The following is a 72089-nucleotide window of genomic DNA, read 5'->3' on the forward strand; positions in this document are numbered from 1 at the left end:
AGTTTTATTAAAAAAATAAATATGTCATAAAGCTTTTGTTTCCTTTAGAGAGAGAAAAAAAGAACAAGTTCCATAAAATCAAACAAGCAATGGTAACATGTCTTAACTTGAAAACGATTGGGGATCACTGGTTCACAAGTTATAATCGAATGAATGACTGCCATGGTTGCCCTTTTCTTCCTGCCAATGGCAGCAAACAACAGGATCAACTAGGGCAAAATAAATAGTTGTGTGGAAGCCCTGGCAAGTGCTTAAACAGACTGCTTCACTGAGACATGTACAGCTATATCTCGCTTGAAATAACAGAGAAGCCCCTGTAAAGTTTGGGTAAATGAGACAGCCACAGACATACAAGGAGAGCTTGGTATCTGAAGGAGTTCTGTGGCAAATGATTTCATGAACAAGCACTTTCACTTTAGTCATTCAGGTTTTTGCTTTGCTTACAAGTACTACCTCTGGAAATCGAGGCAGCAGCACATTCACCCAACAATGCTCTTGCTGGGCCAGTGGCACAATTTCCAAGTTTGTGTTTCTATTAAAGTAAGTAGTGTAAGGTACAGAGTCAGCCAAGAAATCCAGTGCATCTGGCAAAGCAGGTACATGGGTGGGCTTGCTGTCTCTAACAATTCAACTCAGCAGATAAGGCTAAGAATCTGCTTTGTGCAAAGTACAGTAAGCAACCTTTTCGCTTTAGATGTAGATGTCTTCTGTCTAATGCCCGCCCAGGGGTAGGCTTGGAATCCAAAAAGAAGTACTTTTAACCCTCAAGACTGGCTTTCACCAACATAGCTGTCCAACTTTGAAACGAAAGTGGGCAACAATGGAAGAGACTGAGTTTTTCATGGCTGAATTTTAACACATGTATCACAACCCACAACTAATAAATGGAAATTTTGCTGGTGACAATTTTTTCAAATGGTGCTTTTATTGTTATTATTTTACTTCCTCTGAACAGACCTTGAATTCTCAGGAAAATTCTGGAGGTCTCTGAGTGGGTGACGTATTTCAGCCCTGGCCACCTAATGAAAAACTGTTCCTGCCTACCAGGAGTATGTGAGTTTATTCTCCCCGAGGTATAACACACGATGCTTTGGGAGGTAATAAGCACGGTAGTGTCAGTTCCCATTGGTTTCATCTGTTAAGGACACAGAATCTTCACTTTGCTCACAGCCTCTACTTGTTTTGACCAAACTTCTGCCAGCCCCAAGCAACATTTCAATAGGCTAGTCAGTTGTCTTTCTTTTGTCTCCGAACACTGCTAACACTGCTACCTACATGTACAAGTGTGAATGCACTCTTTACTCTTCTCCACACCAGTACACTAGCAATTAGTAAATAATTAAATAGTGAGCAGTCATTTAAAAACCCACTGTTTCTTTTAAAAAATTACTTTCTAGCACTTAAAAAATTGGGCCTGAAAAGAATGCTGCTTCTGTTCAATGCTGTTTCCCACCCAGCCCCACCCAAGCCTGCTACAAACGCTGAACTTGAGTTCATATCCAATAACTTAGTAGTACCAAGGCTTTCAGATGGAAACAGTGAGTTCATATCCAATAACTTAGTAGTACCAAGGTCTTCAGATGGAAACAGTGTTACTGACTTCTTCATATTGGATAACAAAATAAGGGTAACTCTGGTCATCATTAAAAATGACAAAAATCTGAGGCTCAAAGAAATTATCCACACAAGAGTCATACAAGTCACTGGTGACAGAGCCAGGATTGACTGGAGGGGGCCTTCTCATGCCATGACTGCCCATTGTATACCTGCCAGTCAACACTTTGGCCAAAAACATGAAGTGGACTCCTTTGGAGGACTTCTTAGAAAAGTTATGAGAGTAGCTTGCCTTCTTTGCAAAATAACTGCCTTGTCCAAACATTGTAGCATGCTTTCCACAGACGCGAGGGTCAAAGTTGTGCTTGCAGATCCCATCCACCACATCTTGGGATGTTCCGTGAAATAAGTGTCTCTCATTTATTATTCGGTCACGGCCAAACATTTTTCTGTTCATATATTCTTTTTTCCTAATGCAAAAAGTAAACAGGCATTTAGAAAAGGGCATGTAGATTATAATAATAAACAATTCAAATTTTGAATAACTTATAGTTTCAAGGATAAGGATACAGTAAACTAGCTATGAAAACAAAATGCCAAAACAATCATACTATAGTTTATTATAGGTGTATTATGAATGTGTGTCTACATGGGAAAATATGATTATTTTATATAAAAAAATTACACTACACAAAGGTTTATTGTGTTCTATACTTAACAATTGTCATATTAAGAAATGCTCTCTTAAATTTTTCCCATCTCTGACTCACCTTTTATATTTCTCCCAAAGAAACTGGTTTTGGACTCTCAATATTTGTAAAATTCTGTATTTAAATTCAGGTACAGTCTTATGAAAAAGGTTGTAAATGATTCGGTAACTTTTATCCTCTGCAGAAACAGGCACCTGGATGAAGTCCTGAGATGGGTGCATATAAACCCACGTTTCAGGGTAAAAGTTTGCTGAAGTTACTCCATCTGGGCAGATGATTTGTGACGAAGTTGCTTCAAGAGGCAGAGAAGCCTGAGTGGGAACCCCACCAAGTGTCCTAAAATGGAGAAGACACTCTAAGTAAAGCAGTCAGGAATCAGTACAGCTATCTCATGGTATACAATGCTTTGCATTAGTGTCCAGTTTTATAACTCAACAGCTTAAGTGCTTATGTATTAATATGTTATTCATTTACTGAAGAAAAAACATAAGCCTGAGTGTGGTGGTGCCTGCTGTGACACCAGCTCTCAGAGGTAAACAGATACAACCTCAGGCCAGCCTGGAAAACTGTCTCAAAACAACTTAAAAACCCAAACAAACTAGAGCTCTAATAAAGAGAGGTAGGCTCACGTAATGAAGTGATTACCTGCAATGCTCTCTTCTTCCTGCCCTCCACCCCTAAACAGAGCTAGCAGACGCCAGAATGTACGCTGTTCCTTCAGTCTCTAAGTTCACCTTTGTCACTTTCAAAGACAAGTTTAAATAAACAGTGGGTTTGCTTTTTCCTGCCTGGTTCATTTATTTAAATCATACTTTTCAGCTATTTCAAAACAAGGAAAAGGGAAGAAGCAAAGAATAGGAACTCCTGACCCTGAGACCTAGTTTCAGCAACAGGGTACTGTAACACTTACTCCTCAATACGTGGTGGTCACAAGGAAGGAGCAAGTTCTGCCAAGTGGGTTAGGAAACTGTCATTTTCCAAAGTTTTGTGACACAGAGGTTATAGTTGTATATGCTGGTACTGATTCTACTACATTGCCATTACACTCTTAAAACATGGCCTATTAAGAAGCTAAAGCTATGGAAACACAATTGCCTTCTCTAATCCTTGTCTACTTCAAGTAAGTAGTAGCTGCGCTTTAATTCAATGTGCCCCGAAGCCCTTTTGTAAGTCACAGTTCTAAGTGAGTAGATTCAGGGTTTAGCAAACCCTCCCACCACTGTCCGCCATCTGAGATTCAGGGGCACATTTCATAGTTCCTCCAACTTTTACAGCAAAAGATACACATTTCTTATCTTTTGGACCATGAGAGCTCTGACAAATTCCTTTGAAGACTTGGTACAGGCATATTTTCCTGTGACAATGGTTGCATTTCTCACTGGTATGTTTTTCAAAAGAGAAGTTCCACTGCTTTAATCAGAGTCTCAAAAAGTCTGGTTCTCCTTAAAATGCCATCACGGTTCTGAACAAATTATAATAAAGTATTTAACTTTTTTAGCCCCTCCTTTTAGCCTGCTTTGAAAGGTAGGTAGTAGCCCATCTGATTTCAATAATGGGTTTGATATTTCCAACAAAGGTAAGATTATTCCCAAACATTCTATTCAAAACAAATTTGCTATTTACACTTGGGATACAAAATAATGGACTTCATTCTAATGTTTCATAGATGCTGTGATGGTTAATCTTACATACTCAGAATAACACAGGAAACAAACCTAATGGCATTCTGAAAGGACATTCCTCACAGTTGGTCTGGGTCTCAGACTAAATAAAAAGACAGCATTCTTTCTTTCTGTTCTGTTAAGAGACACAGCATGGCCAGCCACTCGCACACCTACCTTAACTTCCCTGTCACCACCGACTGTATCCTCAAATTATTGGCCACAACAAACTGTTCCTTCCTTAAATCTTGTTTTTGTCAGGTATTTTGTGAAAGCAATGAGAAAAGTAAATGATACACATGTGTATCTTTACACTCTGTTTACTCCGTTCCTCGTTACTGCCCCATCCTCCTTCCAGACTCCCTGTTCCACTTTCACACCTGCCCTGCACGCATACTGCTAAACCTAGATTCTGAGTAAGCGAAAGCATGTAATGACTGTCAGTGAGTCTGCTTTATTTCCTTTGCTACGAGCTCCAGGACAATCCATTTCTTTTCAAATGACTATTATTTTTCCTTGTGGATGAATAAAACCCAGTAAACATATAACACATTTTCTCTATCTGCTGATGGGCATGGAAAGATGATTCTTTATTTTGACTATTATGACTAGTGCAAATATATAGATATTCTAGATTCTACATATGGGTAACATCTATTCCCACATATACATGCTTTCAAGCTAACATTCTAACCCTACTCAAACATCTAAAGACATGTATGATGGACTTTTATGACTAGCCCCCTGTATATGTGTATCTTTATACGTATATGTATGTTTCAAGCAATGTTTCAAATGTACCACTAAGAATGCTGTTTCTGTTCAGCTTGTATTATACCAATAACATAACGAATTCTTCAAAAACCTCCAAAGAATGGCTTTCTGATTCCAACCTTACTCTTCTTACCTCCCTTTACCATTTTGAAATGTTTCCTAAATCAATTTCAGTACTGAAATAAAAAGGGATTAATTTTTATCCCTCTGAGGGAAGAGTTAAACTAAGTTTAGCATTCTTGTAATCATGAGACGATCACATGCAATAGATGTCCTGTCAACTTTAAGACAGGCTCCTCAAGCCCCTTATCTTGACTTGCTGCTCGTGCTACTTCTGCTCAAGTACTCTAGGAATATTAAAGAACAGGCTCCTTTTCATCAGCATCAGGAAAATTCTTTAAACAATGGAAGGTGCTGGAAATTTATGACCTTTACATCCACTGTTTCCCTGACTCTTTGAAACTAACAGTTAAAAGTAAAACACAAAACATTCTCTCTGGCTAAGACCACGACCTCTGAAATCTGCTTTTTGGAACCAATGCCCCTTCCTCCATCTCCTCATTAGGAGGGAATGTCCTCCAGCTGTATAGCAGAAAGGCAGATAGGATGCTGCATTTAACCCTTAGCCCTGGTCAACCCACTCCATGTTTTCTTCTTGAAACATCTGTCTATTCTCATTGACTTGCTGATCTCTCACTTTAATCCTTTTATTATCACTGTTTCAGACAGGAAGACTAAAACAAAATTTTTAAAAAGAAGAAGCAAGTAATTCTTTTCTTTTTTGGAAGTCTGCATTATATAAAAAGCATATATTTGTGCTTATATGATTTTTATGTTATACTTTTAAAATGAGTATAAAGTTTTTTTTTTAAAGGCATAATCCCTTAAGTACTTCTTTTCACCATTTAAAACTTTCCCAGCACTGTAGCATCTGAATGAGGATTTTTACCCTAAGAGAGGAGCCACATCTAGCTTCTTTTATCTCAGCATGCCAAGCTGCTGGTCTTACTGCTGAGTTGTACTGTCTCACCAGGAGGACAGTATGTTCCTAACTATTGGAGGTAGACACTAGCTCCAGCTGAGCTACTAGTAAAATCCCAGCAATAGCATTTTTTATTACTTCTAATTAAAACAAAACAAAACAAAACAAAACAAAAAAAAACAAGCAAAACTTAGAAGGTAGCAATTTTTATTTTCACATTTGGACTTGGAAGAAAACATATACTTCTAAAATTTACCTTATTACAAGCTGATTTTGAACTCTAATTGTTTGAGGAATTCTTTTTATTCTGGAGTTTTGTGTACTTGTTGTAAGACTGGGTCTCCCTTGGTTGCCCTAGGTTAGTCTGTATTTGGTATGTATCCCAGGCTGGCTTCAAACTCGAGGATCTCCTACCTTTTCCTCCTAAGTGCCAAGATTACAGCTTGAGCCATCATGACCAGCTGACTCCTCCTCCTTCAATTCCAGAATTAAACTCATTAAGTGCTTACCATGAATGACTTGAAATAAAAATAATAGGAATATGAAAACGGTACTTTCACCTTACAGATCAAAATGGACCAAGTGATGTTTCAGTTCATAGAGCCTAAGTACACATAGTATCACCTTCCAAATCAAATTCTAATAATGGTGTCTCTGGATAGAAGGATTATCCTAGACTAACGTTTTCACATCCACATGTGCCATGAAGGACGTGTGGTGTCAGAGGGCAACTTTGGAGAGTCAGTTCTCTTTCCACCTGTGGGTTCCAAGAATCAAACTCAGGTCGTCAATCTTGGCAGCAAGAGCTTTTACCTCCTGAGTAAAACTAGCCTTTCAAGGCTACTGTACTAATGGTGGGATGATCGTCTTTCAGTATCCACAGAGATATACCAGGGGACTATTTGGAGGCAAGGAAAGAGGCAATTGGGAAAATCAGAGCACTCACCTGCAATTCAGAAGGCTCAGGTACACCTAACTCCTTTTATTAAGAACCTATATTTTTAGGAACTAGGACAGATAATTTCTGTCCTATGCTTTACTATGCCTTACTTAAGAAAGAAAGAACATAAATTATTAAAATTTGCTCAAGGAAGAAAGAATGGAGGACACTGCCTTACAGAAGTCCACTCAAGTCCCCTGGCCATTTATCTGGATGGGAAGTAGTCTTGTAGTTTGGATTTCCTGAGAAGAAGCAAACTCTGCTTTACTCCAAACATGTTACTTTAGTTGTAGGAAAATGTTAGCTGCACCCTACTTTTCAGTTCAAAACTCCAATACAAAACTCATGCTTTTAGGGTTGGGTGAACTATAGTTACATGTATAGTTATATATTTGAACTTGGATGTACTGAAGAATTCAATCTAAGGTATGAACAATTTCATGGTAATAGTAACCAAGATAATTCTCTTAAATTTGCAGTCCAGTAGTGCGTTTACACAAACAGAAACTAAAAATGAAGAGTAAAAACAACTGGATACTTACTGTAAATATGGGACCAGTATGAAACAGGAGCGGAAAAGGGGTCTCCGCTTTATTTCTCTCTGGAAGAACGAGTTGTGAAGGATGTAGTGGTTGTTCCACATCATAAATCTAACTTCCTTCAGACCCTGAGAGTTGGCATCTTCAATTAATCGAACAACAGACTATAGAAGAGAAAATAAAAGGTAAATGAAAACCAAGTTTATAATCTCTATAAGAAATGAGAAAAGTAACCGAAAGCAAAGAACAGTTCCCTTCACTGCTAACATCAAAGGAATTTCAATAAATATAATTTCTATATTTAGGACTTCTGTCCCTCAAATATGTAAAGTAGAAAGATGCTTCCTGTTCACGAAGCATGGATATTGGCTTATGGCAGGCACATTGAGGCTCAGGGGTCTGTCCTATTTTCAGTCTTAATGATGTCCTAGAGACTTTCTCGATTGACATTTGTTAAGGAAGTTTTCAGAAAGGGAATTGAAGGAGCGATGCCCAAATTACAAAAAAGAATTACACACACACAAAACCCAAACAAGTGTTAAGCAGCCTTAGAACCCTGAGAGTAAAAGCACAAGGCCAGTCCAGATATTCCACTGAGACAGCCCCGCCTATCTGGAAGGGAGACAACGACAAAATCAAATGTGGTTCGATAGTGTGTTAAATTGGGGCAAAGGTACTTCTCATGTTTTTAAAAAACACACACATACCAGAATCTCTTTTTGCAATTATACAAACGAAATTAACAAACTAACAGATCGCTGGAGTAAGAACTGATCTCTAACATTCAGATTCAGTTACAAGCAAAGCTCTGTGACTGATGAGTTCTACCTCATCCTATGGATGCCTGTGTACATGACACAATTCTAAAGAGATGATTTGTCAAACCATAGCTTAAAAGACATATTCAAGCACATCTTCCATGGACTCAAGAGTGACTCTTGATCCATTTGGCTTCTAACCACAGCTTAATAAACACAGTCAAACAATTCTCCCATGGACTCAGACTGATTTTTGGTCCATTTAGCTTCTAAAAATGTTAAATTTAACACGATTCGATTTCTTTAAGCACAAAAGGCAGCTATCTCCAAAAGTTATACCAGTTCTCCTCTCATTAAAATTACCATGAAAATGGCATCAAGTATTTCATCTCTATACTGAAAGATTCTGGAAAAGTACTTTAGTGGCATTCTATGTGTGGGTTTCAGATTAATGCAAAGAAAAATACTTTTGGAAATATGAAGAGAGAAGTTTTACCTGTACCAGCAAGACTTTTACATTTACATCCTTAAGTGTATGAGAATGAGATATTCAGTTCTACTTAGTCACTGTTGGGAAGGAAAAAGACACAGGAAAAAACGTAAAGTATTTAAAAGGAAAAAAAAAACATGTAAATACCTCAGGATACTCTCTCCATCCAAAGTGGTCTCTACAGAAGAATTTCCAAAATGTGTTGTAAATAGAACTTGTATTCCTACAGGGTGGTGTGCACAGCCTTCGTAGTTGGTCAAATTCAGTTGTTTCAAATACAGTCATAGCATTCAAATCTGCCCAAAAGTCTTGTCCTCTAGAAAGACCCAAGAAAAAAGACCTGCTAAATAAAAGTACCTAATCTTATTGGGTATTAAGAATATCTAATATATATAGCCTGCTGTAGGATTGTCAAAATACGTTTTACTTGGTATAAAAGAACATTATTGGTTGTTTCCCTAACATACATTCTCTACATGCTTGTTCCTAACTAGACCAACATTTCCAGGTCATATCCTATGGTATGATTGAAACAGTTGACAATAGTAATAAGCCATGGTCATCACTGGCTCAAGCTATCAATCAATAAAACCCTTGCTGCTGCTGGGCGGTGGTGGCACATGCCTTTAATTCCAGCACTCGGGAGGTAGAGGCAGGCGGATCTCTGAGTTCGAGGCCAACCTGGTCTACAAGAGCTAGTTCCAGGACAGGAACCAAAAGCTACGGAGAAACCCTGTCTCAAAAAATCCAAAATAATAATAATAATAATAATAATAATAATAATAATAATAATAATAAATAAATAAATAAATAAAAACAACCCTTGCTGCTTCTGCCTGGTTAAGATGAGCCAAAGCCTGCCATCAACCAATCATGAAGTCAGTTGGAACAATGAAACTGACAAAAACTAAACAAACAGGCAGGGAAACAAACAAAAATTTCTCTTGAAACATGACCCCCTTTTTCAGAAGCATCAGGTTATCTGTGCCAATTTAAGTACACATTATTGTCTTAGGAGATACGGGAAAAGATGACAGAAAGCTAAAATGACACCAGATGAAGCCAATTCTGTTGATTCAACAAGGATCAATATTATATTTTATCCTATAAGTGGGAAGACATTAAAAAGTAGGGTTTTTTTTTGGTAATTTTGTTATTTAGCCCGTTACTGCTAATTAAACCTTTACAAACATCTCCATATTTACTTTTCTTTTGAGACAGGGTCCAAGCTGGTCTTGAATTGTTATGTAGCTAAGGGCTAGCCTTGAACTCCTGATTTCCTACCTCTACCCCCAAATGCTGAGTTTATAACTGGTGTGCCACCATACCTGGTTTACATCTTAAACTGTTGGGAGACAAGTCCACTATAAGAATTAAATCCACTTAAGTCATTGACAAAGAATGGCCTAAATAAAACATGTTTCCTTAGTGAATCATTGAAACATCTGAACCATTAACTTTAAGACACTGGTAAAATGTTCACTGTACTGTGCTCTGTATAAATGCACGTTTGCAAATTATCCAAGAAAATATCTTTTAAAATAGAATAACATTACAGATATTTGTTACTAAGTTCCACTCTCAATGCAGACTTCTAAATGTGTATCTATAAAACAGGACACTCCATATCAAGCGGACCATTATATGTGAAATCAAGTACTGGAATAGATTTTCCTGGTTACAAAATGAGATTTTGAGAAGAGTATTCATTATTACCTATTTGTTAGTCAACTCTGCTTTTGGTACAGTTGTCTCAAGGACTGTAAATGAGTACCAAAATAACCTCTGTAGTCAAATGTTTGAAAATCAAACTGGTTACAAGTTAAACCACCTCCTGTGGCCTTGCTCCCTGTGATGTGCTCAGGCTGACACTGGGGCTATGGTGAGGATGACAAAGCACACTCCCACACCAATGAACCCTCTCCCTTTCTCACACGAGTATCTACTAACACTTCTCAGTGCACACACTCCTGGGAACACTCAAGGAAAATCTATTACTCCTTCCTCTGTCCCATCATAAAATATGATCAGGTCCTACTCTTTGGGAAACAAAACAAAGCAAAACTAAACTAAATCCACCTATATAACTGAAGATACCCAAAATAAGCTAACTTGTAAACAGTATTATGTTCCTTTAAAAATTCCTAAAGATTCTCCTGCCCCAAAACAAATTCCTTGCTTAGAAAGAGTACTAACTAGGATTTGATCTTAAAAACAACATTCAACTTAAATTAAGCATAAAATGGAAATAAAATAAAATTAGTTGAAAATAACATTTTGGGGAAAAATAACATGAATATAGAAGAGAGACTGTTAGACAGAAGTAGCAGGGAGGCATAAGGAATAAGGGTAAGGAGACAGATTTCCTCCAAGTTCATTACAAAATAACGAAACACATTTATTCGGTATAATTAGGAATTTTCAAAGAATAAGGGGCAGATCACATTTGGACACTATTTCATTTAAAATTATTTATAACTAGTAATATTTAATTTAAAAGGAACAAGTTCATAGGAAATTCTAGAAAAAGGAAAAATTAACCCTGAAAATAAAAATTCCTATGCTTAAGTCCAACTTCATATTACCCTGCCTGGAGCAATTTTCATGTCACTTTATAAAGGAGAATCTGAAGTTACAACTGAGGAAAGATAGAAATAGAAAGGACATTTCAAGTCTATAAACATATTTCCGGTTAACTTCATTTCCCAGTGACTTCTTCTCAAGAAGTTAACGAACTGTTGTTCCTACTTTCTGTTGTTTAGGTTTTACTGTGGACATCACTTTAGGAGTTTCTGTACAAGCCTTTATCACTTAAACTTCGTAGATAATGATTTGCATGAGAAAACACCTATAAACATGGCTTTTGCTTCATCTTCTATGCATTCTAGTCTTTTGGGCATTATGAAACTTCTATGACAAGCCCTAATTTTCTTTCTTTGAATTGATTTATTAAAATACTGTTATAGCTATATTTCATTTTCAATGTTTTTCCAGACTTGACAGAGATAAAATAACAAAAGTGATAAACCACTGTCTGGTGCGGGAGAATTGTCTGTATTCTGTCAATCATGTTTTAAATAAACGCTGATTGGCCAGGCAGGAAGTATAGGCGGGAAAACCAGACAGGAAGTAGAAATGATGCAAAGAGAACAGGAGAATTCTGGGAAGGAGGAAGTTGATTCCCCCACTCCTGCCCAGACCACTGAAGCAGCAGGATGTGATCTGACCCACTGAAAAAGGTACTGAGCCACACGGCTAATATAGATCAGAAAAATGGGTTAATCAAGATGTGAGAGTTAGCCAGTGAGAGGCTAGAGCTAATGGGCCAATCAGCTTATAATTTATGGAGACCTATGTGTGATTTTCTTTGGGGCTAAACATTTGTGGGGTACTGGGCGGGACAAAACACCAACAACAAGTCACCCCGTTCATGTTACAATTGTCTTTTTATCAGATTAATTTGCTTTCCCTTAAGCAGAGCATGCTTTCAAAATTCAAATCCAAGAGTTTTTTCTCCTATAATTTGTATCACTATACATGTGCATAATATAATTACCAAGTGCTCAACATCTTCTTTATCAAGCCATTATTTCCTAGTACCAGAAATCAGTTATGAGTCATCAATGCATGGTCATAAATGGTGGGCTGAATTAGACAATGTACAAAGAATTAAACAGAAGTGATCTCAGTTTTCCAGAGTTCCAAAGAAATGGTATACATCTGTCCATATAAATTCATTAGTGGTGAATAATATATTCAAACAGTTTGAGTAAATGATAAACATGCAGAATTGCAGGAGAAAAATTGGCTATTGGTATCCAGGAATGGACTAAGGTCAGGAAAAATAAGACCTTATTAACACAAGTACAGAAGAGACAAACTTTTGGGAGTTTAAATATTATGAAATATCAGCTAGCAAAGGGGCTACGTAGGAGAACAAGAAAAACAAGCTCTCTCAAGTGCTTTACTGCTTAGAGCATGAAAGCAATTTAAGTTGTTGGAGAAGACCTTCTAAACAGTGCCTAAGACATGAAGGACGTGCATACCATGTCCAGGTAATGGAAAAGCAGAAGTTAATCCAGGATCTTGGAGTACAGAAGATCAAGAGGGAGAAAGCAGACAGAGATGCAGTAAATACAGGACATGTGATACAGAAGAGAAACAAAGCTATCAAAGAAGGGGGAGGTATTACCACAAAAGCAGAGCGGACTGATCCTACAGATGAGAACCGTACTCTTATAGGAGAGAATTCCTACCAAGAGGTGCCCAGAATGCAAGGGAGACAGGTGCTGTACTGTAGAACTTAGTTATAACCCCATCATCAATCAGAGGGACAAAAACATCCTGTGAACAAGCTTTACTAAAAAATGAAATTAGAAACTATTACATGTTTGCTAACAAACATACACCACACATACTTGTTCAAAACTCCAGAAGAAAAATAACTTGATGCCAGGCGGTGGTGGCACACGCCTTTAATCCCAGCACTCGGGAGGCAGAGGCAGGCGGATCTCTGTGAGTTCGAGGCCAGCGTGGTCTACAAGAGCTAGTTCCAGGACAGTCTCCAAAGCTACAGAGAAACCATGCCTCAAAAAAGAAAGGAAGGAAGGAAGGAAGGAAGGAAGGAAGGAAGGAAGGAAGGAAGGAAAGAAAGAAAGAAAGAAAGAAAGAAAGAAAGAAAGCAAGAAAGCAAGAAAGAAAAGAAAATTAATGTGAAATTCTGGAAAGGACCCCATTCTCATAATTTAGATTCTTTTTTTTTTTTTTTTTCCACCCAAGACAGGGTTTCTCTGTAGCTTTGGTGCCTGCCCTGGAACTAGCTCTTGTAGACCAGGCTGGCCTTGAACTCACAGAGATCTGCCTGCCTCCCGAGTGCTGGGACGTGTGCTAATTTAGATTCTTAACAAAGGTTAGCTTATCTCACAAACACATTCATTCACATACTAATTAAGCTAACATTTCCAGATGTATCTTACAATGTTGTACATTGTATGCACCAGTACCCACCCATACATTGTATGTATACCCCACATACCACTTCTCATTCATAATATGTGTATGTATATGTGTATGTATGTATATATACATATATATACACACACGAATATATACCTATATATGTTTCAGATACTAAGAAAGAAAGAGAAAAGATACCACAATGTGAAAGATAAAATGGAGGTGAAGAACAATCAAAACCAATACAGAAATAGGTGCTGACTGAAACAGAAATTACGACGTTTCTTGCTCAGATAGTTTTCTATTTGTGCATTATGCATTTGGGAACCCAGCACACAATCTAACAGTCTTTAATAATTTTTGCACTTCTAAAGTAATTAAGGGACTGGTGAGTTGGCTCTGGGGTAAATGCATTTGCTGCCAAGCCTGACATCCCCAGGATCCACATGGTGGAAGAACTGACTCCAACAAATGGTCCTCTGACCCTCCATAACTGTGCCATGGTATGTCTTGTCCCCCACTCCCTCCACGCACACACAAGCAAATTTAATGTAATAAAGTATTTGAAACCATGAAAGAAATAATGACAGTTAAATAATTTTAAGAAGATCCACTGACTATGTACTAGATTATGTACAGAAGATTGAAGAAAGTCAAAATGCCACAGAACATTAGCTGAGAGAGAAGAGCAACCTACTACTCGAGTGTGAAATGTGCCATAAAGATGGCCTGAAGATAACTCAGAAGTAAATGGCTTGTGCAAAGTGTGGTGGTGCACACCTTTAGATCCTGCACTCATGAGACACACTACACAGAGAATTCCAGGCCAATCACATAGTGAAATCTTGTTTTTTAAAACAAAAAACTACCAATCAATGGCCTCCCAAAGGTATCAAGAGAGGTAAGAAGGGCTGTCTCAGAATGTGTGACATGTGAACTTGAGTCACCAAACAGACCACAGGTGACTTTACATGTGTAGAAGTTAACTAAGCAGGGCATGAGGGTAGAGTGCACAAAGCACACGCAGTTCATGTGGGAGGTCAGAGTGTCTGTGTGTGGGGGAGGTGATTAGAGATAAGACTGGACTGGAGAGATTGGCTGGAGCCAGATAAGAAACAGCTTTGTGTGCTGGGTTAAGAGGTTAGGGCTTGATCCTATGGGCAGGATGGTTTTCAACAAAGCCCACGGTTCCCTTTTTTAAAGCTTACTCCAGTGAGATGATTTTTTTTTTCAGGAGATGATGGAGAAAGAGGAAGGAAGAGTAGAGACTGACACTCTTCTGCAAGATATTAGCATATAGTGTATTTATTAATACTCATTACTCTAAGTTTAACAGTTATATGAGGCAAATGTTGAGAGACCAAGAGGGCAATAAAAGGGAGCTGTTTAAGGGGTTAGGATTAAACTACATAAAGAACAATTACATGTGGGCAACAAAGTCCAGTCCATGATGGCCTGGTATGGTAGCACACACATGTAGTGTCAGCACTCAGAAGACAGGCAGAACCGTCAAGTTTGAGGCCAGTCTGCGTTACACTGAAGACTTTCTCAGAGTCCAGAATGTGTCCATGTTTCTAATCTGTGTTCTCACATGATGATATCAATAAAAATTGTAGGAGACAGAACACTTGTAAGCGGGAAGATGATGTAAATACAAATTAGAACTCAGACTTCAGCAAAAAAGCAAACTAAGAATAAACTTTTCGGAACATTACTCTGGTCAGTTTTAACCAGATCAACTAGACTTCAGAACCTCGGCTTTCTGCCTGTTAAAGAGTTTACCGATTTCTACAAGGATAAATCTACGACCTCAAACATAGCACTCATCCTAATCAGCTGAGCTAACCAGTCACAATTAGTAAGCCCTCTTATTTTATTGCTACCATGTAAAATGAAAATGTCTCCTTAAGTTGAGGACCGTAACGGTAGAGGAAAAGATCAAATGCTGCCTGGAGAGTATGTAGGCTCTCCTGGCTTAAGACAAGCTTGGCAGATGGGAATGTTTGCTGTTGCTGCTCAAGAAATTTCACAGGGACACAAAATATAGCTGGCTTTTGATACCATGGCTTTGATGTTTCCAGAACTCAATTATGCTGAAGTATCTACCAGCTTACACACACCTTCAAGATGTTCTTACAAGGAGATGAGAAGCAAAGACATGACGTATAACATACCAACATATTTTGTGAAAGTACTGTACTTATTAGACTTAAGAGAACTATGCACTTTATTCCTTACACTATGCAGTTAAACTTTTATAAAAATGAGTAACATCCCCTTTGCTAAAAGTAAGATTTTTTTTCCTTACCTCAAAGTAGACAATAAAAATTCTTATTATCTACATATGCGAAGGCACAAATACTGGTTAATTTTAATTTGAGAGGAAAGGATTGAATCCAGGGCCTTATTATGCTAGGCAAGAACCTACCCACTCAGTTATCTCTGGTCCTTTTTTTTTAAATTCTTTGTGACAGAGACTAAACTGTCTAGGCTGGCCTTGAACTTGCAGTCCCCTTCGAATACAGAGTATTTAAAGAGGGCCCACAGTTTTCTATATTAGAAGCACTATCACTGTCAATTATCAAACCGTTACTGATTATTATTTTTGCTAACATTGCCTTAAACAAATAGTAGAGAGTTCCCAGGGGAGAAAATAAAACATTTATAAATGCCGACAAACCATGCAACATCTTTCACGATTCACTAGAGGCATAAAATTATAAGCAATTTATATACTTGGTTTCCTTTTGTATTTCAAAGTAGCTATAGTCACACACATATTCATACGACAAATTACAGAGTTTACATTATCCATAGGGATCTCAGTAGTTATGGGGAGATTAAAAAGTAGATGTTGGAGCTGGAGATATGGCTCAGCGGTTAACAGCACTTGCTGTTCTTGCAGAAGACCTGGGTTTGATCTGAGTGCCCACATGATGGTTCACAACCATCTGAAATTCCAGTTCCAGGGGATCTCTTCTGATCTCTTTGGCACCAGGCATACACATGGTGCATATACAGACATTCAGGAAAAATAACAAATCTTTCATGTTGATTATGAATTAAATATGTCTACTTTTAAAGAGGCTAATCTAGCAGAGGCAGGATTACCAAGGCTTAGATCACTCAGTAAAACTACTAACATAAAATCAGAATCACAGACTTATCTAATGTTTCGGGTTTGGGGAGGAAGTAAGGGTATCCCCATTTTAAGATATAATGCATTTTTTTAAAGTGATCATTATTCAAAATGATGCCAATGTGCACTGCCCCCATGGACTATCCTGGACATGAGAGACACATCTGAGAATTTCTGAGAAGACAGGCAGTTATAAGCAGGACATCACACTTGTCTGCATGTCAAACCTCATGCCTGGTTTACAAGTTTAGTGTATGGTCCTGAAGTCATTCTAGAAGAGAACATAGTAGAATAAGGGGTGGGGGAGTGGAGATGAAGTGAGGTGAAGAGATAGGACAAAGGGGAGGTTAATTAAGTTTCCTAAGTGAAAGAATACTGAAAAGAATATGGGGAATGGAACAAAATGCAGTTAGTATCTATGGCTTATACTAAAACAAACAAAACAAAAAAAAACCCTATAATTCGAAGACAAAGCCACTTGAATTCATTTACACGTTTGTTAAAATTCTACTGATCCTATATTTGAAGTTCCTGAACTCCACACTAGCACCCATCTCCACCAATGCAAGCACTAAAAGCAAATTATGATATCCATACTCAAAGAACAAAATATGAGAGACTTTTTGTAAATTTAAAACTGCAGATTAAAGCAAAGAACACAGGCAACCAAAATTTCTAATGTGATGTGAATAAGTCTAAAATCTTTTGTAAATAAAAAGTATACTTGTAATATTTTACTGCTATCTATTTAGAGCACTAGGATTAAATTTTGCACTCTGAAGATGCCAGAAATATCATACAGCTTTAGCTTTGATCCAAGTTCAATCACATGTCCTGAGTCTAGAAGAAGGTAACTATAAGTGAAACCTATTTAATTGTGGCCTAATAAGGAAGAAAAATTTAATCTCTATGAGAATAGCTGGGATCGGAAGCACAGATTGGTTTTTAAAAACCATGCGAAAAGTTATATTTATACCTTATGTTGCTTTAAACTATGCAGTTAAAAATTACTGAAATAGGTAAATATCCTCTTTGTTGAATAAAATAGTTTAAAACAGGAGTTTCAAAGTGATCAATCAAAACTGTGTGCCATATATTCAAGGCACGTTAATTCAATTTTTAAAAATTTGAAAATAGAAAAGACTAAAATAAATTTATTTATAAAATGCTTCTACACAAACATTTAATAGTATATACATTTATACATAAACAAGACACTAATTATAAACATTATAGAACATATTCTAATATTATCTAGAAAGATACAATGTAGTAGTCCAATTTATTTCTAGTTTAATATTTCAATTACAAATGATGATTAGTTTAATATTTCAATTACAAATGATGCTTTAAAAGAAAAAAGCGAGCCGAGCGGTGGTGGCGCACGCCTTTAATCCCAGCACTTGGGAGGCAGAGGCAGGAGGATCTCTGTGAGTTCGAGACCAGCCTGGTCTATAAGAGCTAGTTCCAGGATAGGCTCCAAAACCACAGAGAAACCCTGTCTCGAAAAAACCAAAAAAAAAAAAAAAAAAAAAATAAAAAGAAAAGAAAAAAGCAATTCCAAATTTTATTTAGCCTTGTCTTTTTTCCTCAGTTACGATCTGGTAACTGGTAAATAGGAGAAATGGAAAGAGACTCACTGATGGCTGTTTATGTATTTGGTGCTAACAATTTAAAGAGAAGTTAACAAGTTTCTGCAGACTAAAGTTTAGTGACACAAACTAATGCACAGAGAACCCATCACTGACAGCTCCTCAAGCAAAGGCTTGTGGGAGGGATGAGGAAGTTTTTACAGAAAAGGTATTGAGAGACAAAAGAAAGAAAGAAAGAAAGAAAGAAAGAAAGAAAGAAAGAAAGAAAGAAAGAAAGAAAGAGAGAAGACTATGGGTTTTTACAAATAGTGATCAGAAAAATCTTATCCACGATCCTAAATGGTAATTTTTGGGAGGAAAGAAGGTGTCTATAAAGTCAGGTTTTTCTGATGAGTTCAATTTTAGGGAATAGTCTAAAATTTTCTTAATTAACAAATTAATTGTAGAACATTTTATGCAACAATTCTGATATATGATGGTGTTGGGATAATCCAAATATCAGAAAGTAAACAAGAAGAGTTTTTTCTTTATCTTTATCCAGATTCAAGAACACCATTTATTTTTTTAAATGAAGGTGAGTATTAGGAAGAAAAACCCAGTATTTCTTCTATGCTTATTTTTTTTTAATGTCTAGAAAGAAAAAGCTAAACCAGGTGACAGAAACCAAAACCCAACCACAGCAGGAAATTATTTAGGGTATTTTGTACTGTTTGCACTGTCTACGCCCTGATCAGCTGTGGGAGCTGGGACAATCAGAGTAAACAAGAGCCTGAAAGCTCATCCTTGGTTTCCATCCCTGCCACTCTTTGAGGCCTGACCAATCAGTGCTGGTGAAAACTTGGAGCAAAAAAGAAAAGAAACAAAAACTTTGAGATATTTCAAATCAGAAGGAATAGGGTGGAAATCTCTGAAGAGGCAAAGAGGAATCCTCTTTAAACAGCACAGCTAATGTTAGAGTGCTATCTCAACACAGCACAGCCTTTATTTAAAGCATAGAACTTGAATTTGTATAAAGAATATAAATTTACTAAACTCGCAGACAACTTAGTCATTAGAGTTTGCAATCTACTCTGTCCATAACTTCTTGCAGTCAAACACTGGATGGAGCACAAGGAAGGCAGCGGTCACCCCACCGTTCTCACTCTTTTAAAGGTTAGCCTCTGCAGTAACCACAAAAGGGTTCTTTACTGGTCAAGTGGGTGCTCAAGCTAGTCAACAGAACAAAGCAGGGGAAGACTGAAAAGACAGGCATATTTTATCATGCAGAACAGCAAAGAGGAATGCTTAATTACCTTTCTATGCTTGTCTTAAAAACAATAATTGGCTAGGTCAAAAAAAAATAATCGATGTTTTACATTTGATAGCTAGAAGCTTTTCGATAGCATCAACTTTTAAAATTTGCATCTTCTTGACCATAGAATTGGTTCTATTTAGTTAAGTTTGCAATATTTTTTGTACAGACTAATAAATCTACAAAATACAAACTGAGATAAATTCATTTGCTTTTACATAAAAATCTTTACTCTCAAAACCGCACACCACATTTCAAAATCCACTCCTTGAAAATCAAGCTCTTTTATTTACAATTTGAGCTTTCAGTTATTATTTTTGAGGTTGGGCTGGGTGAGGTTTACCAATTGCAGGAAAAAAAATCAGTGTGTGTGGGGGGTCTTTATGCAGTAGAATTCTGATCCCTAGAAAGCCTGCCTTGTCATAAATAAGTACAAAAATAATAATCTCAAACCCAGAATCTAACAGAAAGTGGCTCAAAACCTTTAGCATTCTGCTCTCTCTCAAAGATACAAAACTATTCAATTATAAGAGAAACACTGCTTATTTTAAGAACTTAGTTTCTTTCAAATTCACCAATGTCCACTTTGAGTCTGCTTTTCACAAAGCTGTGCCACAATCAATCACAATGGAATGCAAAGCAAGATTTTTTGCCTTTGTAAAGTGATATACACACTCACTTAGTTTTCCCTCCACAACACAGAGACTGGTAATTACTGAAGGCTGCTGATCTAGGGTAAAAAGGACTTGACAACCTAATCTAAATACATTCCAGAACCAAACCCATCAGACAAAGAATGCACAATCTGGTGGTCTCAAATCGGGGGTGGGGGGTGGGGATAAGAAATTAGGAGACTACAGAGAACAGTTATAATTTACAACGGTTGGATTTTAGTATCATTCCGTCTGTAGTTAAGGTCTATACATAATGTAAACTGCTTCACTCTTTAGAGAAAGCATTCAAATATGGAATAAGGTGACGGTCACTAATCAGAAATAGAATTTACCTTTGCTTTATAATTGAATGTAAGTCTAGAATTCTATCTAGTGCACCAGAAAAAAAAATCAAACAGATTTACAGGGGCACAGAAGAGCTAAAGTATCTTGTATGCCTGAGTTCTTTCTTTATACCTTAGTGTTACTAATATTATTTTTTAAATAATATAATAAAAATTAAAAGCTTTGGATTCAACCAGATAATAAAATATATTATGTATCATGCAATTATATTCAGGAATTGCCAGATCGTCTTATGAGCTTTGATTTTTACTGTCTGAATAATTAGAAATCTTTGCTTTTTCCAAGATTCATTTTCATTACATCAAGAAAAGCCTGACCCCAACCTGAAGCCAGGTGACAGCTGCTTCAAAAAGTAACCTACTTATTGATGAAAAGCCAGAAAAGTAAATGAATGACTGCTATTGATTCTCATGATAGCTCTACACAGACCCACTAACTTCTCTAGATTAGTACAGAGAGATGCCAATTAGCTTTATTTCATATGTAAATAGCAGCATAAAGAGGTAGAAAAAATAAGTCACTGCATGGCTTTATCATAATAGCACAAGGCACCCATTTTGAAAGTCACTTCAAACAAGTTCTTGCTCATGGAGTTCTCTTTCTTACACAGGAATTTTAAAAATAAATTCAAACTCATACAGCTGTGTATATTCAAGAAATACCAAAAAGTCACAAGGCACAGTTAGCTTTCAGCTGTTCTTCTCTGTCCAGTGTGTGCAATAACACATAATGAGTCAGTTCATACATCATCACAGCTGTGGAGACCATAACTAATTTGGCTAATTTAACTATTCCAGTCAAGTTCAGTGAGGAACTTGCTGTAGTTTAGATAATTCACTGTCATATAAACCACAACATAAGCTTACTGTGCACTTCTCTTGGTCTTCTTACAGAGTTGCTCAGATGTCATCTACTGGCATTTCCCTTAGATAGGTTTTTGAAAAGACTCATGAGAACTATTACCAATAAAAATACACAGCAACCAACATTTTAAGCAAGTAAAATTCTATTATCAATAAATACTAAGCAAACACACATACCAAACTCTGAGCTAGTGTGACAACTCAGGCCTATAATCACAGCATTTAAGTTAAGAAATGAGGACTGCCATGAATTCATTGCCAGCCTGGGCTACAGAGCAAGACCATGTCTCAAAATAAACAACAACAAAAAAAAACTTCTCCTTGAGAAAAAACTAACCAGGGGTTCACCCCATTCCTCTTTCAACAAACTGAGAATTAGGAATACTCATTGGTCACAGTTTCATTAGCAAGTCAGTCCCAAACCCAGTTTGTGGTTCCCTTCCTTATTGATGAGTAGCAGTTCCTAAAAGAATGTTCTATGTTCTATCTTACTTGAAAATGAATGTAATGCGAAACTAATGGAGATCTTGGTTGTTAAAGAGATTTGCACTGCCTCCAGTTTCAATTATCAACAACAGGATTCCAATTAGCAAGGATCCTTCAAACTTCTTAGTTCTGCCACTCAAAAAACCACCATCTTCTTACTATGATGAGTATCCATACTGTTAGAGATCACTTTCTTAATAAAAAATATACTTAGTGTTGTTGCTCTCAGATGCATATTTCAAATTTAGAAAATCTTGAAGGCATGACCATGTACAAAAGAAATCTAAAAGTCAAATTTGGAGTTCAGACCCATAACTAATTTTCAGTTGATGTTGGCAATAAACACCTATGATGTCCAAGAGCAGAGAATGCAAACAGGAGCATATCACAACTTTGCTACAATAAATCAAATAGGTATTTATTTCCCAAATCTCATAAATGTGTTTTTAGTATATAAGCATCATCTTAAGAGCTGAAAGGAGCTGTGAACATATCTGGCTCAATTTCCTACCCAATTTCATTCCTGAAAACAAAATAAATATTACACATCCAATTTTGATTAACTTAGGACTTAAATCCTCATAAGTGCAAAGAAAAATAAAGAATTTTATCTGCATAGTTTGAAACTATGACCTGTCTCTGCTAGAGACCCAGAACTATGAAAGTCCCTCAAAGTCTACAAAATGACATATGATATGTGTATAATTATGATTAAGTCATATAAACTACCCCAAACCAGTAGAACAAACAACTGTCATTCATCCATTATTCCAGAATCCCAAAACTGGGTCCAATATGGTCATATACACAGCTGAACACACATTTCCTGGTTATGTGCAATCTGCACAGATAGACCAGCTTTACAGGCCTGACCACAGAGATTAATAGCTTTAGCCAAATAATGTGGTAACCATGTGAACCTGGGCTGCTCCAGCTTGTTTGTGAATCTCTCAGCAAGGCTCAACATGCCGTTATCTGCATCTTGTTGCCAGGAAACACAACATCGCTTTGGAATACAAGGAAAACCAGGTTGCAATGACCACAGGTCAACTCTCCAAAACCCTAATTTTTTTGACAATTATTTATAATCTTATATTTCTTCTTGTAGTACACTGAGAATTTCATTACTAATTAACAGTTCATATTTCCAGTTATGTTATTACTGCAGGACCATTTACAATGTAGTAGCAGCAGTATCAATTATAATACGACTCCCTCATATTACTCCTCTCCTAAGTGTCATATAAGTATTACTTAATATCATTAATACTAATTTGGATATCAAGCTCCTACTATAATTACTTTATAACTGATCCTATAGTGAATGCTAAGGGCTCTAAATCTGTCTACTTTTCAGCAAAATAATCTTACAAAATATAAATGCCCACTATGTTGTTGACCTAAGAATTTTTGGACCTTCTGGGACCAAAATGACTGTCTTGCCTTGCTCATGGTTACAGAATGTAATGTGTTAGATAATGGTCCTGCTGGTTTCTTTCTGACCAAGTCAAACAGAAACTTAATGTACCAAACTGTTCAAGTACTCAGTGAACTGGAAATCTGCTTCGTAAGTGAAGTGAGAGGCCACTGCTCTGAAGTGCCTGCAGTCTGGAGACGGAAGGATTAGTGTGGCTTTGAGAATCCGTAAACTTAATTACTCTTGACAGAAGAATTATAATTACTAGCTCAGGGGCAATATAGTTTTTGGACAATACTTTATTAAAATGATTTTTAAGAAATGGGGGCTGGGGTGATGGCTCAGTTCTCTTGCAGAGGACTAAGGTTCAATTTCTAGCACCCACATGGAGGCTCATAACAGTTTCTAACTACAGTTACAGGGGATCCAACAGTCTCGTCAGGCTTCTGCAGGCACCAGGTGGACATACATTCACGAAGGCAAAACACTCATACACCATCAAAATCATAATAGCATAGATACAAATATATACATATATGTCTTACATATATGTGTATATGGGAAGAACTTCTGAGTTACTCATATAAAAATTGTTTAGTCAATCTAATGAGGGCCACAAAAAGCTCCAAATATTTCCCCTATTTAAAAATACTGCTACCTAACAAAATAAACCAACTATTCACTTGAAGATTCATGTGGATTTTCTTTTAAAGGCAAGGTGATTACTAGATTCACAATGCTCAATGTATATATAACTTTCATTCATGCACACACTCAACAGATACATATAAATTGCTCAATTCATAAAAAGAGACTACACTACATGAAAAAAATCAGAATAGCATAAAAACCATAAAAGAAAAAAATAAAACAAAAAACTTGGTACACTACTGAAAGAAACCACCTTGCCAAACTTCCAGCTTTTTTTTTCCTTCTTTAGAACATTTAACAATTTTTAATTATAATACATACCCATACTTCATTCTCATTCTATCATTTTCTGGGTTACAATAAAATCTTTCCAAGTGCTCCTGAGAATCATTGGAAACACTCTGCCACTTCTGAGTAGTTGTCCTTCTGATCTGCCAATGATAGGGCAATCTGGTGTGATGTTTCAAACAATCCCTGCCATAAATACAAATGCCTTGCAGAAAGTCTGTACAGATTTCAATTCCGTTCTCTTGGTGAGTGTGGTACTGTAGCTGGTTTACTAGCTCAAACACAAGGTCAAGGGAAGCTTCCTCACTTTTGTCTTGGAAGAGCTCAGTACTCAAGTTATCACTGGTATCCAAAATGTACTGGATTGTACAACTATTGTCTTGGAAAGTTCCTGGAACAAAATCCATCACTTTATCTATGCAGTCAGGACTAGTGGGAACATCACCCGAAACAGGATGCAAAAGGTCAGTTTGGAAGTGTCCTGGGGTAGAATCTGCCACTGTCCCACTGATGGTTTCTGGTGGAAAACTGTGATCCTGGATTGGAACCACCTGCTCTGGAGCATCAGCAGAAGGATGAGCTTCTGGTAATTGGCCCTCAACATTTGTCCCGTCAGGAATCAGGACGGACATACTGTTTTCTGCCGGTGAACATGAAGGGTTGATTTCCAGGGGCTTTTTCACCATCCGTTCATGTAAGGTGCTTTCATCTGCATTTTGGTCTCTAGCTCTGAAAACTCCATCAAGAGAGCCAGATTCTAGCAAGGTATTTAATATTGGCCTCAATGACCTCAGGGTTCCAGTTCCTAATCTCTTTTGATCCTGTTTTTTCTTAAAACAAGTTTTCAATGGAGTGATCTTCTCAGAGATTCTCATTTGGCATGAGAAGTCATCAGGAGGAGAGGGAGGCTGTACTACACAGTCTGGCTCAGGTTCGGTGGTTTCCATTTCCATGGTGTGGAACAATTCCAAATTTACCTCAGTATCTGCAAAACCTACAGGGGAAGGAAGGAAGATGATCATTTGAAAACTGACAACTGAACCCATTCATTCATTAAAACATTGTGCTGGTCTATGGTTAAGTATATTCAATCACTGCTTGCATTATATTTAGTTCTTACAGGTCAATTCTCATTTTTATTGAGCAATGAAGACTCCAAAGCTAAGATAAAACCTGTACTAGATGGTAGTAGATGAGAATGTATCTTTTAATAGGCATGTATCACTCACTCATGGGCTGTGATTCTAGTGAGGTATGAATTTTTACTGTGAGGTAGAAGTAACTGTCTTTTCTAGATGATGAAGCAGGGAAACCACATCTCTACTTCACTTTGTGGTTCCCTTCACAGTTGTTATGTATGATCTGTCTCATGAGTTTGCAAAAACCTAAGTTTCTTGGGGAGGGAAGTCCATCAAAAGGATAAACTTTAAAAGTTAAGAAGTGAAAAGAGTGGGTGGGGGAGGATGTGTGGAAGAACAGACATAGAGCTTTCAGCTGAACTGGGATAGAGAGCCTGCTAGCATTCTAATATGCTGAAAGTCCAGTATTTAACTCCCAAATGTTAAAGAGCTACTTTTATAATTAACAAAAACATTACCAAAACGGAAGGAATATCAGGACACACTTAACTTCAATAGTCATTGTACTGTGTGTTAGAAACCAATACAACATGGATTATATGAAGGGTCTGCTAGTCCCCGTCTTTACAAGTTACACATATCCATTTTTAAAAAATCAAATGAAAGCATATTATAAGCAAAAATATAAATATAAGACACACATTCAGAATCTGAATGAACGGAGAGAAACGAAGCTGCAAGAACCAGCCCCTTTAAAATGAGTGAGAGTTCCAGGTATTTACTGAGATTGTGCCAGATGAGAAGGGGCAGTGTTGAACAATTAGTGGTCTTTTTTCCTTGTCCAATAGACTGAAAGAGCTCCTTGATGCTGGAACCTACGATTTAATCAAGCATGCATCTTAGCGGACCCGCACAGTGCCTAGCACGGTGCTACCAAGGATGTCCAGAAATGTTTTGTGGCTGCACTAGAAGAATGGGCACACATTAGCTGCTTTGCTCTTGGTTGAAGGTCAAAACCAAAAGTGATAAAACTGTGTGCTTTAAAAAAAAAAAAATCTAGGAGCGATTTATAAGTCTATGTCTAAAAATGTTTAATAAAACTCAGAAAAATACAAGGCATGAACAAAGTGTTAGTCTAAGTACAAAAGAGATTTTTTTTTAAAAAAGAGTTCAGTATGAGCTGGCTGGCATTGTTAGAGAAAGCTTCGCGAAGGAGGGAGCTGACATGAGACATAAATAACTGGAAAGCAGCCAAGCCAGGCGTTATTATTCATCATTCGGTGCTCTTGCCTCAAGGCTCAACTGGCACAGACTGTGGTATTCCCTCTCCGTATCGAACCGGTCTGTGCCTTCCCCCCACGCACGCACATTATCCACTCCTATCACAATCCAGGCAAAACACTAAAGCCATCTTATTTATACGTGCACACACACTCGCACGCTCTGCTCTCTCTCTCACACACACACACACACGCACGCACGCACGCACACACACGCACGCACACACACGCACGCACACAACTTTTCCTCTTACTGCCCCCTTCACCCAACTCGGAAACAGAACCGGGAAACAGAGGAGTAGAGTGCGGAAGGCATCAGTTCCTCAATTAGTTTGCATAACAGAAAAATAAAGACTGGAAGGACGTTTCCTCCGGTCGCCCGCGGCAGGCAACCCAACCGCGCTACCCTTCACCTCCTGACGCCCGGGTCGTCTGGCACTCCCGGCTGATCACACCTTCCATGGAAACCGCCCGCTCCAAACAGCCCGCCGGGAGACGCCCGGGCGCCGAGCCCGGGTCCGAGCGACGCCTCCTGCCGGCCGCGACGGTCTGCGCAGCCAGCACCGTCCGCCGCGCCCGTTCCACCCGGCTCCGCACTCCGGGGTGTGGGTGAGCATCCCCGCCCTCACCTTGTTCTCAGAACCGTTCCCCACCTTCACACACACACACTCACGGTCCATCTCCGGACCCGACCTCCCCGCCTCCCCGCCTCCCCGAAGCCACTCACCCTTCCTCCAGCCCTGCCACCCTCCGAGGACCGTCCTGCGAGCCCCGGGGCTGCGGGACCGAGCCCCAGCCGGCGCTGCCCGGGTGGCGGGCAAGAGGCAGGGGAGCGGTGCGCACTCAAAGTTGCCACCAACACAGCCTGCAAACTTCTGGGCTGCAGCCCGGCACACGCGCCGTCCGGAACTGTCCCGCAGCGCCGAGCCCTCCCGCAGGGGCTGCCCGGGTGGCTCGTCCCCGGGGGGGGAGGGAGGAGGGGACGAGTCGCCCGTGTCCCCGCAACCCTCCGGCGCCGGCCCATCGAGACACCTGCCCCAGTCCCGGTGACCGGAGCCTACCCCAATGCCACCCCGCCACCACCGGCCGCCGGCGCGACCAACTCCCACGGGCGGTCGGACGGAGCCGCCGCTGTCCCGGAGGGGACTCGGAGCGGCGAGGCCGGCGCCCGCCATCCCGCTGGGGGGGTCCCTCCGCGGCTCGCAGCCCCTTTACCTCAGGCGGGCTGCCCTGAGAACGGACCAGAGACGCTGGGCTTGGCGGACCGGGTCTGCGCCGGCGGGGCTGAGCCGAGGGCGGGTGGTGTCCGGTGTCCTAGGGGTCGTGGGCGGCGGACGCGGCGAGCCGCGGGCGGGTCATTCCGCGGACTAGGGCGCCGATAGCCGCCACGGCGCTCCGGGCTCAGGCTCGCTCTCCTGTCAGCTTCAGCTCGGTTTTAAGCGGCTTCCGGTCTCCTCCTCCCGCGGCGTTCTCGTCTTGGGGGGCGGAGCTTAGGTGTCGAGGGGGTGGGGTGGGGTGAGGGGGCCGGGCGCTCAGTGGGTGCCGAGAAGCGGACCCGCCTCCCGTGCGCGTGCGCCGGCCCCCGCGCGCGCCCGCCCGCTCGCCCGCGTTCCCGTTGGTGCGTGCGGCGGCTCGGTGCTCCCGGGAGGGGGCGTGTCCCCCGGAGAGCCATTCGAGGGGTCCCTGGGGGGGGTCTGTCCGTGCACGCGGGGGGCCTGGGTGGGTGTGGGGCGGGGCGACGCGCCCCGCGTGGGACGGGCTCCACCTGCCTGCGGACGGACGCAGGGTCACGGTGTTCCCGCGGAGAGCAGGGCACGCGATGCGAGAGAGGACGTGAAACGGAACGACCGGTTTCGGTGCGGTTGCCTTTGTTTGTGGACGCCTCCGGCTGCTTGAGGGGGAAGCGAGTAGCGGGTCGCCGCCGGCCCCGCGCCGGATGGGCGGGAAGGCTGCGCTCGCCCCGCCGCCTGTTCTCGGACACCGACTCTGCCTCCGCCAGTTCGGGAAGCCGGCGCTGGGGTTTTCACAATAGAGATGCGTGTGCGCGTGTTTCACAGCCCACGGACCCGGGATGACTAATTCATGGAACGGCTCAGAGCATCTCGGACGCGCCGAGCGTGTCCTGGGTTTAAAGCTGTAGCCCCTCGTCACCCAGACCCCAGGCCTGCCCTCAGAAATGGCAGGGATGGGACGGGAGGTGGGGGGACCTCAAAAATGGACATGAAACTCTCGTCTGCATTGTAAAGGACCGACGGGTTGTAACTTCATGTGTTGAATATTGGCTTTCCCGTAGTAGGAAGGAAATACTATATTAAATTAGTATAGTGGGAATTTCGGGAAAAATGAAAAGGTTGCAGTTGTTCCATTTTTGGAATCCTGGGAAAATAGACACGAAGCCAGGCTGTAGTTCCCAGGTTTTATGACACTGATAAGCCTGATTAATGATCACCCAGCAGTGTTTCAGATTGCATCAAGTCAAGGCCCTCAAACTGAGGTGGGAAGGTTGGGGCAGAATTCAGAGACCAGTACTTAAGCAAAATATAATTCTAGTTTTAAAAATATATATAATAAGATCGTAGTATTTCCAGCTTTTAAAAATTGTAGCAACTTCACCTATAAGCTTAATGATTACCAAAAAGTTTTGCAACAGCAATTTTTTTTTACATAATTTTACGTTTTTATGTTGGACTGCATTCAGAGTTAATCCGGGGACACACGTGCAGCCCTCATATTTCAGGTTGGACATACCATATTTGGATTTAAAGCTATCATCTTACTGTTTATTTTTTGTCTCATCTATTTTGTTGGTTTGCTTTGCTTTTGTGCTATTTTTAAAATTCCATTCTCGTCCAACCATTTTTTGTTATACATTCCTTATACTTTTAGTAACGTTTCAGTTACTGCTATGTAATCAGACCAAAACGTGGTTATTTAAAACAATAACTGATTTGTTGGTGATTCCAGACTTTTTACTCAGGACTCCCATCAGGACACAGTACCAGGAGCTCGTTTGTACAGCATGAAGGCTGGGGCCGGGCTAGTCTCACTCAGAGGCCTTAGAGAGTGAGGTTGGAGCTGGAGTGTCATGCAGAAATAAGTTGAGGACGTGGAAAATACAAAGACAGAAACTTTTTCTTGTGTGTGGATTCTCTACCTGGCTGGTCGGGGCTTCCTCATAAAAGGATAATCTGGGTCACAAGAGAACGAGCCTCAGTATGGAAGCTTTCGCTTGCTTTGTGACCCAAGCAAGTCACATGACCAAGTTCAGCATCTAAGTGAGATGGTTCTTTCTATGAAAGATTGTGGGTCACTTATTAGGGGTAACTTACCTTAATTCAACTAAGGGTTGTGCCTTTCATAGCTAGTTTTATTCTTTAAATGCAGGTTTTCAGAACATTGGAACTCTCATACTCTTAAAAACAAAAAGTTGGAGGGGAGAGGACTGGAAAGACGCTCAGTTAAGAGCACTTGCTGCTGTGGCAGAGGACCCAGGATCCGTTCTCAGTAGACCCATGGTCGCTCACAACATTTTGTAGCTCCGGTTCCAGAGGGTCAGATGCCTCTTCTATCGTCTATGGGTATACATACATAGTACAGACACAGTACACATACATACGTGTAAGCAAAACATTGTACACATAAAATTAAAGATTTTTTAAGTTTGGAATATGAATGTTTAAAAATTATAAAATGCTTTGTGAATTTTTTTTGTCATTCTCACAGAGGTCCATGTTAATCTCGTTGCATTTTCAATTTCAATATATTTGCTGTTGAAGTGAGCATGGATTCATACACTTGACAGGAAATACCAGGTTCATAATGAGGACTCTTAGAGCCTGCACTCTGTGCTTCGTCTAGTAACTGACTGAAATTTTGGGGTTTCCTAGGGAGGGTGGGAGTATATTTCTTCAATGAGAAGAGGGGAGAATTGAGCCATACAGTTCCACTTGTCCTTTCCTCCTTTACTGGAAAGTTCTGATTGCTCCTTTTTTTTTTTCTTGAGGACGAAGGGTGTCAGGTTGCCTACCTAAAAAATTAATCTCCCTAGATGTCATGCAGTCATGGGTGCCCATAAGGAGATGACAGTTCTAGACACTGGTCAAATGGTAGAAAAGCAAGTCTTCTAATACTGAGCCTCTCCTTCCCTCCAGTTCCCTCCCTCCGCTCCTCTTCTGACACATGGATGGAAATAGTGTCTCATGACAAAAATAAGAGAGAGCCTAATGTGGAAAACATGAAGAGGGAAGCCATAGGCTGAGGATGCTTGGAAGGAAAGGAGGAACCCGGGTCATTCGTGATATCCTGAAGCCGCTCCAGCAGTCCTGAAATGGCTACTACTGTCCCCCAAATAAGCCTGAATTCGACTCCACTGCTTCCTGGAGAATGTAGCTGAACATAGTCCTGGCTCGTACATCAACCGTCATAAGTTACCTCCTTCTGAGTGTTCTTGCTCCAATAGTTTACAACTTAGATAGTAATAACTTTGTGTGTCAGAAATGCAAGCACTATCATAAAAGGGTATCAACTATACCAGTATTCTGCTAAGTCCTGACATTTCAAACTATTATTAGATTAAGAAACATTTATTAAAGGAAATAAAAAGAGAGAAGAAGCGATACCTATACTTGCATCTCCTGAAGTCTCATCTTAGCATTTTGATATAATTATGTTCTCTGCCTTATTTTCAAGTACTTTTTTACCTTATGACATTTGTGTATATTTATATTATTTTACCTAATGTTATACTATAAATAGCTTTCCAAGTTAGCACAAGTTAGCAAGGGTGTGGCTAAGTAAGAAAACAAATACATATACTGTGGTAAGTGACATATGCACACAGAGTGGTCCTAAAAATATCCAGAAGGGAAATTAAGGAAGTAGCTGGCTAACTATAACATGTTTTGTTTAACTAGTTCTTGTCATTGAACATGTCAGTTAACTTTTAAAATTATTATTGTGTGTGCAGAGCAGTGTGTGTGCGCGCACATAGCATATTGTAGAAATAAGAACTCTATGGATTCAGTTCTTTACTTTCAGCTTTACATGGATTCTGGGGACCAAACTAATGTCACCAGGCTTTCACTGTGACTGCCATATCACTGCCCTCAATTAATTAAAAAAATATTTAATTCAAGTCAATGGATTAAGCATGAATAAAATCCTATGGCATCTTAGCGGATGTTTTTCAAAACTGAAAGACATACCATGTAGCATGTGTGTGTATATACACCTTTTATTTGTGGCCATGTATATTTATAAGTCATTTAATTCTTTTGAAATATGAATATAGGATGGAAATATTTTTACTTCCAGGCATTCTTTTCAGTGTCAATTTTCATGATTCTTGGTGTCTGGATTTGCCTCTGCATAACAGATCAGTTTCTTAACGGTCCTCCTAATAATCACATTTTGACGGCTTCCTTCTGAAACTTCAAGTGACTCAAAGCCTCTAGTTCTCATTTCCTTCAGCAGTAAATGTTATCAAGTCTTAATGTCGGCATCCTGTTGCTTTCGGTTGTTGCAATTATTAGTGCTCGTTAACTTCCCAACACGCTTCTCCAGGAAGTAGAATGAGTTTTGGTTGCCACACCAAGTAGGAAACAATGACCAACATGGCCAGGAGAGCTCAGGAAAGACTTGAGGTTTCGAGCAGAGGCTCTGTCCTTCAGGAGTGCTGAGCTGAGACCACAGGGAGAACACGACTGTGCAATAGTAAGCCAGGATCGCCTTATCTATGAGTGCTAAGTTTAAGTTCTGTTTTCTATAGCTGTGTGAATAGTGAATGGTTTAGGTTGGCTTAAGGGTTTTCCTAAATATTTTTGGTAACTGGATATTTAAAAGTCATATTTTCTAAAAACGACGGAAGACCATTGCATATTTGAAAAAACATTTCTTAGAATCTTTTCTCTCTCTTGAAATTCACTTTTGTCCCTTTGCCTCTAGTGAGGCAGCAAGTACTTGTGCCTGGGAAACTAAAGGTAAAGAACCGGGAGAAAATTAAACATAAAATCCCAGTACAATAAATGCTAAATGTTTCAGCAAGTTCACATGCTCTTCTGGTTATCTGATGTGCAAGTTCACATGTTCTTCTGGTTATCTGAGATGTGCAAGTTCACATACTCTTCTGGTTAACTGAACGTGTAAGTTCATAACTTCTGGTTATCTGAGATGTGCAAGTTCACATACTCTTCTGGTTATCTGAGATGTGCAAGTTCACATGCTCTTCTGATTATCTGAGACGTGCAATTCACATGCTCTTCCAGTAATCTGAGATGTACAAGTTAACACACTTCTGGTTATCTGAGATGTGCAAGCTTACATGTTCTTCTGGTTATCTGAGACGTGCAATTCACATGCTCTTCCGGTAATCTGAGACGTGCAGTGTATATTGTTTCGTCACCTGATGACCTTTTTGTTTTTGTGCGATTCAGAAAATCTGGTGAGCTCTTCTTTCCCTCCAGTGTTGACCTGTTAAGTAGTTCTTGCTGCATATACTGAAAGTGCTTTCTAATATAATTGGTTCGGGGTCTGTATGAGATGATTCCCTCAAAGAAGTCCCCAGATATTTTCCTGCTCTTGTATTCAGTCTTGTATACCTTTCCAAGTATGTATCGCTATGCAGTAGTTATGTGATGTACGTTAAGACAGCCTCTACTCTTATCAGTTTGTCATAGTGAAACTGGGGAGCCCACCATCCAGAGGCCTCAGGAAAGCCTGTTACAAGTTCGGCAGCCCTAGCCCAGATCTCTGGAATTGGAATCTCAGACCAGGCAGGGGAGTGGGCACTGCTGCTCCCGAGACACTACTATTCTAAGAGATTTTCATCATTTGGAACACTGGAGAGCCAGGAGGAGGTGGATGAAAAGTGTGGCTAACTAAGAAAACAAATACATAAACTGTGGTAAGTAACATAGTAGATATATACAGGAACAGTGCTTAAAAATATTCAGAAAGGAGGTTAATTTTATTGTCAGAAGAGAAATATTAGCTTCAGACTTCCTGAACTATGTTTAAGTATTGTTCCTTAAAATGTTTATAAATACAGTTGTTTCTACTTGGAGTACATCTAAAATTAAATAGGAACATAAAATAGGAAATGTACTTTAAAAAAAAAATTTATGTGTATGTATTTGAGTTTAGCTTGGAAGAGCCTGTACGAGCCAGAAGAAGGAGTTGGATCTCCCGGTCTGGAGTGGTTGTGAGCTGCCATGTGGGTGGTGGGAATCAAACCGTGGTCCTCTGCAAGAGCAGCAAGTGCTCTTAACTGTTGAACCGTCTCTCCATCCGCAAGAAACCCTATGCTTTTTAAAAGTAAGATCCTCCAGTAAGATCCGGATAAGCATATACATAAATCATCTGAATTAACAACCTTCTGCTTATGGGAATTTATTCTAAGGCTATAATTAGGGTTGTGTGCGTGGGTTTGGTTGCAAAGCAAATAAACTGAGTAGGTTTGAGTGGCTCATTTTCCCCCAGTCCAAGACCCCATTTCTCATTTCTTATATCGTTAGGAGATATTTTAGACCATAAATACTTTACATGTTAACTGTTTAGCATCCGAAAAAAACCAACATTATTTGTGAGGACTCCCCCCCCATTTTCCCCTTTTTTCTTTTGAGACAGGGTCTGACTTCAGACTCCCTATGCAGCAGTGGATGAGTGTGAACTCCTAGTCCTTCCTCCGTCACTCAAGTGCCTCAAGATTTTTTTTATCATTTTCACCAAATAACAGAATTTAGGAATTGAGATCATTAGACCCTGGCCAGCTCTGTTGTCCAAGTTCATTGTAGCTTTTAAGTTTTCATCGCTGTCCACACTCAGATTTGTGCTTTTGGCCGAGTGGGGGAATTACTGTGGTGTCTGCCATCTTCCTTCCTCTGGTTCTCCCTCCAGGTAGTGTTCAGCCCACAGGATTTCAACCTGACCAGCACCTGAGACTTATTTGAGCCACTTCACATATGAGTGTATGCTTGTATATCTGTTTGGGATCTGTGCCCAAGGCCAATGAAACCAGAGTTTCTTCTCAGATGAGGCCTGTGTACTGACAGGTGCCATATTTGTCTTTCCTGGAACTTAGCAGAACACGGGATATAAATCAGATAGTCACTAACCCCTTTATTTATTCAACACAGTTTCGAGCATCAGCATTCTAGGCTTATTTACTTATTTTGCATGCCACGTTCTCGGTGTGTCTAAGTGTTAAATGGTACAGAAGAAAACAAATCACAGACTCTTAGTAATGCTATAACTGGGGAAAACAGACAGGTCGTTCTCCCCAGTGTATTAGATGATGCCGAAAACTGTAGAAATAAAACGTGGTAAGGTTAGAACAACCACTTCAGCAAACAAGAGCATGTGAACGGTAATTATTCATAGTTATATCTGAGCAACATAGATTAAATTAAGACTGTCCTAGATAAAAAAAATGTATACTCATCCTACATTCCTACATGAATCCTTAGAGTGCTGTGGGAAAGGGAATGAAGTACTGAAAAAAAAGTCATGAAGGTCTTGTATGACTAGAAGCTTGAAGAAAGTAAGGAGCAAGCAGCAAGAGTTTTAGAGGAGCATTCCCAGGTAACCGGTGCAGCGCAGTCAGGTTCCGAGACAGGTGCAGGCTTGGCAATGTGAGAGGGAAATCCCAGGAGCCAGTTAGATCGGAGTAGAATAAACAAGGAGACTGCTTAGGCCTTTAAAGCCAAAGGCAATGTCATTTATAGTCAAAAGGAACAACCCTGGCTTCTGTGTGGAGAGGAGCTTTGTAGTCTGGAGAGAATGAACCAAGATTAGTTAGTCCCAGGCAAGAGACTACGGTGGTTTGAACCAGCATGGTAACTGAGATTCTGGGTACACGCTGAGTGCTGCTGAGAGGCCTTGCTCATCCGTCGGGACGTGCATGACATTGAAGACCCAGGAGGGATTCCATCTGTAGCAGAAGCAGCTAGAAGAACAGGAGGAACAGGCTTTGGGAAAGGAGGAGGAGGACTGGAGCTTCGGTTATTACTGCCGAGACATTCTAGGTAACACCTGAAGAGGTGCTAGAAGTCGGTTAGGCAGTGACGTCTACCAATAAGGGGAGAAGTTGGAGTTCTTTGTCATCGTAACCAAGAATGTCCTTGACTATATTATTTTTACTGCATCAATTTGTGTGTGTGTGTGTCAGAGGACAACTTTTTTGGAGTTGGCACTCTTCTTTCCTTATGTGAATAAACCCCAGGGATTGAATTCTGGCCATCAAAGTGTGGCAGCAAGCAACTATCTCCCTTGTCTGAAAGCCATCATTTCTAAGTCTACATAGCAAACACACTGGTTTCTCCATTTTGACATTGCTCTGTGGCAAACCCTTCCCTGGGGACTCACCCCACATAGAGAACACATAACAGACCAAAGTCCAACTTGGTGAACCGATGGGTTTCATTGGGGTTACCTACAGACACATGGGGTAAGGGGTTTTTACAGAAGCTGACATGACTCAAAGACAGCTGCATCACCAAGGTCCACCCAGCATGGATGACAGCTCACAAAAGCCGGGAAACCGAAGCACACTTTTAGCCTGCAGGCAGCTCAACAGGCTGGAGAAGATCTTTTCCAAGTGACTCAATTGGTCTAACCCTCTTCCTGGCAGCTCAACTGGTTTCTGCTTCTTCCAGGCAGCCCGTCTTCGTTGGCAGAGAAGGGAGATTTATTCTCACAAGGCCTTTAAATGGGGTGCTGTTGCTTTTGGTTTGTCCCCGTGTTTATAATGGGACACAGTGGGGTTTGGTTCTTGGTGAGTACGAAGCTGGTGAGCACAACCAGGAAAGAGAAAAGTGAAGAAAGTGTTCTTGCAGCAAGCGAGGCTCACGCTGGGATGTTTCCCTAGTAGAACTCTGAACGAAGCCTGGGGTTTTAATAGAGGACACTCATGCATGTTCTTAGAGGGAAGAGTCATCATCATATGCTCGGCTGGAAGTCATGCGTTTGTAGATATCACAGGTTCAAACCGTGGCAGACGGTAATCGTCCTGGGCAGAGAATTTAGTATTATAGTCAGCCACATTTGCTTTAATTCACCTAAAAGGAGATGCGTACCGTGACTCGGCAATTCTGGCTGGTTCCTGGTATCTCTGGCGAGTTTTACAGAAAGTGAAGGGTAATTTGAGAAGGACACTTAACAGTCAGTTAGAGGAAAAGATACTCCACCCTCACCCTGAGCATAGGTGATTGTTGTCACCGTGCCTGCCTCCTGCCTAACAACTTCCTGTTTCTTCAGCACAGGCAGACTGCAGTCCCTAAGAACCAGAGCTGATGTTAAGCTCCCACCCAGTGCCTCGGACTGTGACCTGGCAACCCCGTTTAAGGAAGCCGGCTGCATACGAATGACTCGGGGCTGAAGAAGAGAAACAGGTGACATTCCCGTGCACTTCTAGGGCTAAAGAAAGAAAACTAGCAAAGCCAAGCATATTAACATTTGAAAACAAAAAACTGGTACAAACTTATGCAGTTTTATAGTAATGGAAGCTAACTCTGTCTCTAAAACAAAAACTTACAGTATCAATTTGAATTCCTATTATTTATTGGCATCTTGCCTATAGGCTTTAAAGCCGCAGCTGTCTCTTATTATCAAATGTTAAACAGATGGAAATTTATTGTACCACTGAAGTCTATATTAAGCCAAAGAAAATATTTGCAACATTATTTACTGTATGCATTATTTTGACTTCATCATGGTTCTATTTTTCGTTTTCTGAAGAGTTAGAGCTAATTAGAAGTCAAGAATCTAAATTATTTTTTCCTCCACATTCACTGAATATATTTACACTGAAACTATGGCAATCTTTTGGTTTGAAAGTTTTACTGAAGAATAGTCTTTCTTTGGTTAAAAATAACTTCTCGTTGAAATGAATTCTGTGTGACCATAGAGAGATGGAAACCAAAACTGTTTTTCTTAAACTTCAAAGGGAAAAGCCAGGAAATTTTAGCTGCCTCAACAGAACACCAGGTACAGACTGGAAATAGATGGGCTAGTTGCATAAAGTGACCCAGGGGGTAAAAAAAAAAAAAAACACAACAAAAAACAAACAAAAAACCCTCAAAGATTGACGTACTTTGTATTTATCTCACTTTCGTTGACTGTCTCTGTAAGAAGTTGCTGAGCATGCAGTGTCTGAGCAAACGAGACAAAACCCGCTGTGCCTCCATATGGCACACGTGATAATATACATTGCTCAGATACATAAATCAAGTTTTTAAAAATGTGTGTGTGTGTGTGTGTGTATGTAAGATGGATGTGTGTTAGTGTGGACTCACAGTGGAGGTCAAAGAGCAATCTCTAGAAGTCAGTTCTCTCCTTCCACTGTGAGTCCCGGAACTTGAACTCAGACCATCAGGCTGAACTCAGTTAGCTAGGCTTACCCAGCTGTTTCTTTTACTCACGGAACCGTTTGTCCGGCTCTACAGTTAAAAGTTTTGAACACTGAGGAAGTTCAGACATTCAGTAATTGAGACCCTATCTAGACTGGGGAAGATATGCCTGGTCAAAAAACATTTGGACATGAACGCTGATGATTAGATAGCAAATAGATCAAGGGGCAATATGTTGGAGTAGTTAATAGTGATCAACAGACAAGCACAGTAAATGAAAAGTCAGAGTGGTGAAGGTGTGATATGCACAAGAGAGCCAGTGTGCCTGGAAGCAGACTGAAGTGAATAAGCAGGGGTGGGAGGGTGGGGGGTAGGGGATATGTAGTTCAAGCTGGTCTTAAATTTACTATATACCCCAAGCTGCCCATGAACTCAATAAAACTTAAGATCCTCCTGCTCAGTCTTCCAAGTGATTGGTTGTAGGTATGCTCAGTCACATATGGCTCAGACTAATAGTGTTTCACTTGCTCAGAGGTAACATGACAAGAAAGAATCAAAGAGACAGATCTGGGAGAAGGAAAGTTAGAGAGGTAAGTAAAACACTTGGGCCCATGTTGTTCAGAGAGGTGGCTGGGATGCTGTGCAGAACTTTGAACAATTAACAGTCATAGAGATAAAGTGGAGATCTGAGGTCAAGGGGAATGGCGTAAGGCTTTGGGTTGGGAACCAAAGAACAATCTAGGAAATTGACCAACCGTTCCAGAGAGTTGAACCCTTCTCTCTCAAGTTCTCTAATGTAATTCAGTTGGACTGGGTTAAAGATGCTTTAAGATTGCCATTGATTTTAATCTTTTGCTGCAAGATAAGTCCTTTGAGCAAGATAATATTCTTTAAGACCTGGAGCTATTTTTATGGTTATTCAAATACAATACATTCACCAAAAAATAACTAGATAAGCATTCATAAGCTGATGGGACAGGTCAAAGAACATTGAAGCCAGACTGGAGATCTTACTGAGCACAGAAGGTCAATCTGAACGATAATGAAATAATGGCAGTTCGTTACACATATTTAACTTAAAAGAAATTCATAAATATACAAAAGTATTCCAAAAGTGGGGGAGTATAAGAGAAGAGAGCAAGCTCTTGGGCTGTTCCATTTGTTTGTTTGTCCTTTGAGGTAGGGCTAAACAGTATGCGTAAAACCCAGGTTGACTCAAATTCAACCTCCTAAAGAACTGGGACTGCAGCCATTTAACACCACACCTAGCTGAGAAAGTTCTGCCCAGAAGAACAATAGCTAGGAAATGTGGACAGACTGATAGAATTAGAAGATCATTTGGCTAGCTAATATAATAATTACTAAGATTACAGTATTGATATAAATACTGCTAGGTGAAAGGTTAGAAGATACTCAGTCTTAAAGTAATCTGTATTGTCCACGCTTCCCCAGCGAGGCTATACCTCCTCCACAGCAGCACCACCAGTGAGGACCTAATGTTCAAATACCCGAGCCTATAGCGGACATTTCTCATTCCATCCACCACAGTGAGTTTCAAGCTTACTAGCAAGACCTGTTTCAAAATAAAACCTAAAATATCCATGTCATGAATTCCAAGTTGTGGGATTTCCTATAAAACTGAAAACCTATTCATATCGTGAGAAATAAAAAACTATTTTGGATTGAAGGACATTAAAGGCTATGTTTGATTGTTACTTACATGGTGGATATTTTAAAATATTACAATTATATTCAAGTAAGTTTTTGTTTTAATTTTGTTCTGAGACAAGGTCCTCACTCCCTGTGTAGCCCTGAATGGCATCAAACTCACAGAGATGCTTTCTCTCTCTCTCTCTCTCTCTCTCTCTCTCTCTCTCTCTCTCTCCTCCATTTATTCATTCATTTTTATTTTAGTGTGTGTGAACCTGTGTATGTGTGTGAGTGTGAGAGAGACAGAGTGTGTGTGTGTGTGTGCGTGCACACGTGCACACACACATGCAATAGTGCATGTATAGAAGACGAAGAACCACCTGTGGGAGCTGATGCTCTCCTCGCACCCTCTGGGTCCTGAGGATTTGAACTCAGACTTTCCAGGTTGGTAGCAAGTGCCTCTACTTGTGAGCCAGCTCCCAAGCCTTTGTTTTTCTTTAATTACATCTATTTATTTTTCTATTTATATTTATTTATATGTGTGAGGGCAAAGGACAACTTGCAGGAGTCAGTTCTTCCACCATGTAGGTCCTGAGACTAAACCTCAGGCTATTTTCCTTAGTAGCAAGCGCCTTTACCCACTAACCACCTACATGGCCCACAGAGGCAGAGGCAGGCGGATCTCTGGGAGTTCGACGCCAGCCTGGTCTACAGAGCTAGTTCCAGGACAGGCACCAAAGCTACAGAGAAACCCTGTCTCAAAAAAAAACAAAAAAAAAAAAAGGGGGGGGGAGGGGGGGTACATGCAGAAATATTTAGGGGATGAAGAATCATTTTGTATGTAGAGTGTAGAGTAAGATCACATGCTTCGGGTGTATCTAAATGCTTATACACACAGAGCTACAGGCGTGCGTCCCTCACTTTGAATAACTATAGAAATGGTGCAATGCTTGGTATGGTGGAACACCTGTAATTCCCAGGAGGTGGAGCCAGGGGGATCAGCTTGAAGTCATTGTCGGCAGCTCCACTGTGAGTCCCAGGCCGGCCTGCATTACATGAAACGGCTTGACAGGTGAAGGGAGAGAACCAACTCCCTCTGACTTCCACGGAACACCGTAATATATGCATGCACACACATACAAACACATACAGATAAGTGAGAAAAAAGAGAAAAAGCAGCTGGGAGTGAGGAACTGGGGTGAATATGACCATGATACATTATATACATATATAAAATCATCAAAGAATAAAACTATTCTTGAAAATATCATTGTCAAAATATTGACTCATTTTTAAAATGAAAAATGAAAGAAAAACTGATTTTTATTTAGTACATAGTCAGTTAAAAAAAAATTAGGAACACTGGGCTGGAGAGATGGCTTAGCAGTTAAAAGCACTGCTATTCTTACAAAGGACCTGGATTTGAACCCAGCACTCACATGGTGGCTCACAACTGTTAAGGATCCAGTAGCCTCTTCCTACCTTCCCAGGCACCAGGCACACCTATGCTGTACAGGTATACATACAGTCAGAACATCTACATGCTTTAAAAATTTTTTTAAATGGGAAACATTGAATACTAAATTTTTTTTCTATAAACAACATAGGAAGAGTCATTTGAATAACATTGTTTCTTCTGACCATAAAACTTAACCTATGAGTCAACCATCTTTTTTATGCCTTCAAAGATTGTCATTTACCTAAGTTTGAATTAGCTAACATTGTTTTTCTTTAATTTTAAAAAGTTTTGTTTTAAAGTGTGTTTCTGTTGGTTTGGGGCTTCAGGATGATTCGTTTTTCTGGGCAGATGTGAGCGTGTGGAGGAGCCAACATGGAGCATCCTCAGAGCAGAAAGCTGGCTGGAGGGAGATTGTAACCATGGGGTAGGAGTGTGACCCCATGGATAGCCAGGGGCGGAGGGAGAAATTTTCAAGGGACCGACAGGAAGAAAAGCATTGCCTGCATTGTGGGAGCAATGGTGTGTAACCCAGAAGGAGTCTCGGGTGGGGATATAGCTCAGTGTTACCTTCAGTCTTCCACACCAAGAGGAACATCTACCCCGAATCTACAAAAACACAAGCACCCCTTGAAGGAGAGTGAGCAATGGTGTTCTGTGGTAATGGAGACTGATGGATCAAGTGAATCGTCCATGACCTCTCCTGAATAGAGACTGCTCTTGCAATGGACTAGGAGAAATGTTATGACTTGTAAGAAGCCATGAAAGTTGTCTGCCCTAAGAATAAGAGACTGAGGAGAGGAAGTTAACTATTGTGCAGTGGAGGATAAAAAGAGTAACCAGATGAAAAGAACTCATTTAATTTTGCACTGCAGAACAGGAAGAAAAGGGGAGAATGTAGTTGAGTGCCCCAAGGAAGCAAGCTTTCGTTAAAAGTGGGTGTAGGTAGGCAAACAGGCCCATTTGGGACCTCTCTGGGACCAGCAGACGAGAAGAAAGTCAGCCCGGGTCCTTGGACCCAGGCTGTCAGGAGGACACCCAGGTGACAGGGTGGTGCCGGGCGTGTGGGCCTCCTTACTTTAAGGAACTAAGGGGCGAAGAATTGGGAAAGTTAGAGAAGCAGAATGGTTCATACGTCATGTATCTACCTAAAAGAAGAGAGGTAAATGGAGAGGGTTGGACAGATGTTAGAGGCCAGCTTGCCACCCGGGTTCATGGTGATGGTGGTGAGGAGGAGACTGAGGAGAGAGGGTCTCCTTGCCACCCCAGGCCATGGCAATGCCCAGATCTGGCTGCTGCCAAGGGCCATGCCTGGGTCTCTGGCCCTACAGTAGCCAGGGTCTGTGATGATATCCATAGCTCTGGTCACCATTGAGTACCATGCAGACTCCAGTGGGCTGGGCTGCGACCTGGGTCTGAGATGGGGTTCACTAGCCATGCTGCCGCTAGGGCCGTGCTGATCTGGATGGCCTTTGCCGTTACCTGGGCAACAGAAATAGTAAGGAGGGCGACTAGCTTCCCATACCTTTATCCTTCACTGTTATTTTCCTTTCTGTGATAACGAATGTTATCGTGGAATTAGGACTCTAAGAAAAGATACATTGAAAGTCCTAACCAATCATGTTTCAAAACATGAGTTTGAAATGCATGTAGTTAGTGAAAACAAGGGCATATTAAGTGGGCCTCAAGCTAATATGATAGTTATTTTTGTGTGGAGATGGCTACATGCACAACAGATCCTCAGGCAGAATGCTATATGATGACAGAGGGTAGCTCTATAGAGCTTCAAGAAAGGTGTCACAGGTTGTCACCATACCACTAAAGGCTAGGACAGGGATGTCACAGGTTGTCACCATACCACCAGAAGCTAGGACAGAGATGTCAAAGGTTGCCATTATACCACCAGTGGCTAGGACAGGGATGTCAAAGGTTGCTACCATATCACCAGAGGCTGGGACAGGGATGTCACAGGTTGTCACTTCTAATCTCCAGAACTTAGAAAATAGATTTGGGTGGCAGCTTGTTAGAGCTTTCCTAGAAAATACAGCGAGATGGACATGTTCCAAAATGTTCTTTCCTACATTCTGTCCGTGACCTGTCCTTGCTCCTTTGTACCAAACTTACAGTCTCTCTCAGGACAGGGAAACCCTGTGTGGATCAGTGGATGTGTTCAGCATAGCAACAAAAAAGAAAGAGAAAAAAAGGAGGGGAAAAAAAAAATCTCATTTCTTCCAGCATGCTGGAGCTGAACTTAGCACACGTTATCTGTTCTTGATGGGATGCCCGACTTCTGCCTTTGCTGTTGAGAAATCAATCGGTCCATATGAGATAGGTAACTTATTGGAGGAGGTATATTTGTAAGATATACCTAAATGTTGCTTAGAATAAGGCACCTCCCATGAAGAATGTTCAGGCTTCACAAATGCTGAGGAAGCTCCTCCCACGCATATAAAGGTTCCCGTCCCCCACGCCCCCCACCGTTTCTACTTTCACAGTGTCTCCTTGCTTCTCACTGAAAGGAAATGCTTGGTTCAAGAGTTGTCGGAAAGACCACACTAGCTCGCTCCGGGAAGGATTAAGTTCCTGATTTATTTAGCAAAATCTACAGAAAACAATCAATAGTGAGGCGTCGCTCAGGGAAGGAACAAAGAAACATACTATGTCGCATTCGACTTTCTGAGGTCTCCAATGGCTCCTTGTTCTGATGTGTCAGACCAATACCGCTAAAAATATCACTTAGAAAAATTAAGTTTTCAGGAAGTCCCCAAGGGTTCAGGCGAAGGACTAAAGGGGTTTGAAGATTCCCGAGGGAGCATCCAGTAGTCGTTGCCAGCTTAGGAATAGTCTAGGACTTACATGTGGAAGAGGGCCCGTGGGCTAGGCTTTTTCTTTTATTGCACAACCTTCCGGATGGACTGGAGGAGGAGTGAGTATGTTAAAAGGACACATGGGCTAGAGATACACGTACATGATTCTAAAGCTTAATCCAGCCCTCCGTAAGGTAGTTTTACTCGGATGCTCTATAGCTAATGGAATCTCACTGCATTTAAAGCTTAGCTCATCCTCCAATTCCATCTCCCTCCACCAATTTTGTCTCCTCTTCAATTTCCTTTTTCTGTGCTCTCCTACAAAAGAAAAGTCTTTTGTGCTGATGCAAAGCGCTTCCGTTTGCGCGCTCTGCAATCACTCTCCATTCTTCTGTATCCTCCTGAAGCTGCCTGGTCGAGGCCCTCCGTGACCCTGGTGATGCCCACCCCAACAGTCACTGTTCATTTCTCATCAGCATTCAAACTTCACACTCTCCAGCTGATTCGCCTCTGCTTTTAGCCTCCGGTACTTAACATAGTCTGTTTTCCCTTCTCTTTCTTTGTTCCTTCTCTGTTTTTTCATAGTCTCCCCTTCAGCAACTTCCAAAATATAAACTTTCCCTGACATTTCTTTAAATATTATTAATACTATTAATATTGTACTGGTAGTAGTCTCCAAACTTCCAAGTATAAACACTGATTTGTTGTGACTCTCTTTTGTTTGATCTCTGTAAAGCATCTGAAATATGGCATGCCTGACCTTCATTTTAGTTTTCTGTTTGTGTTTATTTTGTTTTGTTTAGTATTTATTTGCACAGATGTGGTTGTGTGTTTGTGTGTGTGTGTGTGTGTGTGTGTGTGAGAGAGAGAGAGAGAGAGAGAGAGAGAGAGAGAGAGGAGAGTCACTGCATGTATTTGGAGGTCACAAGACAACTCGTGAGTTGTGAGTTTTTGAGAATGTAGGGTCCCTAGCTTCTGTGTTTCTCCCACTCCAGGCTCCCTGGCTCCAGTGCTTTCTGCAGATTCTGTCTTTGCTTCCTGGCTCACCTACAGGCATTACAGATGTATGCTACTGAATTTGGCATGTCCATGGGTTCCAGGGACTGAATTCTCCTGACTTTCATAGCTAGTGCTTTTACCCACTGAGCTATGTGCCTGGTACTAATTTGCTTAGTGTGAGACTGGGTCACACTCAGGTGCACAGACAGTTGAATAGCTAGGATGGCAGGGTGATGTCACCATGTACGGCTGGTTCAGCCAAACTTGTGAATCACTTCAAATCTTCCTGCCTGACTTGCTCTTCCCTGTATTTCCAGCTCAGTAAATGGTCCTTTAGTTTATTCAAGCTGGAAACATTACCATTCCTTCATCTTGCATATCTAAATACTTTGTGATCTCTATGGTTTTCTACAAAATAAAAATCTCAAATTTGGTACTTCTGTTTATCCCCCTCCTATCGCTTTGGTTTAAGTCAACACTGAGATTCTGGCCAGCAGCATCCACACTGATCGCTCAGATGTACTTCTCGGGACTCTGCTCCCAAACTCAGCCCCAATATCTTTGCCAAGAAAGAGCTGGAGAGCCGACTGTTAAGAATTGAATGTGCCCTCAAGGGCGTGCACGGATTGCCTTTTGCTAGTCTCTCTAATCTCATCGCATTCTGTTCTTTCCACCCACAGAGCTTCAGCATGTTGGCTTTTCAGTTTCTGGGACCAGCCCAACTCTTTCCCACCTCAAGATTTTGCATAAATGGTTCCCTTTTCCTTGAACACTCTCTGTCTACTACTTGGTCTGTGTTCTCTTTGATTGCACTTGACATTTGGTACAGTGATTGGCACATAGTAGGCTCTTACAAAAAGTGAATCTAACTGGAACATTTAATGAACAACCTGGTATTATGTGAAGAGTGCGTAAAGAGACTGTATTAGTCATGCTTCTCTAGAGGAACAAAACGTATAGAATGACATGGAGAGAGAATGATACATAAATCCCATATTATGGGATTTTTTAGAATGGCTTACAGGCTGTGGTCCAGCTAGTCCAACAATGATTATCTGTGAATAGAAGTTCCAAGAATCCATCAGTTGTTTGGTCCATAAGGCTGACTGTCTCAGCTGGTCTTCAGTATACACCATAGTCTTAATGACGTATGCTCTAATGACAGTAAAGGAGTGGACGTACCAGTGAGAGCAAAAGCAAGCAGGCAAGTAGATCACATTTTCTTTATCCATGTCCTTTATATAAGCTGCCAGTAGACTTTGTGGCCCAGTTGGATCTCCCTGACACAAAAGATCTGGATTAAAGGTGGATCTTCCTACCTCAAAGGAGTTGATTAAAAGTAGGTCTTCACACTTCAAAGTACTTAATTGAGAAAAACCCCTCACAGGTGTGCCCAGCCGCTTGAGTGGAACAACGGGATGATGTTTATATAGATACCCTTGTCTTAAGGGGTCTGCTTTTCTGTTGGTAGATTAAAAATAGTTTTTGACAGAGTGGTATTTAGGTAGCATGAGACAATTTAACTGCTTTCAGAAGAAGAAAGATTATAATGTATAATGATACATTTTAGGCTGTTGCTTTGGGAATATTTCCTAAAAGCTAATCATTCTGAACCAAACCAGTGCTTCTATAGAGGTATTCAGAATAAAGAAGACAATAATGTTACATAAGTTCTAAAGAGGAGGCATGCCAATCATACAGTTTTGGGGCAACTTAGCACTGGAATGCAAAATTTTTCAATTCATAATTTTGCTAACAGGTGCAAAATCTTGTATTTTTATAGCTTCTGTGTGGGAAGCAATTTGTAGTGGAGTTGGTGGCAATTTTATCTTACTAGACAAGTGCTTGATAGATCAAGCATTTTAGGTACATAAAATAATCCCAAAATATATCTAAATTTTGCCCCTTTTTCCTGTCAAGATATTCAAAAACAGCCTCATCTTAAACCCATAGAGGAATTTATAGATAAATACCTTTCTTCCCGTTTTTGCCACAGATGAGATGGAACAGTTATCCTGACTTTTCTAACGTTACATCGTCCCGGCAAATCTGTAAAGCAAAGCTGCAGGGTTGTTTTTCTCTGTGGAGTGCAAATGAACTTTTACTGTGCTAAGACAGATGTAACGTAAAACTTACAAATTCACCACCTTTACTTATAATTCCGTGTCACCGGTAACATTTGCAACATTGTAGAGCCGTCACTACTATTTCCAAAGTCACTACTATTTCCAAAGCGTCTTCCTTCTCTCAGGGAGAAACTGCAAACAAACACAAATATTTGAAACCGGCTTTTCTCTTCACTGCCCATTGGCTTTCTCTCACGCTGCTCATGTCTGGTTCTAGCATGGCATTATATACATGACAGATAACTGGATAAATGTGTCGTTAATGAGTAAACTATTCAATAAAGGCTTACTTAACAAGTTGAGAACTGTGCAGTAATGTTGGGAAAAGATGGAGCTTTGGTTGCTTCATGCCCTCACCAATAGTGGTCGTGTCAGCTTTAAGTTTTAACCTTTTAAATGGCTATACTGTGGCTTTAATTGACACTTTTTTGAAGACTAATGATATTGAGCATCTCTTGCAATTTTTATTACCATGACAAAATGACTGAAAGAAAAAACTACTTGAAAAATGTATTTTGGCTCATGATGTGAGTTCAGTCCACTGTTAGCTGAGTCCTCCATTTCTCAGCCGCTGGGAAGCAGAACATCCTGGTGTCACAGCCTGCAGAGCAAACTGCTTGTCTAATGGTGGCCGGGAAGCAGAGAGACACTGAGAGATCAGCGTCACGGTCTAACTCTTCACTTCCCCTAGCTAATGTCGCTTCCCAACAAATGCCATCATATTGTGGATCCATCAGTGAATTACTACACTGATTAGGTCACAGCTCCCAGATCCAGTCACTTCCCCAAAGCTCATCAGGTGGCAATCAAGCGTACAACGTATGAGCCTTTCTGAGAACACTGGATTCAGACCACAACAGTATCTTTTCATTTGTGTACTCAACCGTCCCAATATCTTGTTTTACGAAAATCCTCTGTTCTGTTTTATCAGATTGTTTTATTTTACAATTAAGCTGGCTGATACATACCATGGCTGTTTTTAATATATTATAAATATGGGTCTCTTGTCATGTGTATAATTTGCGAATATTTTCTCCCACTTTGTGGTCTATCCGTTCACTTCCTTGATTTGTCTAAGAGCAGAAGTTCTCTATTTTGATGAAGCTGATCATTATGATGTCCTTGTTTTTGTTCTAAAGACTCTTAGCCTATCCCAAGTTTGCTAAGTACCTCCCAAGATTTTTTCAGGTAGTCTTCTTGAATCGAATTTGATTATTTATGTCTTCTAAGGAATCGATCTATTTGTTTACTTTTCCTTACCTTTGAACCATACCATCAACTATTCAAGACATTTAAATATTTTCTATTTCTTGAGACAGGGTCTCTCTCTGTAGCCCTGATTGTCCTGGAACTCACTACGTAGCCCACGATGACCTTGAACTCCTAGATATTTGTTAGATCCAAACTGGCACCCCAAAATGGCAGGCAGCGCTGGTGACACTGTCCTGACCAGAAGGACTTTCCCTAGGTAAACAGAAGGATTGTTGTTAGGTAAACAGAAACCTAAAGGTGGGTTCCTGTTTTCCAGGAACCTCATGTAAACTACCAGGAACCTTCCTTAACATATGACTCCAAAGGTCAACTCTCTCGGGCAATGGCGTCTAGTTCCCAAGGAATCTGAACAGGCTATATCAACTCAAAGACCCCGCCCTGCCATCTGTCATATAAAATATACATTTATTTATTTATTTATTTATTTATTTCGCCATTTTGTTCTTTTCTCTGTCCCCTAGCCTTGGCGATTGGCAATTTGATGTCCAATAAACCTTACTTTCTAATCATGGGGCAGTTTAGTGCAATGGTTTTACAGTTCAGCCCTCACTAGCAGGCTCTACCTGCCTTTCCTGTGAGTGCCGAGATTAAGTTATGTAATACCATGCTGGCTCTAGTTTCTTCTTTGATTCGTAGGTTATTTAGAAATGTGTGGTAGAACTTGGAAAGTGTTAAGTTGTTTTTCAGTTACCTTTATTTGATTGATTTCTAATTAAATGTCTTATGATCGAAGAATATACTTGGAATAATTTTCATTTCTGAGGCTAGCTTAAAGGTCCAGAATGCATTCTTCATTTGGCTTTTACACATGTGTGAGAATGTATTCTGTTTGTTGAGTGGACTAGTCTATAAATGTTTTAAAAATTCTAACAGATTGAGGGTGTTGCTCCAACTATTCTGTGCCTTTTTGGTTTACTGTTTACTTGTTCGTCTCCTCCTGAGAAATCACGAGAGTCTGTGCTGTAATTGCTGATTTGCCTACCTTTTCCTTGGGGTTCTCTTCAGCCCCTTTTTACTGCTCTGATAAACCCCACAGCCAAAGGCAAGCTAAGAAAGAAAAGGTTTACCCAGCTTACAGATGGGGGGGGGTCTACTATTGTGGGGAGGAAGAAGGGTGGCAGGAAATGGAAAGATCACCTCTTGATCCACAGCAGCGAGGATGAACTTAACGTGGGGTGAGGCCGTAGATAGACCCCCTAAACATCACGTAACCTCTCCAAACAGGATCACCAGCAGGGACCAGATGTTTACATACATGAGCCTATGAGGGACATTTTTTAACCACCATAGTTCTGTCAGTTTTCGTGTCATGTATTTTGAAGCTCTGATGCTAGGTGTCATGAAGTATATTCTGCCGTGGGTGGTTGAAAGCCAAACGTCTTCAAGTTCTGTCTGGAAACTGGGAATTTATCTGAAAATACCGTAGTTGTTGTAGGATGAAATCTCACTGGAATTCCACCCTATTTCATCTTTACTATTTATTCATCAATAACCTCAAAGATAATACCTTTATTTAACAGTACTTTCAGAACTCTGCAGCTGTTACCCACCCAAGAGTCTACCCTGTGACTGGAACTCCGCAGGCCAGCACATTCTACATGACCTTCTCACGCCACCCTGAAAAGCACCTCTTAGAGAAACCAGGCCTGCTGAAGACTCGTCTCTGAGACACAGACAACACTGTCTGTTGCTCCGTGGTTGGAAACAGTTGCTTACACGTTTTGATTAGAAGAGGGATGTATGTTCTAGACCCAGTAATTCCAGCATGCTCAAAAGTAGAAGGGGGGCATTTGTGGGCATTGGAGGGAGGGGTAATGGTGGATAAATATGACCAAAATACATTGTATAAATGTATGAACATTTCAAAGAATAAGTAAAATGTTATTTAAAAAGAAAAAAAGCAAAGCAACAACTCTTGAAAGAAGACAATACTGATGAAGGTACTACAATAATCACAAGTTATGTCTTACATATACAAAGGAGAACGTCTTTTAAAAAGATCATATCCTTTGAAAAATCCTAGTGACAGCTGTAGTGATACATGCCTGTGATCCCCATCACACCACTTGAACCCCCTTACAGCAGTTATGGATGAAGAGCAAAATCATCAGGAACATTGCCATCCTGTTTCTGCTGAAGACAGCGTCCCACTAGTTCAGTGCTCTGTCCCTGGGAACGAAACCACTCAAAGCTTTTGACCTACTTCTCTCAAGGGTTATTGACCCAGAAGGAAAAGTTGGGACTTATTATAGCAAGATAAAGGAGGAAAAAGAAAATAATCATGAATCTCATGAGCATCTCATATTAAGCTTTTATAATATCCCTATCATTCCGTAAGACTTGAGAATGAACAACCCTAAAACCTGAGGGTTTCTGTCTTAAGGCAACATAGGTTTGTTTCTTTTTCATAATACATATCCATTGATTTCTGGCTTTAACTCTACTTTGCATTATTTCTTTTTCCTCTGGGACTTAAAGTGATAGAGCAATTACTGTCTGGAACGTTGCTGGTCATTATGTTGTACAAAAAGAAAGAACAAGGCAAACTGTGTACTGGCTCTGCTCTTAGATAGTCCTTGTCAAAATGCCACAAATCATTACCACTAGGACTTCTTTGGTTCAATCAAGTCTTAGGCCCCACATTAATGACCGAGGGATTGAGAAGTCACTCCCGAAGGAGTTTCAAATGTTAACAGTTGAGTCTACCATTTTAAGCAAATATTTTCTTCTTGAATCTTCATAACAACAGCCATCTAGAAATAATCACCATGATTGTTCCATTTTACAGGTGGATGAAGGTTAGGATGGTAGCTGGGAGAAGTCAAAGGCTACCAAATGGCAGGGCCTGGACATGGCGCATCAACCCGGCTGGTGCTGTAATGCCATGGAAAGAGGAAAGACTGGGGATGTTTGAAAATGACAGCACGAGAGACAAAGGGGGACATGAAAATAAGAAACCACTCCCTATGGAAATCAGACCTGGTGATTAAAACTGAGTGGGGAGGCAGAGGGAGGAGGCGCTTCTCCCACTTCTTCCCAGCCCACCTCTCGCCTGCTTCTCCTGTATGACGTGTCCTTATCTAGTGTCACCCAAGAAAACCTGGGTTATCCTTCCCCGCACTCTAAAGCCCCCACTCAATTTCTTTCTCGGTCTATGCTAATTGACTATTTCTTACTGTGAAATGAAATGAGTCATTACACATATCTAGCACTGATCATTTACCTAGCAAAGGCATTTACCTTGATAATGCCAGGTATGTCATAAAAATCCTAACAAATTGGCCACTTTCTTCTATCCTCTCTTGGGGTATATATTTATTATGTACACACACACACATACACACACAACATTTGTGTATGCTTTATGAAACAAAGCCAGTATCCAACACTTTCTAAAGAAATTCTGTGAGAACTAGAGGTGAATGTGGCTCATTAATGAATGTGAAAAAGCAGGGTCTCACTCTGTACCTGGCTGACCTGGAACTTGCTGTGTAGAGCAGGCTGACCTAGAACTCAGGGCGATTAGTCTGCTTCTACCTCCCAAGTGCTGGAATTAAAGACCACAATACCCAATTTTTTTTTTTTTTTTGTTTCTAGTGGCAGCGGTCTACTCTTAAAATGCTGGTGTTTCTCAGTACAAGTAGAGAACCGTGTAGTAACTCTGAACTAGATCATTAAAGTCATGACCCTCCTGCCTGTGCTTTCCTGAGAACAGACCTAAAGTCATGACCCTCCAGCCCATGCTTTCCTGAGAACGGATCTGAGCTTGTCCCTGCAGTCAAGGAGCATGCTGCAGCTGCCACACAAACCTCTGATGAGAAAGACAGGAGGCTGTAGGTGGAGCCCTGAAGTCCCTCTTCTAATGGGGGACGCGAGAACTCCCCCTCTTCCTGGCTGCTGGTCATGTCCCCTACTTCTTCATAATAAGTCCACAAGGAGGAACGACTGCACTAGGATCCCTGTGCTCCGTATTATTTGTTTTACAAAGGATTACATAATAACTGCTGTACAATAAGCAATTAATTAAAATACAATGTAGTGTAACCGTTAAAAATGTATGAAGGCTGAACTAGGGAGATGGCTCACTCAGAAAAACATTTGCTTTGAAAACCTGTGGTCCTGGGTTTAGCTACCAGCTCTTACTAAGAAAGTCCAGGTGCGGTCACATGCCTGTAATTGCAGCACTAAGGAAATAGAGCCAGGAGGACCCCTAAAAACAACTTAGGCACCTAGTCTAGATGAATAATAGCAAGCTCCAGGTTCTGAGTGACACTCTGTCTAAAATAAAATCATCAAATTCTTCATAGCTACTCCAGCAATGTGGAACATAGAGAGTGGTTTTGGTGACAAAACACAATCCCCGCGGTTCCCCACCGTGGCTAGGAAGGATGCACAGTTAGACAGACCTGTCAAACGGACGTGACAAGATTGTAAGCAAGATCTTTTCCCTCTTATTTAGGCTGACTGTGTCGTACAGATGGAATATTTATGTAATAAAAGTTCTACTTTTAGACTAAAGAAAAATAGGACGCCGTGACCCTTTTCTATTCTGTGTCTCATTGGACATTGGATTCCATTTCCAGATCATTAAAATGCAAAACCCCAAACCATCTTCAGTTTTGGAGGATTGCGATGAATATATTATTAGACTCACGTAAGTTTCTGTTGCTCTTTCCTAAGGGAGAGTTTATGTATAGGTAAGTAAGTGGCTCCTATAGCAAGCCAATACACTGTGAATTCAGCAAATCAATCATGGTGTCCTAAGTTTCAAGGAACAGACCATTTGCAGGGTGTTTGAAAAGTCAAAAGACATAAGAGAAATTCACATTATAAAATTATGGTAGTCATACTTTAAAAACAAATCTCTGCATTTTGTTTTCAAGTACATTTCAGGGGAAGAATAGCTCTATTTCAAATGGCTATTTCTAGTGTGATGGCACATGCCTTTAATCCTAGCACTTGGGAGGTAGAGGCAGGCTGATCTCTGTGAGTTCAAGTCAGCCCGTTCTACATCACAAGAATCAGGCCAGCCAGGACTACACAGTGAGATCCTGTCTCAACCAAGCAACCAATCAATCAAATAAAATAAAACGATGGATTTAGAGGCTAAACTGAAAAAAAGATAAGATGTAATTTGACCTATGTTTCCAGGCTTTTAGATACTCTTGTATTTAATTGTAATTTTTTTCAGATTAACAATTAGACTCATCCCAGTGTATTTAGAGATCTATTGCTAAAAAGGGGCCAGGAGATTAAAGAAAAATGTTCAGCATATTATTTGAAAATATGACCTAAATATTGTTTTAAAACGAATGCATGCCCTATGTCCTTACAGTATGAACACCTTAGTACTCTATCTGTCTCATCAACGGTAAAAATAGAAAAGATGGATTCATCCTCCCAAAGCTGGGGCGTGGAAGAATGGAGCAAAGGAGGAGGAGGCAGGTGGGCCCTGTCTTTAGTGGCTGTTCTGAGTGATGAAAGATAGGTCTTAACGTCAGGCCTCTCATGAGTTATGGGCTTCCTGATAGATGGGGATGCACTGGCAGCAGAAAGGAATAATATACCCTCCCCTGCCTCCCGGAACAGCTTTCTTAGTTTTTCCATATTGAGGTTGAGACAAACTTTCCAGGTAGATAAAGATGTAATTACTGGTTTCCTTTTAGATGCTTCCTTAGTCTCAGAGGTAACACTGGAAACTTCACACACACACACACCCGTCTCTCTTTCTGTGTGTGTAGGTAGGTAGGTGGGGTGGGTGGAGGTAGTAGCAGAGGCAGGGGAATGAGGAAAGAGAGGAAAATATCAAAGAGGATCATGAGCCCAGGGCAGAAAACTTTCTGGTGCCTGCACAAGAAGAGACAGCCAACTGGTGTGTGTATGTTTGTGTTTCTCCTTTTAGATCCTTTCATTCAGGAGCCGTCTCCCTGGAGACTGGGGAAATGGTGGGAGTCCTGGGGAGTTCTGGCAGCTCTTTGTGCTGAGTTTCTGCAGAAAGAGAAGAACACGAGATAAAGGAAATGCCTGCGGCCAGTTCCCAGGCAGAGGCCAGACTTAGGAGAAGAAATGGAAAGATAAGAGAGACCCCTGACCTGAATAAATTGAAGACATTTCCAGATGTACTTCCCTGCCCGAACCCTCAGCCTCAGGGACCTAGCATTGCTACCGGGAGAGACACCTGGCCATCTATCCATCTATGGCCCCTCGAGCTATGGGTCAGCAGAGAGACATTCCTCACACAACACCCTCACCTTGTTTATAGTCAAACCTCAAACCCCCAGCCTTAAAGGGGACTCTTCCCAAATGGCGGAGTCCCAGCAGTGGTTGGAGAGCTGATAAATTTCCTAACAAGTACTTCGGAAACCCTATGCCAGGTCCCAAACCACCTTTTCGCTTCCATCCATGTTGAAGGCAGAGAAGCCCATGGAGCGGGGAGGACACAACATTTACAGTTGTCTCCTGAGCAGCTCAGTCATGGCAAACGTGAAACAGTCCATCTCCCTTCTAGCTTCCGTGGCCTCGTTTATACCACTGTTTCTGAAGAGACTGCGTTCTGGGTGGCTAACAACAAACTCCTGGTAAATAAACTTGTAGCCGTGAGGAATGTCACCTGTTGAGCGAGGAGACATTTCCTGTGTCTGGGAGGACTGTATGTGTGCTCTCGGAAGCTGGGTCACCACATCTGGGTCTGTGATTTGACACCACAAACTGACAGAGCGGAGAATGCTGTGGATTCACAACGTGAGACAGTGACTCCAGTTCTCTCTGTGGGGGACAACACACAGGAGACGGAAGTTTGGAGCGAATAGAGATCTTCAGCGGCCTTTGTAATCCTTGCTTGCTACTATTATTCTTAAGTCACCGTTTTAATAAGCCACTGCCCTGGAGTATTTGACCGGTTCTGGTTAGACTTTAATTTCTTTGCTTTGCTTCTGTTGCGTTTCTTTTTAAACTGATTCCTGTTCCTGCCTATTGATGCGGTTTTTCCTTTTCTGTTATAATCATGTACCAGAAAAGAAAGGCCAGTAAAAACCGAGGGGTCTCTTTTAAGAAAGAAATCATTACTTTTACCAGGAATTTGGGGGTTCCCTTGGTGGGTGCTTCGTCTTGTTCATAAGAGAATTTAAAAACAGACTGGACAGGAGTTCAAGGACCCTTTACTAGAGTTTGAGAGAAAAATAACAGGGCAGGCAAGCCATAAATCTCTGCAGCCATCGGGAGAAGAAAAATGGACACAAGGAAGAGAGAAAGCCTTGGCTATTAAGTTAGGGTCCAAGAAACAGGCAGGTTCAGTGTGCTGGCTAGTCTTCTATCAACTTGACACAAGCTCCAATTATCTGAAAGAAGGGAGGCTCAATTGAGAAAAGGCCTCCGTGAGATCTGGCAGTAAGGTATTTTCTTATTGATTGATGGGGAGGGCCCAGCCCACTGATGGTCCTGGTTTCTATAAAAAGCAGGCTGAGCAAGACAAGGGGAGCAAGCCAGTAAGCAGCTCCCATCTGCGCAGTCTGCATCAGCTCCTGCCTCCAGATTCCCGTCCAGTTTGACTTCCTCCAGTGATGGACTATACGTGGAAGTGAAGTCAAATAGACCCTTTTCCCCTACAAGGTCGCAGCAACAGAAACTCTCACTAAGCTATTCAGCAATGGAGACAGGCAGATAGCTTCATGATGGACGAGTCGGGTGGGCTTCAGAAAATGTGAAAATGTCTAGAGGGTCGTGGAAAGGGAGGATTTATTAAGAATAGCCCTCCTGAGTCTACGAGCAGGCAGTAGAGGGCTGAGCGGAAATGCCCCCTCAGCAGCAGATATGGGACTGGCTATGGGAATTGTGTGTCCAAATCTCTGCCGCGCCGGGTCTGAACAGTGCGGCCTTTCCTCGGAGTGTTCCGTTTATTTGCTGGAGCCCCAGCAGGAGGGGCTTCTTCCCTACGTTAGTCTGACGCTGCCGTCTCCAGGCCCCGCCCTTCCATCACAGTTGTGACTTTTCACAAACACACAAAAGTACAAGAGTTTGAGGAGCTCGGCTTGTGTGTCCGTGGAGAGCAAACAGCTCGGGTCACTTTCTACTTCCAATACTTTCCAATTTGTCATTAAGTTTTATAAAATCTAGTCGCTAGATTATTACAAAATTATCATCTGTTTTGGGCGTGGAGGAGTGGCCACGTTGCTGCGAATGTTTCTGAACAGTTACTCATTGACTATAGGCTTCCGTGGGGCAGCGTTCCTATCTATAACACTTGGAAATGGCTCGCTACTAGGAAATGAAAACAGAAACAGAAGCTAAGCAAAGTCAGGTGAATCCAGGGATCATTTCAGACTGAAAGCAAGTTGGCTTGTAACTGAATGAAGCCCGGCAGTTCACGGGGCTTTTTGTGCATTTGATTGATTGATTGATTGAACCCGGAGCCTTACGGTAGCCACATGTCAAAGCAAAATCACAGCTTTCACCTCAAGGGGAATTCTGAAGGCAAATATATGTCACAATGGTCTGGGGATACAGATGCAGGTCCAATAAATACTATGCTTCACCGTGCGAGCGGTTTCCCTGTTTTTACAGTTAGAGGACAGAGGAGAGCCATACATTAAGGTATTTTTCACAACACTGCTGAGAACTTCAGGTAGACAGGCTGTAGCAAATGGGGGAAATAACCGCTATGGCTTTAGACATTATCTGGTGATATTCTTGGGGACAGGGTTGATAGAAGCTGGTGCACTATGAATACAACCCAAAAAGTCTCTCATGATCATCCCAGAGAGGTTAATGGTAGAAATTAGGAACGAGACAGCTTCTTCCTTCAACCTAATCAAGGTCACGGACTCAAGGGAGCCAGGTATCTCAGGCCCTGGTGATGTCGTAGTCAACTCCAAGAACAATCTGGAAGCTTTATAATAAACTCTAAGGAGCCAGTGAATAAAGAGTCTGGAAACAGAAATGAGAAGGACCCTGACTCATCAAGATGTCAGCCAATCTCTAGTCCTTGTTCTCTGGCCCTAATTCCTTCTGCTGGTTGCTTTTGGCAGGGGGCGGGGCAGGGTGTGGTGTTATTGGCTTATTCTGAGTTTGCAGCCTTTTGCCAGCTCCCTCCACCAATCAGAATCCTCCATCTGCATGCAAATTAACAACCAGGTTCATCTCGACTCTGTGCTTCATTTACATATGAGCAGGACCAAATTAGCATATTCCCCAAAATATAAAGAACCTTGGGTCCAGCTTTCTACCTGGCAACCCACTTTTGCCCGCCCTACCACCCCACCCCTGCTGCTCTATTTCTCAATAAAACCTCATCCTCTTGCCTTCACACATTCCTCTCAACCCTGAGACTACAAACTCAACTTGATCCAGGGAACCTGCGACGTTAAACATGGTGGTGTGCAATGAATGGCTGTTAAGAGGGCTGACAATAACCCAAGATAATTTGATTTCAGATTTGTAACATTCCTACTCTGCAGTCACACAGTTCTAATAAGGACCCAACTTGTAGAATCCTTACCGTAGGCGTGGCTCTTCATCTGGACTCTTAGCTCACACAAGCCAAGAGTCTATCACTAAGCTCCTTCCCTTGTTCTCTTTCTCCTTTTTTTTTTTTTTTTTTTTTTTTTTTTTTTTTTTTAATTGACTGGCCTTGAACTTCTTCTGTAGCCCAGACAGGTAACTAACTTGCTTGCAATCCTCTCGTCCCAGGCTTCCAGCCCCCAGCAATGCAGTCCTGTGCCACCAGACGGGTTTATTTTGTTTTCAGTAGCACCTAGATATTCTTTTGTTTATCTAACAGAAAGTGTTTGCTGTGTGCAAGATATTGTACAAAACCCCAGGAAGTGGGCATGGGGGGGAGTAGAGAACAGGGTCAGTATGATAAAAGATGATTTAAGAAGAACCCTCTAGGAGTTTATAATGTAAAACAGAAGATAGTAAATATTACAAAGTACTCATTTGATGGAAACCATAAATAGGCTTCGAACTACAGTAGAGAGTAGAAAGAATGCTTGCTCTGTCCCACTCCCCTTCCTTTTAATGCCTCAGAAAGTTATATCCATAATCGTGGTGGGTGCTGCCATCTTCAAATCAAGAAACTGGAGGATAGCTCATGAGCCAGGAATAATAGAATCCCTCTGAGCAGATATTTGACACCTACCATAACATTCATCTGATCTGCAAAGTTGAATTTTCTGATTTTCTTTCTCACGCATGGGTCCGCTGTGAAGACTCTTAGGAACAGGAGAGTTTGTTGGCCATAATTTACATGTGTAAATTGAGAGGCCTACATTTCCACAGTTCACTGTTTGCCTGGGTTATCTCTGACTGCCATGGGTCTAGTGAACACATTTGTCAATTTCAACCAAGTAGAAAATCTCCTTGGCTCTCCACTCTACTTAGAACAATGCTTCCAGACCTAACTGGACTTGGGTCTGCTCACAGCCTGTGCACAAGAAGACATAAGCCACTGTACCTTGGAACTGATGGGAGGGCTGGAGTTGGAAACAAGCTGCACTATGGAGATTTTCGAAACTTAGGCACTTTCTATGCTTGTCAGAAATTGTTATTTGGGTCATGAACCAAACATAAAAGAGGTAAGATTTTTCTGAAGTAATTTTATAGTTTACTGAAAGGTGTTAAAATATTTGCATGAGTTGGGCGGTGGTGGCTCACGCCTTGAATCCCAGCACTCAGGAGGCAAAGGAAAGCGGATCTCTGTGAGTTCAAGGCCAGCCTGGTCTACAGAGTAAGGCTCCAAAGCTACAGAGAAACACTGTCTCAAAAAAAAAAAAAAAAAAAAAAAAAAAAAAAACCCAAAAGGTTTGTAAAATGTGAGCTATAAGACAAAATACAAGGAAATGTTCTGTTTGAATCAGATCAGTGAAAAGAAACTCTGCTCACATAGAGCTTACATTCAAGTGGAGAAAACTGGGCAGATGAAGTTAATTAAACGTTTACCATTGGGATGTTGACAGCTGTAGTACTGATGAGGACTCACCACAACAGAGGAAAGTAGAGGGGACCTGGACGCTAAGAATGTGGATAAGACAGGCAAAGGGAGGGCTCCATTTTAATAAGGGAGCCTTTCAAAGCCTCCCTTGGAAGGCATCATTAAGTATATACCCGAAAGAACTGAGGGAGTCAACCATGGTGGCACCTAGGGTACAAACAAATGGGCAGAAGGAATATCAAGCACAGTGGCCGTGAGGCAGGAGCATACCTAGTGAGTTTGAGGCAGGTGAGTGGGCTGGATAGTTTTATGTTAGCTTAAAACGAGTTAAAGTCATCTGAGAGGAAGGACTTCAAACGAAAAAAAAAATGCCTCCATAAGATCCGACTGTAAGGCCTTTACTTTTAACATCCAAGGCAGGAGGGCCCTGCCCATTGTGGATGGTGCCATCCCTGGGCTGGTGGCCAAGGGTTCTAGAAGAAAGCAAACTGAGCAAGTCAGTAAGCAGCACTCCTCCATGGCTGTTTGAGTTCCTGTCATGACTTCCTTTCCTGATAAACAGTGATGTGAAAGCCCAAACCAAATAAATGCTTTCCTACCCAACTTGCTTTGGCCATGGTGATAATGGTCACACACACACACACACACACACACACGTATACATACATACATATGCACATATATATGTTAGTAACCCTAACTAGGACAGTGGGCATAGGATGGCCCAGCCAAGGGCATCGCTCCTTGGGAAAATGTGTCCACCTTTCTGGTAGATATCACCTGCCCTCCTTAGGGGTAATTTGGGGCCAGGTACACCTTGGTAAGAGAGATAAATAAGGCTGACTTAAATCAATATTGGGCATGAGCAAACACAGGAAGAATGAGTCTGTCCTTGAATCCGTGTGTCAGGTGGAGGAAAAAAATCCCCACTTACCGTCTCATGCATGCAAACGCTTGTGTATATATGCGTAAAACTATGGAACGTGTGGCTTTCGCACGCACAGATCAAAGTTATGTAACAGCCCATCTGTCAATCAGCATAAGGACATACCCCATTCCCACCCCAGGAAACCAACTCCTCCAGACTGAGCTCATTAAGAGAACCTAAAAAAGAACTCCCGGCTCCCGAGCCGCATATTTGCTCAAGCCTGTTCTCGTGCTGTGGAGTGCCTCTCCGCGTTGGCTCCTACTTCTCCTAAATCTATATTTCCCTTCTGCTCTGCATACCTCATCCAGCTTGTTGTTTGAACCCAAAGACCCTGGACCTCGCATCACGGACCACCCTGAAACCCACTGTAGTAACCGATGCCGGCAACAAAAGGCAGGTGGGGGGGGGGATTAAAACACAGTGGGCAAACAGGAGTTCTGAGGCAAGCAGGGTCCGAAAACACGGGGAAGACTGTGTGAGCCTCTATAGGGACTTTGGCTTTAGACAGCCTGGAGTAAGTAGCCATGCTACAAGGTTCTAACATGAATTTTAAGGGAATCGCTGTGAATGTTAGATAAAGAATGAGCTTTGGGGGAAGAAGAGTGAGGCCTGAGAGACCATTTAGGAGGCTAATGCTGTCGCAGGCGAAGATGATGGAGGGGAGACTTGATATATTTTGAAAATAAAGTCAGCCATCCATGTGGACTCTTCTCTTTCTGTCTCTCGCATCTGTGAACATAGATGCTTCTGCATCAGGCTTTAAGTCACAGGCAGACTTAGTAAAGATTTCATGGATAAAGGACTAAGCACTGTGTCTTCTACCAGGAGAGAAGACTTTGGGAGAATTGCCTTGGGGTAAGGAAAGGGTTGAAATTCACTGCTGGACATGCTGGTTTATGATAATTCATCCAGTGTCTAATAGATAGATTTCCAAATCAGAAGTTCAGTGGAGAAGTCCAGCTAGATATACACATTAGGGAATCACCAGCATCAGGATGGCAGTTAGAGTCACACAATGAGAGGAGAGCACCAAGAAAGGAAAGAAAGAGAAATGAGAAGAAGGTCCATACAGAGAACATTTAGGTGTTATAGAGACGAAGCCTAGGATGGTGGCAATGCCTGTAGACCCAATATACAAGAAGCTGAGGGAGGAGGATCACAGTGAGTTCAAGGGCAGCCTGAACTGCAAAGCAAGAGCTTGTCTCAGCAGACAACACCCCAATACACACACACACACACACACACACACGCGCGCGTGCGCACAAGAGAGAGAGAGAGAGAGAGCCAGAAAAACCAATTGAGTAGTTCGGAGCAAGGTATGAGACAGGAAAACCAGATGAGATACTCTGGACGTAGATACTGGACTCCGGTAGTACAGCTCAAAGACCAAATAAGACAAACATAAGAACTACATATCGGGTTTAGCCATAGAGTGCGGGCCAGTGATTTTGACTGAGCATTGAGGAAGCAGTAGGGCAGATCCTCTAGCGCACAGCTGTGGGTGCAGGGGAGGGAAAATGCTAGTCATTACCAAAAACTCTTCCAGGAGTTTTACTAGAATGGAAACGGGAAGAACAGAGGAGTAGAAGAAAGACAGATGGCGCTGTTTGGATCTTGGAGGCTGATGGGAATGACCAGAGGCTGATGAAAAGGATCTGGTGGAAAGAGAAGCCCATGATGCAAAGCAAAGGAGAATTGCTAGCGAAGCGCTCTTGAATATGTAAAGAGTGAAGATCTAGGCCACATTCAGAGCAGCTGGCTTCTGCTAAATTTATTCACAGTAACCAGCAAGCTGAGTTTGGCTATACTCTGTCGGTGCGTGGTGGTGATGTTGGTGGCAGCATGTTGAATTCTCTTCTGATTGTTTCCATTCTCTCGGTGAAACAGGAAACAGCTACCAGCCTACCCTGGAGCTGGAGCTTTGAAGAGAGAAGGAAAGGGGTGGGTAGTGTAGGAGAGTAGAAACGAAGCATGAATCACAGACTCTAACAGTAACTTAGAGCGTTAGGACTATTGATTTGTATGATGTCCTGTGGTTCACGAAGTATTAGGCTATCTGAAATAAGTCCACCTGGAGGAAGCGAGGGCAAAAATCATTGGCTCCAATTTAGAGGTGAAATTGTACTCTTAAGAGATACCGTGATTGCCAAATTCGCATGATTGGTGCAGCTTGCCTTAGATCTTCTGAAACTTGGTTTACTTAGATCCCTCTGTGCTGCCCAGGGGCCGTCGATAGTATAGGATGAGAAGAGAAGGTTACTGAGGATTGGACAATAGTGATCTCAGGATGCTTCCGACTTGCCCAAACCACTGGAAGGAGCCAGGATTTTCAGGTGAAGAACAACAGGAAAGACATGCTGGACCGGAAGGGTTAAAAAGAAAACTTGTAAGGAAGTGTATTAGCCAGGGTTTTGTAGAGTAACAGAATTTATAGAATGAGCCTCTCCCTCTAAATATATATATAGGAAGGGGATTTATTAGAATGACTTACAGGATGTGGTCCAGCTAATCCAACAAAAACTGGCTATGAACGGTAAATACAAGAATCCAGTTGTTGCTTGGTTCGCAAGGCTGGATGTCTTGGCTGGTCAGTATATGCTGCCATCCGGAAAAAGTAGGCTCTAATGCCAGCAAAGGGACGCACTTGCTAGCAAGGTGAGATCAAAAAGCAAAAGCTTTCTTCTTCCACGTCCTTATATGGGCATCCAACAGAAGGTGTGGCCCAGATAAGGTCCGGATTAAAGGTGTGTCCTCTTACCTCAAAGACTGGGGTTCGAAGTAGATCTTCCCATTTCAAAAAAAGCAGAAATCTCTCATAGGTTTGCCCTCTCTTTTTGGGTTTTAGTTAATGCCGGATGTACTCAAGTTGACAAATGATCCTGAATAGCCATCCCAGGAATGTTTGCAGTGTAAGCAGACAGACTTGGTTGAGAGAGAGAGAGAGAGAGAGAGAGAGAGAGAGAGAGAGAGAGAGGTGAGAGAGAGGTGCAGGGCCCTGGGTGCGGGTGAGACTGAAAATCTAGATTTATAGCTTATGCTGGATACAGAATCTCTAACAATCACACTCCAAATCTCTGCATGGCAACACCTGACTATGTATGTATGTATGTATGTATGTATGTATGTATGTATGTCTTGCTATGTAGCTCAGACTGGCCTTGAGCCCACAATCCTTTTGTCTCTACCTCTTAGATGGTGGAACTACAGGCCAGTGCACAGATTCCTGACACCTAGGAAGAAACGTCTGAAATGTAAAGTCCCACCAGGATGCCCATGCGTCAAAGGAAGGCCTCGTCTAGAGAGAGGACAGGCTAAAAGCAAGCATCTGTGCAGAGGTAAGAAGTGAAGGTGGGGGAAAGCTGGAGGGAGGCAGAAAGAGGGCTCAAGAGCAGCTCGTTGGGGATGTCCATGGAAGTATTGCAGCAATGATCTGAAGTGGAGGAAGGAAAACTGTAGATCCATGCTGGTCAAAGGGCAAGGCAGGGGTGTTCTGTTAGATCAGAGTCTGCAGAGAACAAAGGGCCAACGAATAATGGAAAAAACCGAAGGTGTTTTCTAGAGCCAAGCTCTTCCTATTTATCGATTGGATACATTTTAATTTTTATTACCGTTTTATTTATTATTTTGTGTGTGAAGGCACATGTCACTATGAGGTCAAAGGACATCAGCTTGCAAGAATCAGTTCTCTTCCATTATTTGGGTCCTGGTTACTGACTGGTTGGCTTTCTGGCACCTTTACCTGCTGAGTCATCTTACCGGCCCCTGACTTAACAAATGTTTATTGAGAATCTGGACATTATCCTGGCCAATGGAAGTGGACCAAATGAAGATACTAACTAGCCTCATGGAGCTTGTATTCTGCTTAAAAGCATAGAATCCACATGGATATTGGTGTGGTTAACGCTCCAATAGGAAATGGTTCAGGTCCATGAGTAGAGAGTAGGAGCCTTCTCTGAGATGGTAGCATTTAAATAGAGTCAAAGAGGAAGTGAGCAAGCGAGGCAATTGTCAGGGAAGCTCATTCCAGGCAGAGAAGAATCCAAGAGCAAGGCTGGGTCTGGCATATCTCCATGAATGTCCAAAGAGCTAGGTTATTGGTTGGAGAGCAAGTCGGGTGGAAGGGCGGGAGACAGGGACCGAACCACAACAACCAGGCAGGCCAAACTGACTTCTGATGTCAGTCTGAGTGTGAGGGGCATGCAGAGTTTGCAACTAGGCAGTGATGTGGTGTTACTGCTGCTTTAGAAGGACCAAGTGACCTCGAGAGTGAGCCAGGGAGGAAGGACGTCACAAATACCAGCAGGTAGTAGGGGTGGGGTGGGGGTGCACTAATGGATGCTCGGGAGTGGGAGGAATATGGAAGGAAGTAGTGGATGATGCTGGAGGAAATAAATAACGAATAAATATCAGTCAGTACTCTCCAAGTCTTGCCTGGGTCATTGGAGGGCTCTTCTGAAAATTCCCAGGGCTCTCCTTGCTTACCAGGTTGAAGTGTATCTTCCCATTTCTGACTCAGCAAAGATGTCATAGCTTATCTTTAAACATAAAACTGTCTTCTTTTCTTCTCATGCGTTTGACTATATTGTTCCCTCAGAACCTGTTCCCCATCTGTCCCAGCCCTTTGAAACCCCACCCAATATTCAAGACCCATTTCTTTCTTTTTTTGTTTTTGTTTTTCCAAGACAGGGTTTCTCTGTGTATCCTTGACTGTCCTGGAAATCACTGTGAGCACAGGCTGGCCTTGTGCTCACAGAGATCCGCCCATCTCTGCCTCCCAAGTGCTGGGATTAAAGGCGTGCACCACCACCGCCCAGCTCGATAAGACCCATTTCGAATATCACTTTTCCTTTAAGGGTTTCACGAGAGGTCATCTTCCTTAAAATGCCATTATAGCACTAGCACTCACATTCTAGTGGAGCTTGCTAGAATCTTTGTTGGGGTTATCTGTGTGCTTAACTGATTCTCTCCTCCTTCCTCACAATAGTCGGGTGCTAACAAGAACAAAATTCTTTTCCTCTTTTTTTTATTTTGTATCATCTGAGGACCTCAGTACAAGGCCTTGAACACACCAGGCAGTTAACAAACACTGAATTGGATTACTTTGTAAAAAAGACAAAAGAATTCTGAGAAAAATGTGCCTGTGGGAAGAGAGGCTTGTAAGCCAGCATTCACAAAAAGTTGGAATGCCCTGCTGGGATTAGCAGAGGGACTGCCAAGGAGATAGAGGCGTGGTGGGCAGCAAGGCCCCAGCACTGAAGAATGCGCCAACCTAGGGGCAGGGCGACAAGGTCATCCGGTCTCCGTGTGGCCCTGCTCCCTGGACTGGGGTCCACCAGCCTCTAGAAGTTACAGGTGCTGCGGTCTCATTCACATTCAGACTCTTGCTCTAAGCTCTTCTAGACAGCTTGGGGAACCCTCTCACCGGTAGATTTTACCTGGAAGTCATGTGATCACAGATCAACTGGCCTCCATATTCTCCAGACCTCTGACCACCAGGCAAGCTCCGCCTCTCTCCCTTTAGTTTCTTTTGGACGTTTAATGACCAAGAAATCATCCCAAATCTATGAACAGTACCTAACTGTCGAAATCAGTTGGCACGTATTCACAATGCCCAGCTACTTCAGCTGTAGTACGTGAAAAGGGCCTCTCCAAAGACCGTTGTCAGTGACGCCCTTCTAGATGCAGGGCAGAACCAATGGGCGCAGGTTTTCAACATCGTGGCCCTGGGGGTTCTTGCTCAGAGGCTTGTCATATGACCTGGGATCTGAATTGTATTTTGTCCTGTAGCTCAGGTTGGCCTGCCTCAGAGTTTCTGTGTCGGTAAGGATGGCCTTGAACTTCAATTGTTTGGCCTCGCACTTCTGGAACATTGAGATTGTAGGTGGGAGCCACCACACCTGACTTCTGCGGTAGTGCTGGGAGTGCAAGAACAGCCCCCTATCAACTGAACCGCAGCCCTGAACCTGAACTTTATCACACCTCCTGGGCGGTTCCTATGCAGCCTTAGGCCCTGCTGTAATTTCACCCCTCATAGATAGACTCTGAGACCACAAAACCTTGTTGCCCCACTCTTTGGTGATTCTACTAGCACTGATAAAGAGCCTTATCCTTTCAGTGGGCACTGACTTCCTGTGGCTCCCCAATACCCTTTGAGGCTGGCGTTGTCAATGAGCCACCCCCATTTTACAGGAGGAGAGTTCCTGTGCAGGAGAGAGGAACTTGTTGAAGGTCTCACTGTCAACTAACAAACCAGAATTTGTACTCCAACTTCTTGTGTCCTGATTCTACCATGTGTTCAGTGAAAAAGAAAGGTCCCCTCCCCCCCAAATAAGTATAGTGTGGCTGGAAGGGACAGGCATTCTAAATAAAATTCTACACGGTTCTAGCTTGATATTGCTTGCTGTTACCTAAAAGAAATGAGTACACAAAGGTAGACGTTTTTTTCCTACAAGGTTAATAAGCTTTGTAATGATTGGTTGAGACTTTAAAACTTTATTTATGAAAGGGCTCAAACGAAGAAAATAAGAAAGAACAGAATAATCCAATTACCCTAAAATTAAACTGGAATAACCAAATTTAACTAATAGAAAAATCTATTTATTCAATACCCAGATTCAACAACAATCACAATTTTGCAATATTTGCTTTTACTTGGCTTTTTTCTCCCTCTTCCTCTTCATGGTTATCTTGCTGAAGCTTGACATTTGAATATGTTAAATCCCAGACATCACGTCCTCTCCTCTCTACTTCTGGATGTCTTGTTTAAAAAAAGCATCTTTGGGCTGGAGATGACTCAGTGGTTAAGAGCACTGGCTGCTCTTCCAGAGGTTCTGAGTTCAATTCCCAGCAACCACATGGTGGCTCACAACCATCTGTAATGAGATCTGGCACCCTCTTCTGGCGTGCAGGCATACATGGAGGCAGAATGTTGTATACATAAGAAATAAATAAATCTTTAAAAAAAAAAAAGGATCTTTGTGTTAAAGGAAAAGGCTCCTTAAGTCACAAAATACCAGAAACACAGTAGGCCACACAGCTGGGCACCCTGGCCAGTCTGAAAGGTGAACTCTGGCAGCAGATATGGGTTCTCAATCACGCTGACTGCAAACACATTTGTGCTCCTCTCAAGCCCTTTGACGTAACTGAGTGTTGATTCAATCCATTCGCCATCTATCAGCTGCTCTTGGATGCCACCTTGGCTGCTCTGAAACCTTCAGAAAATGAAGTATGCGAACTAGCTTCCGGACCACAGGTAGGGCCGCTCCTACCGCCCTCCCCACAGAAAGATGCAGAATATCTATCCCTGCTGCCATCAGTCTGCGGCACAATGATGCGCTCGGAGGGAGGCCGCCACGTCTCTAGGATATACCAAGGCATTACCGGCCACTTGGGTGACCATATGTATAATATCTGTTTCATGCTAGGGTGGTCCCTGGTCACACCTAGGTGAGCAGTACTCTGATTCTACTTCTACAGAGGGAAGGAGGGTGTGAGGACAAGGCTCTTACTGTTCATCAAATCTATCTTGCCCTCACGGTACTAACTGACGGACCTACCGTACCATAAAATCAAAAGCAAGAGCCACAAACCCGAAATCAGAAAGGTTTGTCTATAGGCCTCATCCCGTACTGCTTCGTGGAAAGCCTTGTGTGGTCCTCCTTCATCTTCCGTGCCAGCAGCACTACCTTCCTGCCTACCCTGGCAACGCAGTCTCGCGAGACTCCAGAACTAGACTGGTATTCGTCTGAGTGCATTCTCCTTACCCATTGTTCAATATGAGGCGGGTGTAGTAGCCATGATTTTGGCTTAAGTCACCCTTGATTCTATTTTGGGTAGACTGTGGCATATATGAACCTCAAATGATTTGGGGAAGCAGCGGTACCCAAACCTTGGCACACATTTTCACAAACACCTACTACTTCTCGCTTTCCACTCAAGAAACAGATACTGGACTACTTGGTAGCTACATGAGGCCTTTGGTCTTGGATTCTGTCACCACCATGCTGATATTTGACACCTATTGACTCACCTAATTAAATTCTTCTCTCGCAGGATCACATCCCTGTCCCGTGTGGGTGACTAGGGACTGAGGTAGCCAGTGCTACAGTTAGCTTTCTGCACAGAAGGGAACTGATGTCATTTGACCCCGTCCCACAAGCCCTTAAATTGAAAACAAAGCACAAATTGCATTATTTATAGAGCAAAGGTTTTGTCTTTGCGATGCTAGAATCAATGCTGAAACAAAAATCAGTGGCTTAGTTGCTCAATTTTTGCAAAAGATCATTTGGCTTGGGTTCCTGTCTCATGACAAATGACAGGAGCCACTTGTTAAATTCATGTTCTTTTGAACTGGAATAGAGATGGGATGAGGCCAAAGGAGGTGCTTAGGATGCAAAATGAAGATGGCACTCACTCTCGGGGCAGACAGCGATCATACAGTCAGGAAAACAAGTGCTTCCTTAACTTCTTCCACCTTTGCCTCAGACAGAGGGTGGCTTAGGGTCAGCTGAGGACAAAATTTTGATCATCATATGACTCTGGAGTGTCTCATAGCCCAAGTCTGGGCGATTCCAATTCAGTACGGTTGGGGTGCAGTTCAGGCATGGTTTCATATAAGCTTCATTTCTTAGGTTTGGGAGCCATTGGCGTTGTGTTTAGAATACCACAATTGATTGTTCCCGTATGATTTCTGATGCTGGGATGGGAAAAGAATAAAAGTAACCAGAACAAACCTGGGGGAGGAAAGGGGTTTATTTGGCTTATATGTGGCAGTTCCTTACCAGGGACGCCAAGGCAGAAGCTCGAAGCAGGAACGAAACAGAGACCACAAAGAAATTTTTCTTGCTGGCTTGCACGGCTACTTTTCTTATAGAACATAGATCCTTTCCAAGGGAGAACAGTACACACAGCTGGCTGGGGCCTCCTACACCAATTAGTAAGACAATATCCCTCAGACATGCCCACAGGCCAATCCGATGGAGGCAATTCCTTATTTGAGGTTCCGTCTTTCCAGGAGACTCTACCTGGTGTCAAGTTGACAAAATATTATTCAGAGCAGTGAATCTCCCTGGAATTAGGTATTTCCAGATCGAATTCTGTATATAGGATTGTGCTTCCCTATAAGTAAAATAAAAATCCCTGAATATTGGTTTATACAATTAGAGCTTTATTTTCTGAACCCTGGATGTCCTTCACGGTAGATAACAGTGAAAATCTCTGTATTCCTCTGTATTTCCTCTGCTGTTTGTTTCTTGTCTTCACGTGACGGCTGTTTCCAGGGCTCATCTGCCTTTGAGAGCCTCAGAAGGAAGCAGATGTGCACGGTCACCGTCTCTGATCTCAGCTGCTTTGTATCAAGAGAGGAAAAGTAAGTCTGGCTACAACTGCTTTTTCCTAGGCAACCTCTCATACACCTCATTGGTTAAAAACCATGTGACTACCTGTCAACTTGAGGGAGCCTGGGAAAACAAGGAGCAAATTCCCCACAGTGGGCTCGGCTCATCCCAAGCTGTTAGAGGCATTGGAATTCCCTAGAGGACTTGTTAAAGCAGAGATAACTGGGCTCCACGTGCCAGTTTAGCAATCCTCGATTAGGACCTAAGAATTCATGTTAAAAAAAAAAAAAAAAAGCCGGGCGGTGGTGGCACACGCCTTTAATCCCAGCACTTGGGAGGCAGAGGCAGGCGGATCTCTGTGAGTTCGAGACCAGCCTGGTCTACAAGAGCTAGTTCCAGGACAGGCTCCAAAACCACAGAGAAACCCTGTCTCGAAAAACCAAAAACAAACAAACAAACAAACAAAAAAAAAGAATTCATGTTATGTGACATTCATACTGCGTGCTGCTATTGATCTTAAGAACCACCGACTTCCACTAATGCCTTCCACCGCGTGGATTACTAACATTTGGGGGACACAGGGAAGAAGTAGGAGGTGAGAGAGTTTCCTGTAGCCCAGGCTGGCCTTGAACACCTGAGCTCTCTGTCTTACCTCCTGAGTACTGGGATTACAAGCATGCCCAACCACACCTAACTTCTAGGGTGTGTAATATGCTTGTCTGGATTGACAGCCCACAAATAATGACATGGAGACTTATTATTAATTATGAAAACTAGGCCTTAGCTTAGGCTTGGCCCACTAGCATTTACAACATAAATTAATCCATTTATATTAATCTATGTTTGCCTCATGGCTTTTTATCTTTCTTTTATTTTGTCTGCCCATCTGTCATCGTCCCCCCTTGTTGGTATCTTCTATGTGTCTAGATTATTCCTCCACTTCCTTTCTCTACCCAGAAATCCTACCTATGCCTCCTGCCTAGTTATTGACTGTTCATCTTTTTATGACCCCAGTCGCAGCAATACACCTTCACAGTGGACAAATATACCACAACAGGAGTGTGTTGGTGTGTGTATGTGTGTTCATAACGTGGAGACCTAAGGTCAATGCATGCTTCTATTGCTTCTCACTTTTTTTTTTTAAATTTTAAGATGCAGGGATCGCTTACTGAACCTGGAGCTTACCAGTTGGTCTAGACTGATTATAATGCACTAGAGAGCCTCCTGTCTCTGCATCCTCGGCACTAGGATTACAATGTGTGCTGGCAATGCTCAGCTCTTTTTTCTTCCTTCCTTTTTGTCTTTCTCTCTCTTTTTTTCATTTTTCTCTTTTCTCTACATAACTCACTGTCTCATAACTCACTATGTGGACCAGGCTGGCCTCGAGTGTTGGAATTTAAGTGTCCACCACCAGCCAACTTTTATTTTTTTAAACAATGAGAGTGGGATCCTCATGCTTGCTTAACAAACCCTTAACAGATCAAGCCATCTCCCCAGCTCCAGGAGAGCACATCAAAGGAACAGACTTCCCGGGTCTTACCACTAAATGTTCTGCTTTAATTCTTTTGTGGAGTTCAAGCGTCCTTATTGTCAAACATGACTTTAAGTGTAGCAGGAAACGAAGCCATTCATTTAGGTGAACCACAGCCCTTTCTCCGAAGCTGGTATTAGGGTTCTCTGAGTAAGAGGGAAGAAAGAAAGTAATGGGCCATAAATTCCAACTGTGATATCCAGACCTGTCTGCATTTTTGGAACACTTGGGAATCCTTAAGAATTCCCAGGTACTGGGTACGTCCCAGACCACTAATTCACTGAGGTTGACACTAGGGCCTGAGTGACCGGTTCTGAGGTGCCCCAGATGTCTAATAAACAGGCGAGTTTGGAGAACCATGAGTTATGAGAAGATTGCCGTGAAAATGATGATGTTTGAGAACCGTTTGCAGAGGGAGGTGTGAAGGAATACTGTTGGGATGGGAGAGGGGCCTGATTTATTGAATTCCAGCTTTCAAATATGTGAGAAAAATCCAGTAAGAATGCCACTGTCTCTGAACTGAAGAGCAGCGAGAAGGAAATGGGATTAGTGGGGTCAGAGCCCTTGGGTTAGATGCAAAGAAAAATGTCCCAGCTGCAAATTGTTGCAAAGAGATCTGGTGTGTGAGGACCAAGTTGCACAATCCTGTCATTGAAGAGCAGTAAAAAACAAAAATACTATAGATTTCCATCTGTTTAGAAGGCTCTGATGCCATTCTTTATAGAGGCTAAGAGGTGCCTGGGGTGACCTGTCTAGTTTTCTTTGAAAATTTTTTAGTTTACCCCTGTCTCATTTCATGCCTCAACTTAAAAGGCAGACTTCTGTATTAACAATTCATAGAAAACATAACCCCTGCCTGCCTATCTGCTTCAGTGGACAAAATAGCTTACAGCTGGTAATAGGTTGAGATGCCTCCAGCACAGACTGCTTGGATCTCGAAAAGGCTTTTTTGAGCATCTCGACGACAAGCACACACTGCCAAATAGAGAGGGCCATTCACATTTCATTTAAATAGATTTCTGTATTGGAAAATGTTAATACCATATTAAGGATGATTCACCATAGTGTCTGAACTCTGTTACACACACACACACACACACACACACACCAGAATAACTATTTTCATGACGTATAGGAATATAGCTACATCTAAACTGTTTTCTTTTATGCATGAAAATGGTTATTGGGAATAGGACCTGTCCTCTGAACTGTCTTTATTACTCTTCTGCAAGGCTGGTAATAGATTC

At 41.7% G+C, this 72089-nt stretch overlaps 1 protein-coding gene and 1 long non-coding RNA gene across 2 annotated transcripts; one reads left to right on the plus strand and one right to left on the minus strand.

Moving 5' to 3' along the window:
* Positions 1 to 1473: 1473 nt before the first annotated feature.
* On the minus strand, positions 1474 to 27874 carry Tiparp (TCDD inducible poly(ADP-ribose) polymerase). Its single transcript, XM_057757001.1, has 6 exons — positions 27685 to 27874; positions 24144 to 25104; positions 8556 to 8724; positions 7164 to 7324; positions 2325 to 2600; positions 1474 to 2024 (listed from the first exon to the last, which is right to left on the minus strand). The coding sequence occupies exons 2-6, from the start codon at positions 25061 to 25063 to the stop codon at positions 1577 to 1579; spliced, it is 1974 nt and encodes a 657-aa protein (XP_057612984.1). The 5' UTR covers positions 25064 to 25104; positions 27685 to 27874; the 3' UTR covers positions 1474 to 1576.
* A 1999-nt stretch (positions 27875 to 29873) lies between these two features.
* Positions 29874 to 31362, plus strand: LOC130866061 (uncharacterized). The gene is made up of 3 exons (XR_009056296.1): positions 29874 to 30087; positions 30193 to 30281; positions 30621 to 31362. It is a non-coding gene; the product is annotated as an uncharacterized LOC130866061 (long non-coding RNA).
* Positions 31363 to 72089: the final 40727 nt, after the last annotated feature.

This window comes from Chionomys nivalis, chromosome 24 (assembly GCF_950005125.1).
Source record: "Chionomys nivalis chromosome 24, mChiNiv1.1, whole genome shotgun sequence".
In the NCBI taxonomy this organism is placed as follows: Eukaryota; Metazoa; Chordata; class Mammalia; order Rodentia; family Cricetidae; genus Chionomys; species Chionomys nivalis.

Excerpts from the sequence above, each read along its gene's own strand:
- Tiparp (XM_057757001.1), bottom strand. The coding sequence starts at position 25,063 with ATGGAAATGGAAACCACCGAACCTGAGCCAGACTGTGTAGTACAGCCT. Across the intron at positions 8,725-24,143 it reads AGAATGAGAATGAAGTATGG|AGGACAAGACTTTTGGGCAG; the intron begins GTATGTATTATA and ends GGGTCTTTCTAG. Across the intron at positions 2,025-2,324 it reads CTTTGGGAGAAATATAAAAG|GAAAAAAGAATATATGAACA; the intron begins GTGAGTCAGAGA and ends TTTTTGCATTAG.